Source organism: Elaeis guineensis, chromosome 1, assembly GCF_000442705.2.
Source record: "Elaeis guineensis isolate ETL-2024a chromosome 1, EG11, whole genome shotgun sequence".
Taxonomy (NCBI): domain Eukaryota; kingdom Viridiplantae; phylum Streptophyta; class Magnoliopsida; order Arecales; family Arecaceae; genus Elaeis; species Elaeis guineensis.
In genome coordinates this window covers 144937721-145009809 of record NC_025993.2, presented here as the reverse complement: position 1 = coordinate 145009809, position 72089 = coordinate 144937721, and the positions used below count along the sequence as shown (strand labels likewise).

Below are 72089 nucleotides of genomic sequence, written 5' to 3'. Positions count from 1 at the left end.
ATTTTTATCAATCTATCGATCACAATATGCGTACCAATGGAGCCGCCAGTGTGCTTGATCAAATACTACTGGATGGACCGATTCTACTGTACCCTCTATCGCTTACCAGAGTACTCCTTACTACTCCACTAGTCGTAAAGGGTCTCCTATATATCTACCCACATCCAATGATTTATGTAAGACTTCCAGTTTGATGTTGACTCAGAACTGGAGTGCTCTATGACAGATTATCGAAGGCTGTACAGCCCATCTCGAAACCTCCGCATAGCCATCTCTTCGAAGGTCCGACAGCCAGTCTTCTTATCCTAAAGAGTCTCAAATCGATAGTACCCCTACAAGTAGAAGCAACTATATATTAATAAATAGAATAAAAATCTATCGAGAATTTAAAAATTAAACATCTTTTACTAACCAGAAACATCTCATGGCTGTATCACGAGCCCCCAATGGCCAACTGAAGAACTCGTTCACCGACCCCAGCATCCATTGTCGGATGATCCCGGTAACCACATAAGACACCCCAGATTCTGTAAATATGCTACAAAATTGATTTTGAGCAATAAATATTAGTATCTAAAATGATTAAATTTTAAACATATTCAATGAAGATATAGTACTTACGAGCGGCTCTAAATATAGATGAGCTCTCTATCCTCCGATCAAGTCGAAGGTGCCATAAGCTAGATGGGTCCTCTACCATATTGCTGACTTTAAGAGTCGGACACCGCTTCATGTGTGTGGGGTCACTCGTGACCCCACATAGTCCAAATCTAAGAGTATCAAGACATCATAAAGAATGTTATATTAGATAATAAAAGATAAAATAATATAAAAAAATATCTAAAATATTAAAATTTATCATGTAGTATGTCTGGTGCAAAACCATGCGAGTTGGTTATATGAGAGCTCTCTCCTCAACTGTGACGGCTTTGATCTTTGAAAGATATGATCTATAATCTCTAAAAATAAAAATAAATAGATTCATAAATTAATTATACAATTATGAGTGTCAATAACTCAATAATCTGTAATTAAGTTAATTAAAATTGAAAAACTATTGTAATTGATATACCTCAAGCCTAAATCCATATGGAAGGATATATTTAATATACTACTCTGATTCTCGAATGAATTATTCCTACATATTTCACTTGATGATACAGAGCTATGATACCTTTGATCTATCCATCGAATGGTTAAATTAAATTTTAACCCCCTCGTACCCATCCCTTTTGTCTCAAGTTTAAACTTGCATGGAGGAGTATATTTCGATATACTCCTTCGATTCTCAAATGAATTGTTCCTACATGTCTTATTCGATGATACGAATGTATCTACACCTCTATCCCATCCATCAAATAGGAAGATTAACTTTTGACCCCTAGATCCCCTTCCTCCAACTCAAACCTAATTATGTAAAGCTTCTAAATATAAAAATTTAAAGCTGAATAAGCGACAACGAGCTCAGCTGTTTGAGTTACCTGCTGTGATGGCTGTGACAACGAGCTCAGCTGAATAAGTGACAAGTAACTGAAATGTTGATCTTTACATACGAACGCCCTTAAGATAGGGAGCACAATATCTTGAAGGTCTAAATATTTCTTGTTTCTTGACTTGATTTTGCCTTTCAAGTGTACATCTCGAGTCCAAATATTACAAGTTTCCTCGTGATAGGTAAACAAAAGAGTTTGGAATCATGGTTAGAAATTAGCTTGCTGCAGTTGATGCCCAGATCTTACCACCTCCAAAGATATGTTACACTTATATTCATCATATTTATCTGAAAGTAGCTTATCTGCAGTAATTTGAAATCACATCTTTCAAATGCTTTAGCTAAAGTATCATGATTCTGGGAGGCCTGCGCTTGGCCCGAACCCATTAAATTTTTTTTTTAAAAATAAAATAAAAATTTAAAAATAATACTTAAATCAAAGACCAACAAAGTAACAAGAGAAAGAAGAAAAGAAGAAGGCTTAGATCTGTCATTAGAAAATAAAGCATTGCAAGTTTCTCTACACCTTTAACCATGAGATGGCTGCAAGCGGTTGTCTGTGATATAACAGACTATCTAAGCTTGCCCTGCAACTATAATAATAAGAACATAAATGCATCACCTCCATCGATCTCTCTCTAGACTCTTAGGTGCATCTCGCACAAGCAGTTATCATAGCCTCTTCAAACCCTCGATCACCTCCTCGAGCCCCCCATCCCTACCCGAGCCTAGCCCAAAAATTTTTTTCAAGCTGTAGGGTGGGCAAATATTAAATTAAATTTAAATATTATTAATTTATGATAATTAGATAAATTTAATTTTAAATATTTAAAATTTAAAAAGATAGAAATGGGGTGTGGCGACGGCGACAGAGGGATCGCTGTCGCCATCGCTAATACTCACAATGTGATGGTGGTGCGGGTCTGACGGTGCGATGCTCTAATGGCTCGATGCTCTGAAAGAAGGAGGTGGGGCCACAAGTCCGATCCAATGAGGGGAGGGGTGGGGGAGAAGGGGGAGATGACGGGGGGTCTGATCCGTAAGGAGAGGGGCGGGGGGAGAAGGGGAGGCCATCGTGGGTCCAGTCTGACAAGGGGAGGGGTGAGGGGAGAAGGGGGAGGTGGTGGGGCGTCTGATCCGACAAGGAGAGGGGTGGGGGAGGAATGGGGAGATGGTGGGGGGTCTGATCCGACAAGGGGAGCGATGGGGGGAGAAAGGGGAGGCAATGGGGTGTCTGATCCGGTAAGGGGAGGGGGGAATGAAAAGGGAGGCCGAGTGATAGGACACCGGCTTTGGGAGGCGGACGGGAAGAAATAGGGAACTCGAGAAAGCGGGAAGATGCCGGATCCGAGGTGGCTCCGACGACATGGGAGCTGGGGGGAGGAGTTCGAGGGCTCTGACGGTGGGATAGGGTCGGGGGAGGCTGGCTGGGGGCTCAGGGAGGTGGTCGAAGCTCGAAGAGGTGGAAGGCGGTCGAGGGGCTCAGGATCCGATGGATGAGGGCTTGAAAGGATGGCTGGGGGTTCGGAGAAGTGGGATCCGACGGTCGGGCGCTCAGGGAGGCAGCTAGTAGCTCGAGGCAACAGGATCCAGTGGCAGGAGAAAGAAGGAGACTGGAGGTGGGGGAAAGAGGGGGCGGCGGTAGGATGAGCAAAAATGAAAAGTGGGGAACCGATGGAGTGTTTTTAAGATTAATATTAGCAACAGTAAAATACCGTCGCTAATAAAAATTTTACGTCGCTAATAATTCTACAACCAAATTAAAAAAAATTTAAGTTACTTTCTATTAGCAACACAACTTGCCATCGATAAAATTCAAAAATGCCATTGCTAATATTTTTTTTTTGCCATGACAAATATGTTGGTCGTCATTTTCTATCGGTAAAAAATATCATTAGCAACAGCAAATTTGCCATCGCTAATAGCTATCGATAAAAACTATTTTTCTTGTAGTGTGTGATTCTTTCTATTTATGAAGCAGAATATGTTGCGGTATCTTCATATATTTGCCATGCTATATAGCTTAGAAGATTGTTATAAGATATTCATTTCTCTCAAATTGATGCTATGAAGATATATATGGATAACAAGTTGGCAATGGCATTAGCAAAAAATTTGGTCTATCATGAAAAAGCAAGCATATCGCTGTCCATTTTCATTTTATAAGAAAACATGTAAAGGAGAAGAATGTAGAGTTAACTTATGTAAAGACTCATGATCAAGTTGTCGATATTTTCACTAAGCCACTTGCAGCAGATCCTTTCCACAAGTTCAAAATCTTCTTGGAATAAAGGATGGAAGACAACTAAGTTTAAAAAGGGGTGTTAGAATTAACGAAACTTAATTGTGCATGAGTCTTGGAGTCCAAGTATGATATTTTCTAGAATCAAAGGATGCTATTTCCTATTGTCAAAGGGTCAAGTTTGTATGTTTCTAAGAGTCCTTGTTTCAAAAGTCAAAGTATGATTTGAATGTGAGTCTTTCCAAGAGAATTGAGACTAAGAGAATTATAATATTCAGATTGGAAGTATCCACCCAAGTTTGAAGAGTCATATGTTCATATGTGGTGATATGTATGGCTTAGAAAGTCCTCCAAATCTATATATATGTATAAGAACTCATTTTGGAATGAGAATCAAGTGATATTTAAATCAATAAATTTTATTTTATGATCTTTTAATTTTTTTTGTCCAATATACCAATCCTATCATACTTCCGCTAACTCTATCAATTAGATATCCTGTCACCATATCTTATGACTGAAGATATGATGGTATCTGGGTCTCACCAAAGGAATATCGTTGAATGAATCATTGGTCATTGGCCAACTTTAACAAAAATGTCCTTATAATAAAATTTAGTTAAATATTTATTTCTAAAAAAATATTTACATATTAATTTCACACCATATCCAGCCAATGGTTGTAGTCCATGGATGGATTAACAAGCCTCGGAATGCCATTTAGTATAGACTCATAGCAATAAACTCCCGAAAAGAATATCTTATATACACGGACTAAATAAGAAGTTTCAAAAAGATGTCAACCTTTGATCAATTATTAAGATACAGATGAAGAAGTAGGTCAGCAAGCTAAGTACTCAGCCTCCAAGTCAAAGTTTTTACTCAATTAGCAAGTCAAGTTTTATTCAACCAATAGGCTGAAGCCCATGGAAATACATGACTAGAAGACCGAATTACATGGCTAGTAACCTGAGTAGTACTAAGAGAATACCAACATTAGATCGAGTGCCAAAGAAGTATACTGAAACACCAAGAATGCAGCCCGAACCACTAGAGATTAGGCCAAAACACCATGGTGCTGACCAAATACCCCGAATACCTAGGATGCAGACAAAGAGGCTGGGTGATACATATCTATCGGTCAAGGATAAGATCTTTAGTAAAGTGAAATCCAAAAGGAAAAACCAAACTATAATTACTACTACCCATAATGCGAAAGGAATGATAGCACCGTCCAAAATACAAAAATAGTAGAAGGAAAACAACTGCCAGGCATCATCATCATCATCATCATCATAATAATAATAATCATAATCATAATAATAATAATATTATTATTATTATTATTTCACACGAAGCAAACCGGCAAAGAAGTGTCAAAACTAAGTGGCAACATATATCTCACCACCATCCAGAACATGGGAGGAATATTGGTAACAATTAAAATAACAAGCATTCTTAAGCTAACAAATTTAATTTTAAAGAAAACATATTGAAACAAATAACAAATATTTGTATATAATTAATTAAGAGTAAATAAGAGGAGCTGGTATTGTTGGGATGAATAAATAGGAACTCATTTAGTAAGGGCTCATTCGACAAACTGAGAAAAAGATATAAGAAGGAGAAAGAGCATTATATAGTTTAGGCTTTCTGGTCTGCATATATTTTTTTAACCCAAAACTAGACCAAGATAATATATGGTCTAAGTTGGATTGAATTGGGTCAAAAATTGCACACTCAGAAGCCAAATTGGTTTTCAATTTAGATCTAATTTTTGATATTGAACCAAACCCATAGACTTTTAAAAATAGATTTTATTGAGTCAAGTCACCGGTCGACCAACTCATTTTCAATCTTAAACTGAGGCAATAATGCAGGATAGATCTTTTTCATTGAAAATTTTTATAAGCTCCATGATTTAAATTAAACTTACAAAATGATTCCTTTCAACAGGGACAACCCTGATAGATCAATTGTTGCATGTCTTTTTTTTTTTTTTTTTTCTATAAAAAATTTGGACCATATATCTAGGGCCGTGTTGATCTTCATTGTATCATTCCAATTTTGTTGAACGTCTTCTAAGAAAGAACATGTTTCTTTGCATTAATTTTTGCCGAGGACACCATAATGGTGAACAAAAAAATCCTTATAGATCTTTAAGATGGAACCTTATCAAAGAAAAATCTATTTATGCATCCTTTTGAATTTTTAGTTTAAATTAGTACTAAGTCATAATCTTTGAATTAAAATAAAATTTATTTTTCTCATATTCTATAAATGAAAAAAAATTGTATTGTAGTATACCAACCTACTATAAACAAATCCATTTACTGTACGTTTAAAAATCTGCATGCAATGGTTGTGATGATTAAGTGGATTATTGGTGTTGAAAAATGCATGTGGAACTCAAAAAGGTCACTCAAAAGTCACTCAGCTGGTGCGGTGTATGAGCAAAAATCATATGGGGCAGGGCAGGCTCTATAGGCCATCGTATGGGGCGGGTCTAATTCTATATCATTTTTTTTTTTTTCGCATCTTAAAAGAGTAAGCCTAAAAATCAAATGAAGACTAGATTTCTCCTACTATCGAAACCCATTAGTTTCATAATTAAAATAATAAAAAAATAAAATACATACCTAAGAGAGACCTTCATGACTGTCCATATCCTCTTTCTTGCTTATCAAATCTCTCTATCCATTATTTTTTTATGAAGTAATTTCTCCCATTTGTAAGATTTTACTCTCGAGTCTCTTTCTCCTCTTCGAAACCCCATGCACTATCTCTCCTATCCATGAGGTCTTTCTTGATTCCCTTTCTCTTCTTTCAATTTTTTTTTTTTTCTAAGATCTTTGTATCTAAAAGTTCATGAAAATCATATATCATTTTATTTAGAGATATGTATTGGAATATTTGATGAATATTTTACTAGATGTGTATTACTGATAATATATTGTATATTGATAAATACTAAGTTCGATAAACCATATCTCAATTTATCTATAGGTGTGTATTGGATCGTTGCTGGGTGTATTGAAAAAAGCTTATAGTATGTATTAGTCAGTTATCTAGCATGTATCATTTGGTCATATGCTGTGTACTGATGAGTACTATATTCTAAAAATTATGTATCACTTTATTAAGAGATAAATATTTTATTAGATGTATATATCAACTGATCATATATTGTATACTGATGAATATTAAGTTTGATAAACTATGTATCAATTTATCTATAGATATATATTGTATTGTTATTGAGTGTATATTAAAAAGCTTACAATATATATCATTTGGCTATATATTGTATATTAATGAACTCTATATTCTAAAAACTATGTATCGATTTATTTATAGGTATGTATTGACTCGTTTGATGATTGGCTATATATTGTATATTGATGAACTTCATATTCTAAAAACTGTGTATCGATTTATTTATAGGTATATATTGACTTGTTTGATGATTAATTTATTTAGTATGTATCATATTGTCATATAGTATGTATCATTAAAATATATTGAAAATGAAAAAAAAATAGAATGTTATTTTTTTAATCAGAGAACTAATAACTCCATCAATAAAAAAAATTATTGACTTTTAAATCTATTCTTTGATATTGATATTAAAAAAAATATGATAAATTATAAAGCCTGTCCTATATGATATTTTATAGTGCCCACCCCATATGATTTTTGTTCCTGGCTGTGAGTGCAAAGAGATGAAAAGATGGAGTTGATCATGATAGTGGGGTCCATTATAGAAAAAAATTTCAAATGAGCAAATAAGACTTATTTTTCTCGATGATGGGCTCCACTATCATGGTGGACTCCGGATTTAATTCAAAATATTGTGGACCTGCAAAAAAACTTCCAAATGAGTGGGAAAGATTTTCCTTATGATGGGCCTACTACAATGTTCGAACCAAGATTAATTCAAAATGTGGTGGGTGCCATCTTTTTTTTTTATTTAAAATATGATTCAATATACCTCACAGCTAATAAAAACTTTTAAATCATTAATGGTTCCTGCTAAATCATCATTAAGTATGATTAATAATTAATGAGAAATCAACTGGAGTTTTTATTGGTTTCGCTTATACTCTGTACGGTAGAACGAGTCTACCTAAAAATTTCTCCTAATTAAGAGGTGGGCTGTGCGAAGCTTCACTTTTTTATTTCAAAGTACATGCTTGTCGTCTGAACTCCTGTCACTGGCATGGATAAGGCTTTGTTACAGTAGTATATAAATATCCCTTGAAATAAGTTGCCGATGATGATGTAGCCATATATGCCAAGTAGTGCACAAGAATATAAAATAAAAGAGGGCAACAGCTTCTAGTAGAAGATATAACAGAGTTCTATTCCAAGACCAAGATACCCGGGAAATAGAAAATTAACAAAGATAACGAGAAAGCGGAGAAGAACCAATTAGATTATCTGTTCCATGATAGGAGTCTTAAATCTTTGACTAGATAAGATGAGATACGGCTCTTCCCGCCCCAACTCATCAAGACAAATCGTGCACTTGAAGAACGGCCATAATTGTATGAAATTGAGCCCCACAAGATATACAAAGTATGCTAAATAATTTCATAATTTCAAAAATAACATCCTCCAAGCCATGGGAAGTGGCATTTAGTGCATTTCTATATTCTATCATAAATTAAATAAGCAAATTTTGATAATTCAAATTTCATTTAAACAATATGCACAAGTTTCTATGATCACAATAATTTCAATATACTACATAAATTTGATTAAAAATTTATTTTAGCAATAAGACTAGACCCTAATCTCTCCACCACATTCCAAACCTTATCTGCTACTCCTCCATACATGGAGAAAGAATAGAAAAAGAAAGATGACATAATACTTTAATAAGTTACCACAACATCTTTAATAGATCAAATACACAATATTCAACAGTAAGTTTAAATATATATATATATATATATATATATATATATATATATATATATATATATATATATATATATATATATATATATATTATTATCTTTTATAAAGAAAGTACATCTTGCAATTTCAACATAAATATATGTAGGTATATATATATATATATATATATATATATATATATATATATATATATATATATATATATATATATATATATATATATATATAGACACACACATATACATATACATAACGATTTACTTTTCAAAATGCTTGTATGAAAATCAGGTTTGATATATCTTATTGAGAAAAATTATTTTGTTAATCTCATAAAAAATTTTAACTAAATTTCTTACTGTTTGTTAAACTTTACAATTGCGGTCACAATTAACCTTATAATAAAGCTTAAAAGAGATTAGTTCTTGAATACATAGTATACTACCAATATAGTATGAAATCGGCCCATTGATCGTGAATGAATATGTGGTAAGAAAATATTTGAATTAAAAATTTGAATTCTTAACAGAATCTCAACAAGAAAAGAGATCATAATAAATTTGAATCCAGATAAAGAAGGAGGTTACAGAAATCCCTTCATCTCTATCTTCAAATCATAATGGATCCGTACTTGATATTTCCTGGTCTATATAAATAAGGCCAAAGAGATCATAGGGGGACATGCTCTGAAAGGAAAAAACTATCATAGCTCAAGATCTCATGGTGAGAGGAAACCCTCATCCATTATTCTACTCTTTTTCATAGTTAGCAGGTCTGTGAGGTATTGAGACCGAGGTAATGTCGGAAGTCAAGCTACCAAGCCTAAGATCAAAATCGAGATGATGCCTGAAGCCAAGCCCAAAGTTGAGCAACTAAGCCTGAGATTGAGGTGAAGGCCAAGCTTCCAAAAGAAGCTCCCATAGGTTGAGATCCAAAAGCTGAGCTTCTTAAGGCCAAATCTAGATCCGATCATCTCCAAATTAATCAGACATTGAATAGATTTAGACCAACCATCTCCAGATTGGTCAGACGTCGATCAGATCCGATCATCTTCAGATTAGTCAGACTCTAATCAGATCTAACCATCTCTAGATCAGTCAGATATTGATCAGATCAACTATCTCTAGATCGACCAGATGCCAATCAGATTGGATCATCTATAGATCGGCTCGAATGCTAACTAGAATAGGATAATATTTTGCACTACTCTAACTCTCTATTATGTTCTCTATTTGCAGCTATTTTTTCAAGATCCTATCTGACTTAGGCATCAAAGTGCCTGGTCAAAGCCAATCCGATGAGCTTTCTCTTCTTTATTGTATGTGTAGATCGATCCACGGTCTTCTAAGAAAGATCAATGCTCTATCTTCCATCATTATGAGTCGACTAGATCGATCAACGTCCTCTAGGCTATCCTAGTTGGACTGAATTTTGGCAATAATAGATTGGCATCATCTATGGGAATATGAGAACGTATCCCACCTTTTTTCTTTGCTAAATCTGAGTATCTTCGGCAAGGATTTTATTATCAATGTATCCTCAAGCACATTAGTGGTTGACCCCTCTTCCATGGTCATCATCAAGGGTTGCAACAAGAAAAGCACGATGAATCTCTCCTCATCTGAGTACAAGGAGAACGGATGGATCTCTCCTCATCCAAGTATGTGGAAAGCATGATGAACCAAGCTCTCCTTGTTTAAGTGTGAGTCGAGTCGAAGATAGGTTGACATCATCCGAGCACGAGGTTAGCGAAGCTCTAACTGAGCCACTTGGGATACCCCTAAGAGGGATCCATAAGCTCCTTACCCGAGCACAAGTCGAGCCGAAGATGAGCTGAGCGTGGGGTTGATGATGCCCAACTTGATCCACTTGGGATACCCCTGAGAGGGATCTCTAAGCTCCTTGCTTGAGTGCAAGTCAAGTCAAAAATGGGTCGATGTCATTCGAGGGTGAGGTCATCCAAGGCCAAGCCACCAAGTCTGAGACTGAGGTGAAAGCTGAGCTCTCAAAGTCCAAGCTCCCATAGGCTAAGATATAAATTGTTGAGCTCCCAAAGGGCCAGTATCTAAAGATCAAATCCAAACCTGATCATCTCCAAATTAGCCAGATGCCGATCAGATCCAAACTGACCATCTTTAGATCGGCCTAGACGCTCACTAGATTCAAACTGACCATCTTCAAATCGACTAAATATCGACTAGATTAAAGCTGACTATCTCCAGATCCGTAAGACACCGATCAAATTCGACCATCTCTAGATCAGTTAGATGCCGATCAGATCCGATTATCTCTACATCGGCCCAGATGCCAACTAGAGTAGAATAATATTTTACGCTACTCTAACTCTCTATTATATTCTCTATTTAATGCTCTTTTTCTAAAACCTATTTTGACTAAAGCATCATGGGTCTGATCGGAGCCAATCCAACAAACTTTTCTCTTTTTTGTTATATGTTTAGATCACAGCCTTCTAAGAAAGATCAGTGCTCCATGTTCTACCACTGTATGTCAAATGAATCGATCAACGCCATCCAAACTACCTAGTTGCATCGGATTTTAACTGCAACACGACTGGCTCATTGCATTGTACTCGCTTCATTTGCTCCACCACATAAAAATGTTTCCTTTTAACTTTCTAGAGCTTATAAACTCAAGACATACCCAACTCTTGCATATCAACCTATTCTTGAATAGTTATTTGCAACCATATGCCATGCCTTTCTGCTATGGGTTTTCTTTGCCTCTATGCTTCAAGATTTTCAAGGCCAATGTTTCTTCTATTATCTTTCTTCATCTACATGAAATGCTTCAACCTACATTCTACGGTTTCTGTTATATCCAGCCGAGGTCTTCTCCTTATTCTACATATTATTCTATCAGAGTTCTAAGTTTCAGGCCTCAATATGAGCCAGTTGGCGTAATCAGCCTTATGTGATTTGGACTTCACCATTATGCCTGTTGGTATCTTTGTGCTGCTCTTTAGATGCTGGCTGTTATATCAATCGTGCATTCATTTCCTTTTATCAGCTGCGTTTGCAATCATGGTGTGGTGGAGTTCCCCATCTGGACGTGCCTACCTGTTCTGTTGATCTCTTCACTCCACTTCGGTTTTGCACCACTGTTCATATGCTGTACTCTATTTTGTGTGGTTCTCTATTTTGGACTGTGTGTTATGTTCTTTTGCACATGTTTTTCTATATTTGGGCCTTGTGCTCTTTTGTATATAGGTCTGCTGGTTTTGTTTTGGGTCCTTGTACACTACCTTGTAAACTTTCGCGATATCATTTTTATATGGCTTCTCGGTTCCTGTCTCTTACCAAAAAAAGTAAAAAATATGCCATGTCTGTTTGCATAAATCATATAACAATAAAAGTTTTGTTGACCAAGTACTGTTTGCTCCAAATTTGACACGGAAGTTTCTATGGGCTTTATCGGGTAAAAAGTTTCTCACAAGACGATGCCCGTTCTTTGACAACGATGTTGCACCCAACTTCGTTTACTCCGATAACCAAACACATAGAACACCCAAAATATCGAAACTCAGTTATTAGCACGACTATAATCATGTTATTTGTTTCTTGAATAGTTAAGTAGAGGGACTGGCTATTTCGTCGTACACTACGTTATCTTTTTTAAATTCCTTTTTCTTCTTTCATGGACTCTCTTTTTCTTCTCTCCTAATTGCATCACCAATCAGTTTATCCATCATGCTCCCAACCATTGTGTTCGATGAATTAACTACAATCATTGGCGCCAAATCCAATTCTACCATTTATAGGTTATAAACCATTTGCTGCACATTGCCGATGATGCCGACATCGCTTGCATTGTCATTGCCAGCAAAGCATGCCTACGACGCATTGGACTCATACTATATATCGGTGAAGTCGACGTTTAGGGTAGTCTCGCTGTCGAACACTAGCACCACCATTGGCATCGGCACAATACCAATACCATCTTGTACATGGCCATCCATCGCTGGAGCCCAACAGAAGGGTGGAATAGGCTGATTGTGGCAATCTGCTAATTACCATGCCTGAATCGAGCAAAGTTTCGACATTATAGAGAACACCGTCGGAGATATTGGAAACTGCTCATCGCCAACTTTGATTGCCAGACGTTGAAGTAGAATGATGGCATTCTAGAGACTATTAGCATCGGCGCGAACTAGACATTTGATGGTGCACCACCGACTAGTGTCAAGTAGCCCATCGAGCTCGATGTGGATGGAAAATAGTACGAGAAGACACTGCCATGCATTGGCGATGGCAGCGCGACACTAGTGCCATTGGTCCGTGGCCCAGACCAAGTAGACTGACGGCCTTAAACTGTCAGCATACTGTATCTTCTCATCAAAATGCCATGCAATAGCCCAAAAAAAAAAAAAAAAACCACTGAAATTAAAAGCAACATGATATTTACTATAATTTTCTCGCCTATTCTTAAATATTTCTTTCTAGATTTTGGTGAATTTACTGAGTAAATGTAAGGTATCCTTCTTGAGTAAAAAGATAATTTGCATAATATGTTTTATTTATTGCTTGCCTTTCTAGCACATGGCCTGCAAAAGCTTTCCATATCCTTACATCATGTATACCTACTGGTGACATGAAAATCTTTTATGTACATCTATATATACTACATGCGTTCTGACAAATGGGACAAGCGTCAGAGCAGCTTTGATTTGGTTGGTCAGTTACCACGCAATCTTTTTTCCCCGCCCACTCCCAAAACAAAATAGGCATTAAGACCAGAGAAAATTGCATGTCCCAGCCGTCTTCTTCTTTTCCTTTTTTTTTTTTTTTTTTTTTTTTTTGTAACTTCAGGAGCGGAAAGCTTATATTGTAAGATTAAGATTACAAAATGATCAGTTTAATAAGTAGATAGACCATGGGGGTTGCGACGGCAAGTTAATAAGCAGAAGACTTCAACCAGCCTTGATATAAGACATCAAAGAAGTGCCTGAACACTTTCTTTTTTTTGCCACCAAAAAAAAAAAAAAAGGAAGTGTCTGAACACAGCATAGACAACAGGCAGACAAAATATAGTAGCAGCAAAGAGATAAGCTGGTTGTCCAGCTGCTATGAGAGAATGCCACGAGGAGTGCTGTGCAACAAGGCACTAGTGGAACAAGCATTCCAACGCTCTTGTTCACAGAGATCTATAGCATCACCCTGCAAGATGAAATAAAGCTGTTCATGAATGGGATCACCTGGGTCCCAAATGAAAGGGCCTTGCAAAGCATGTTGGCAATAAAATCAGCAGCTTTATTTGCCATTCTTCGAGCATGCGTCAAGATGAATTTTTGGCAGTTAGATTTCCAGTAAAGAATGTCTTGTAGAGCAGGGATATTTGAGGGCGTATTTAAAAAAGAATTGGCCATGCATGAAATGACTGCCAATGCATCACCCTCCAGCCAAACTGAGGAAGCATTAAGCTCAGTACATGCAACCTATAAGCCCAACCAGGCTGCCAACAATTCAACAAAGGATGAAGCAAAGAGAGTCTTACACCCCAGCTTTAATGATTCTGCTCCCACAAAATCTGATTATATAACCAACAGCAGCACAATCTTTTGAGACAGTAGCATCAAAGTTCACTATCAAAACTCCTCTGGGAGGGGGCAACCAAGAGCAAGAGTGAATTGGAAAGCTGTCAACACTTGGCAGCATACAATTGCCCCAGTACCAGGATAGAGAGGTGAAAGATCTGTTTGTGCCAATTGTATCATGAGGGATGAGATAATGGGGCGCTTTCCTTACTAATTGAGTTGGGGAAGCAACAACAGATTGGAAAATTCTCTCATTCTGAGCAGTCCAGATCAAAGAAGTCACAATAGCAATGAGAGCCTAATGATCTTTATTAGACATGGTGGCAAACATATAGATTAGCAAATTGGACAGAGAGGAAGGAATGCAGGGAACAGTAGCAAGTTGAGTTAGTTGCTGCCAGCAACTAAAGGCAAAGGGACAATCAATCAGAACATGATTTAAACCCTCAACCATATCATGGCACGAATCACACATACTGGTGGACGGTTCAATAATGCCTCCTCTCAAAAGGAAAAGCTTACAAGGCAGTTTGTTCCTCTGAACTTTCCATAAGAAAAATTTAATTATGGATGGTACTCTCAGATTCCATATCCATTTGAAAGAGGTTGAGGTATAAGATGATTAGCAAAGCTAAAGAGAGGATAAAAATCTTTTCTAGAGACCTGCTTAGACATGTTGGGGCCCCAAGTAAACTGATCAGACCAGGACTGATGTGCAAGTGGCACATTATACAGCTGGTTCATCATTTCAGTGGTGAAAAGATTCTCAAAAATACTAAGGTTCCATCCCCGAGAAGAGTTCAGGAGATCACTAACCTGAAGGTTAGCCACCTATAAGTCCATGTTTATAAATGTAGGCCATGCTGATAGAGGGATAGTGGAGAGCCATGGATCGTTTAAAACATTGATTGAAGTGCCAGATTCAATGTGCCAAATAAAATGGTGCTGGAAGTGGGAACCATAGCGGCAGATTTTCCCCGAGATTTGGGAGCAATGCTGAGGTCTAGAGTAAGAAAACCAGGAGCCAGTGAAGGCATATTTAGAAGAAGATACTCTGGCCCAAAGAGAATTTGGATGTAAAACAATTTTAGTAACTAATTTGCATAAATAAGCGTTCCTTATGCTGTGAATAGACTTGATATCCAAACCACCTTGGCTCCAAGGCATACAAATATTTTCCCAGGATAAAGGTGTAGGCCTTGATGGTTGGCAGCATGTCCCCAAAGAAAAGCTCTGTACTCTTTATCAACCTTATTCAATGTGCCAACAGGAACATGAATACAAGACAGGCTGTAAAGAGGAATGAAGGACAAAACAGATTTAAGCAAGGTGGCTCTACTTTCCATCGACAATGCCTTCCATTGTCAGTTAGCAATTTTTCTTGACATCTTCTCATGAATGAAGGAGAGGTCACAAGCAGTAAGAATACCACTAGAAAGAGGGACTTCCAGATACTTCCACATACAATTGGATTTGAGGATGGAGATAATACTTTGGATTTGAGCCTTGATCGTAGTTGGGCTAACAGGGCTAATTTTAATTAGGGACTTAGAAAGATTAATTGCTTGACCTGATAGAGAGTAGTAGGCATATCAATAATGGCTTTAAGATAGCATACGTCATGCACCATGGCCTTTGCAACAAGCAAGCAATCATCTGCAAGGAGAACATGGGTCACATTGAGCCCCTCTTTTGGCACTTTATGAAGGAAATCTAGGTGATTCGCATGCAAAATTCATCTCATGAACATGGCACAGTGGAAAGCATATATGAAAACCCTTTTCATACAAAAGCATGCAGATCTAATCTATATCATCTAAAGATCGATTAACATGCATAAATAAATTTTGAACATAGATCTGAAATCAAAAATAAAGAGGGAGTGAAGATCGATTACCTTAATCGCTTTTCCATCTTCTTTTCGGATCGGATCATATGGATGCTCGGGGTTTTGTCAAAGCCTCACACATGTCCGATCTCTACTGGTATCCACACAGACGACCTGATCGGAGCACCGAAGCCGTCGGAGTGCTAGCATCTTGCAGGCTTCGCTTTCGCAACTTGAATCTGGATTCTCTTCTTCTAGATCTCGAAGAACAAGGCTGCAGCACGAATCCTCCATGCTGATCTGACGAAATATGAATCAGATGCCAAGAAGAGAAAGAAAAATCCTTCTTCTTCCCTTCTTCTCTCTCTAATCTCTCTCTAGATTTTAGATCAGATCTGAGGACATGATGGGATGTGGAGATGGAAAAAGGAAGGAGGAAAGGGGTGTTGACAAGCATGTGCAGCAAGGGACTTACCTCGAACTTATTTCACGCACGCCCTCACCCTCTTTTTATGTTTTGTCGCACAATACAAATTCCCAACCCATCTCGATGCCTTAATCAGATAAGGACACCCTATTCAAAATAGGGATAGAGTCCAAGATGTGAGAGAGTCCCATATAAGGTCGGGCGCTATTGGCGCCCCCTTTCCTTCACGCGCGCAAGGAGCAAGGGGCATGCATCTCCCCGTGCGCGCTCCCTCTTTTTTGCGTGAAACAAGAGAGACAAACCCTGAGAAAGGTTAGTTGGCTTCTTGGTTCAATCTGGTTTCAAATTGGATTCGATTCAAATCCAATTCGAGTCCGATTCGAATCAAATTCGAAAAGACTGTCAAACCTAATCCAATCAGATTGAAAATCCGAGTCCTACTTGGATTATTAAACCCAATTAGTCTTAAATTAATTCAAGCTCAATTAAATTAATTCTGATTTAAATTAATTAAAACTTGATCCATAATTTAATCAGACCCAATTATATTGCAATATTTGTAATAAAGTCCCTTTGCTAACAATCGACAGTTATCAAATTTGTAACTCTTACAAATTAGCAGTTTTTAAATTCAAACCATCAATCCAATTGATAATTTGATAATGATCCAAGCCGTTGATCAGGACGAGCTCCTTTTATATATGACCCCTCAAATTCTATTATGTCTGGTAATGAGACATACCGTAATCTCCATCACAGTATCATCAAAACTTCTTTCGATGGACTGGAATAATTCCAACTCACCCCAATAAGAATCGTTGATCCAAAAACGAACCTAATAAATTTTTACAATCCACCAGTGATGCCTAGCAGCATGTAGTGGCAATCTAGTAGAACAAAAAGATAAATCCCTATATGTAGTTACCATGTAATCAAGTTCTTTTATCGAGAGTTCCGACAAGATATAGATCATAGAACCTCATCAAACCCTAAGCATCTACATATGTTAGACTTAATTAACTCGAGTTCAATTGTGAGTCTCATGAAAATTTCTTTCCATAATCACGCTACTGTGGCCACAAATTTATGGACTCAACCTCTTAGGTCATATAGAATTATTCTTCAACTACTAAGGTCGATAGATCCTCTATAAGTGCACTCCTACTGCTACAGTGAATCTACTGCAGCCAATGTCCACTACAAGGACCCATATGGCTAGGAACCATGTTTATGTACAGTCAAACTACAGCAATCCCACTGTGAACAGTCGAAGTACCGTAGATCAAAGAACCACTCACACAACTACAGCATCGAAAAATCATTGATGAATGAGTAGGCATCCATGTGACTTCTCGTTCTTGATCATGCTTAGTATCATTGTTCTCTAACCACCTATACTCTCGCTCCAGTATTCTCACACTGTAAACTCAAGATCCGTCTATCCAAAGAGGCGATCCATGCACCAATCTAATCGGATCAATCATCATCCCCGTGATGATTATTGACTGAAAGCAATTTAAAAATTAATCTATAATAACACATTTTAAATTTTCAACTCTTGAGAATATGTGTCATTGATCATTAACTCCTTAGACGATTCTAGGACACATTACTCTAGAATAAAAATAATTATCATAATTTTTAATTTTAATAAATCAAATACAAACTTATGCCCTGAAAAATTACAATGCGTCAGCCAATAATTGGCTTTCCAGATCACACATCTAATACTTTATAATCTATAAGAAGGCTGTAACTCGTGACATAATTGAGAAATTTAGATAAAATCTCTGAGCATAAATAAGGTGATAAGAAACAGCCTTGACAGAGTCCTCCAGAAAGTTGAAACCAAGTGATATCCGAACCATTGATCAGGAGGGCAAACTCAAGATTCATGATGCAAGATTTTAGCCAACTAATAAAAATGAGATGGAGCTCAAGCAGGGCTAGAACATGAAAAAGGAAATGCAAGTGGATGTGATCAAGTTTCATGATGACCAATCCTTTAGAGGGTGGGGCCCTTTAAAGGGAATGCATTATTTCCTGGACCAGTAATGTTCTCAAAGATATTCTGGCCAGGGACAAAAACTCCTTGTTCCAAAGATATAATATGGAGAAGAAGGGCTTTAACTTGTTAGCCAGAATTTTTCGCCACAAGCTTGCAAACAGTATTGCACAAGCTTATTGAGCGATAGTCCGCGATGATAAAAGGATTAATTTTCTTAGGAAACGGAGCAATGAAAGTATGTTTCCATGCATCAGCTATCATGGAATGGGCAAAGAAATAATGAATAGCTTGTATAACATCATTTTTAATAAGACCTCAAGAATGTTTGAAGAAGAAAGGAGGGTAGCCGTCAGGACAAGGGGTTTTGTCATTTTGCATACTTTGCATGGCTTCCTCAATCTCCTTAGCGATGACCATAGCCACCAATTGAGAATTATGATCAGCAGATAAGGCAGAAGATATGGCCAGATTGCTCATGTCATCAACATCTTGTTGTGTTGCCCACCTTTGTTGAAAGTGGTGAAGGAGGGTAGCATTGATCTCAAGAGAGTCGACCACCAAATTACTATTTGGTGATTGAAGAACTAAGATTCTATTTTGTCTTCTACGAAGGATGGTGGAACAATGAAAGAAATTAGTATTAGCATCCCCTTCCTTTAACCATGTGATGCAGGATTTTTGCCACCACAGAACCTCTTGCAATTGAAGGTTGCTTGCAAAAGTTGTAACAGATGGAAGCGTTGCTGATCAAAGAGTCCTTGTTGGGATTCAATCATTTGAAGATGATGGATCTCTTCATATACTTGCTGCTCTTTGGAGAAAACATTTCCTACTTGGCATTTCCATTTTTGGATGGCCCTTCTAGCATTACGAAGGAGCATAGTTAATTTAATTTCAGAGGAATAGTGTTCATTGCACTTCCAAGCTTGCTGCATTACCTCCTAAAATCCTTCACAATGTACCATATTTTTTCTTAAAGTGAAAAGGAATTAAAGACCGAGCAATACATGAGGATAGTAACAAGAGAAGAGGGCAATGTTCCAATGCAAATCTAATAAGATGGGAAATTAATGAGTCTAGGGACAAATCTAATTAAGCAGCAGATGCAAAAGCTCGTTCGATTTGTTCCCAAACTCTAGCCATTCCCAGCTGATTGTTGCACCATGTAAAGTGTAGACCTCGAAACCCCAAATCAACGAGTCCAGATCACCTAAGGAAAGATCTAAATTCTCGAATGTCATAGTCAACTTGAAAGGGTTTCCCCCCATTTTATCCTCAGCATTAACTATGCAGTTAAAATCCCCGATTAGAACAAGAGGCAAACTAATGGACATCACTACTTCAATTTGCTCCTGTAAGCATCTGCGGTCATAACCACTAGTGCTAGTATAAATAGTCCCTAGAATCCAAGCATGCTTTTGGTTTTGAGAGATCACTTCAAAAGTCACTTGTTATCAACATTCATAAAGCTTAATTATGTGATCATTCCCTTTACGCTAGGATATAATGATGGCACCAGATAGATCGAGGGTAGCAATGAAGTGAAAATTCCAATGCAGCCCCATAAATCTCTGTATTATTGACATGGCATGCTCAGAGTGTCTCCAGAAAGCAACATATATCCAGATTGCATTGGTGGATTAGAGACCTACTATAATTTAAGGAAACTTTGCTGCCCCCCTATAATTCCAAACAAGAATCTTCATTGATTAGAGCTTGTTGATGCAACTGATCCCGCATCAGTCACATCATAGAGCAAACAAGGATGAACACTAGCTTCAACTCTATTACAGGCTGGTGGCTCCTCTCTTTGATCAACTAATTTTGTAATTATCTCAGACAGATGAGAGAAGCTTTCAAGCTTGTATGCTGAAAGATTACGATGGTCGGCTGAGGAAGTAGAAGATGTCAAATAAGATTGCTCAGCAGTAGCAGTAGTTTGGTCTAATGCTGCTGCCCCATGACCAGAGGCAGATCCTTGGACTGGCCTCCAAACTTTCTTGCGAGTAGATCGACTTATCGGAACAATAACCATAGAGGTCGTCTGCGTTTGATCCGCCTCTTTGTTTGATTCTTCCAGAATTAAGACTTTGGCTTGGGGAGGGGATTCAGAGGATCTTTTAGCATCTGAGTTCTTAGGCGGAGAGCATTTCTTCTTTTCCTCAGCATGTCCAGATCAGTATGAGGAGGTAGAGAAATTACAATATCCATAGATGTCGAAATTTATATCTCACCAGGGTCAGACATCAATGGGGAGAATCAAGAACCAGAAGCCTTTGGCTGCACCGGGGCTGGCTCAACATGCTCTGACTTAGGAGGTGATTTCTTAGAGGTTTTCCTCAGCTATATCCATATAGCTGCGGACTGTACACCAACAGGGGCCGGAGCGGGGGATTTGCATGCTTCCTATAAGGGGGCTTGTGAGACTGGTACCACGGTTTCATGAATCCAAGGACCATACACATGTGTTTCTTCTTGCGTGCATTTATAGGATTCTGAAGTCCTCTCAAGCCTGCTACAAGAGTAGCATATGTTTGACAATTCTTCATAACTGAATTGTTGCCAAATTAAGTTGCTTTGAACCCAGATCTGAGCGCCCGGGCAAACATGCTTTGCAACATCCATTAGGACATAGACACGAGCAAACCCTCTTCTGGATGATGATTCTGTCCATTCATCCAGAAAAAGGGGAGAGCCTGCCTCAGGACTATATTCAAAATTTTTTCCACAACTCCAGGGGAAGATCAAGGAGTCGAACACAAACTCAGACTTGGCGCATTGCATCCCTGCAGGGATTGAAATTTGGGTGCCAGCTCTCAAGAGTTAGACGTTGCCCTGCCAAGGACCAAAGGTCCTTATCAAGGATCCGGGATTAAGCCTCCACCAATGGCAAGTCGAAGAGCAGAAACCCATCTAAGAGAGATGAAACTTGGAAGTGCTTTCCATGTTCCATCTCACCTACATTTCTTTCTCAACAAAGTCAATAGGGAAGTCCTTACCTAAGAACTTTCCTACAAGCGTCGATCGCCATCGGGTGCAAGCTTTGTCAATGTCCTCATTGGAGAAGTACACCATGTTCGTGAACCTCACTTCTAAGGCTGCTACCTCATCAGCTGAAGCTCGCAAGCTCTCCCATTTGAACATCCGAAGGCCCTGGACCGTCTGAGACCAGGTTCCAGTGGTCTCCTGTGCCCTAGCCCCTTCTTTGCCTATTGTGCTCTGAGGGGATGAACCATCTGTCCCCTTTGGCAGAGGATCCACACTTGTTGGAGCAGCCTTCAAAGAAGCCCTCCCTAGATTGACCGGATTTACCCCCACAGAGCTCTCCTTTCCCCCGGAAGAGGGGTTGGGAGAAACCCTCACCGCTTCTTTTTCCTTATAGCTCATGTCAACAGCTTCAGGTTTGACATTTTTAGTTGCATTCTTTGTCCTAGCCGTCTTTTATCCAAGTATTTCAAAACATCAATTCTTTGCTCCAGAGCTCTTTTGAGAAGTTTTGAAATACAAAAATATGTTTTAGTACAAATGATGTGTATAGTACTTTGAGCCAAAAGAAATGATGTCTACAAAAATAATTAAATAAAAAAATAATTTAGCTCAAAGATTAAATAATTAAATATATTTTAAAAAAAAAATTATCATGCTCCGAGCCTACCACTTACTTGAGTCAACCACGTGATGACTGTATGATTCCTCAGACAAACTTTAGAGACCATATAAAGCCTATAAGATGACTATTTCTCGAACTCCATGATCAAATCCACGAATGTTATACATCTTGTGACTCTGAAAGGGAAGAGAAAATTGATGTTACGAGCTTTACAGTCCAATAAAAATTTTCACACACTCACATCAATAATAATATAATTCAAAAATAAGAACTAAGTAAAATCAAAGAGAAAATATAAACCATAAAATCTTGTATTAGATATTGAATATAATTCAACAATTATATAAGTATATATCATAAAATGTGTATTATTGCAAATCCATCATTAATTATCACCAATAAGTTCATATGACATATATATTATTCATGTTTCATTAATATGTTCTAACTCAGTAGTTATCTTTCAGTTTTGGACTAACCATGTTCACATTTTGGCTCATGATTGGTAAACCATAAACGATGCTTGGGCCCATGGTGGCAAGCCATAATATCCGTGTTTCAGCCTACAATGACAAATATGTCATGCCTCCGAATCCGGATTTAAATATCAAGAGCATAAGCAACCGCCGCATACTTACAAAGAACCATCCCTATAGATATGTAAGGCATCTATCCGTCAATAAATCAATATAATCTGTAGTTTATATCATTCACATACAAGAGACAGTAAATATCAGAGTACTCAAACTATTGATTAACTACACCAAACATACTGACTTGAAATTCTTCTTTTTAAACTTTTACAATTCACAGCTTTTAGTTTATGGATTAGTTACACAACTCAGAAAATCATCATAATATATATATAGTTAAATAAACCAGTTTTACTAACTACAAAAGCGGCCTCGCATCTTACTCATCCAAAACACCGATCGAACTAACCTTTGAACCCTGGATCTAAAACAACAAAAGAAGATTATGAATTTTCTGGCTCAGTAAGTAACAAATACATATATCAAATTCATTTAACTTATGTTAACATGCAACGTAAATGCATCATACAATATATGATCTCATTCTAATCATGTATCAAAGTTATGCAATTAATGATATTAAAAATATACTTTATGCCCACTTTTCTAGAATATGAAAGTCAGTTAGTATAAAAGTCTATCATATATATATATATTTCAATTTCGTAATACTATACTAAAGCATGAGTATCTACTCTTTTTGCTCTCAGCCTTTACTGTGGTGCCATGATACCCCCCATAGCAAATGATCTCAAAAAGATCCACGCTTACACCCTGTGGTGGGCATCTCAAGTCCACTCTTATGTCTCTTGGTGGGTATCTCAAATTCACGTTTATGCCCCATGGCGGATATCTTAAATCCACACTTACGTCCCGTGATGGATTTTTCAAATCCGGACATCATACACAATAGACTGAGAGTCGAATGATACATATATATATATATATATATATCAATAATTATATATACTTCATATGTTCCTTTTTCTTTTCGATGTGTCTTTTATACGGCTTGATGCAATTTGATACAATATTATTTAGTTGTGATATGTTATATTCCAACATGCAATAATCCTCATTTATCAAGCCTAATCCGATTATAGCATATAACTTTATTTATTTCAATTTACAAGTCATTTGTTTGTGATTAAAGAAATTTTGCGCAACATGCTATATATGATGAAAGTAAATGTAATTATGATCTTTGTGTTATTTCAAATAGATGAGATATATTTTCATTTAATTCTGATTAAATATTATAAATATAAATATTACTTACCTCGCAGGTTCTAACAACCAGCAATCTAAGTGCACCTTTGGAGTTTCTTAGGACCTAAAAATTTAACATCACATATATGTATCAAATTAATGACATAATAATATTTTTAAATTTAATTTCTAAAAATCTTCAAAAATCCTATCATTCTTTCTCAAATTTTTAAATTTTTAAAATTTATTTTATATATTAGCTATTATCATAGTAGAGAAACTACTAATCTTGTCCAACTTCCTAACACCATCGGACTAAAGGTATGGCTCAAAAAATTTAAGAGAAATGATAAGAATATTAGAGAGGAAGAGAGAAAGAAAAAGAGAATGAATGAGTAAGGGAGATTTCCCTCCCTTTTTTTTTTTCTTTCTTTCTTTCTTTTTTGTATTTTTTTTTTCTTTCTTATCTTTTTCTTTCCCAACCCCCACACGCAGAGAGAGGGAGGAAGAGACAGAGAGTCTCTCCTCTTTGTCTCTCGTTCTTTCTTTTTTTTTCTTCCTTTGACCCACTGACACACCCATGCGCACACAAGGCGCACAGGAAGGAGGAGAAGAGATGGGGTCTCTCCTCTCATCTTCTTCTCCTTTCTTTCTTATTCTTCTTCTTCTTTCTTTTTTTCTTTTTTTTCTTGCTGACAAGAGAGGAGAACCTGGCACAAGAAAGGGAAAGAAGGAGAAAAGAAGAAGAAGAAGAAGAAGAGGAGAAGAAGAGGAAGAATAGGAGGAGGGGAGCGTGGGAGAAAGAGAGGTGTTGGGGAATACCGACCGACCCCACTTATGCCGACTCATCATCGGGCCTATATGTCCGACATCCGACTGACCGACCGATCGATGGGTACCGTTACCGACCGATCGACGGCTATAGACTGACTGAGGATACGTCGGTCGGGCAGACCTTTTCCGCTCTCCCAACCGACTGCACCATGGAGTCCGATGTCCGACTCCTGCAACGTGCCCGACTGACTGTCGGAGGGGGCCAAATTTTCACTCGACGCCCCTCAGCTGGCCGCCGACCTATGGTCGGTCGGCTCCTCCAATCGTCGTACTACCACCAGAGACTGTCAGTCCTGACAACTGCATGCGGCACTCCCGTCTAGGAGCATTATCCCACCTAAGGCATGGTCAACCCTAGCGATTTGACAGTCCCACGGTGATTTGACAGCCCCACGATGATTTGACACCTTTACGGCGACTCTGACAGTCTCCAGTGAGTTGACAATTCTTCAAATATCCGCGCCATTAATGACGGCGCCATACCATGCTCCACTATATATATCGGAGAAGGCAACAGTGCTAGAGGTCTTTTTTCGAAACTCTTGGGCTTGCTTCCTCTCTCTCTCTCTCACCCTCTCCCGTTGAGCTCCTTGTTTTCTTTTCACTGTTGCCTAGTCTCCTCTCTGACTTGACCGTCGGAGGGTCTCCGCCGGAGCCACCTCCGATCAGTGTGGACTTTCTTTTGCAGGCGCTCGTTCCCGGCGACCAGGCGACGAGGAGATTGGCCGCAACAGATTGGCGCGCCAGGTAGGGGGGCACAAGCAACGCTCACAGTAACAAGTTAGTGCTTCATCGACAGCACCAGGGATTGTAACCCCCACGAAATTCAAGATGACAAAGACAAGAGCTCAGCGATCGAGGGTCATCGGATCGGCGAGGCGCTCTTCCCGTCGGGAAGAGGCCTCTCCTCCACCCTCCGCGGCGGAACCCAGCTCTCCACATCCCGCGGTAACCATGGAGGCGCAAATCACAGCGATCGTACGGCAGATGACCGTGCTGACGGACGCGGTCAAGAGCCTTCAGCAACAGCCGATCCGACTGCCGCCTTCATCAGCCGGGCAACCAACAGCGCGTCCGATGCCCTCCAGGAGCAGCCGTCGACGCCCGCATCGATCTTCGTCGCCTCCGCAGGAGCACCTACCATAGTGCTCCTACCGACAGGAGGAGGGGCGGCCGCGGTGCGACACCCATCGGTCCCGACGGCATTCTTCCTCCCAGCTAGAACGAGCAAGGAAGGAGAAGCGCCCGCGAACACCGTCCGTCTCTCTCTCGGACTCTTCTGGAGACTCCACTCCTGGAGTCTCCCAGCATCGACGGGCCGACGACTACGAACGCAGGTTCGAGGAAATCGACCGTCGGCTCGCACAGCTACAAGTGGACGGGCAGAAGTCCTCAAATGATGTCGACTTCCAGACCGCCCAACCTCTCTCCCGACTCATCCTCGATGAATCGATCCCCACTCGGTTCAAGATGCCGCACGTGGAGCCCTACGATGGCTCCACCAACCCAATCGACCACCTGGAGAGCTACAAAGATCTCATGACGATTCAAGGGACAACCGATGCTCTCCTTTGCATCGGCTTCCCCGCTACGCTCCGTAAGGCTGCCAGAGCCTGGTACTCCGGTCTTCGATTGGGAAGTATCCATTCCTTCGGACAGCTTGAGCACTCTTTCGTGGCCCACTTCAGCACCAGTCGGAAGCCGTCGCGAATGTCAGACAGCCTTTTCTCCCTCAAACAAGGAGAAAACGAGACGCTCTGACACTTCATGATGCAGTTCAACGTGGCCACGCTTGAGGTTCGGGACCTCAATGGAGACATGGCCGTCTCGACCATGAAACGGGGGCTAAGGGCATCCCGGTTCACTTACTCTCTGGATAAGACCCTCCCTCGGACGTATGCTGAACTGTTGGAGCGCGCGTACAAGTACATGCGCGCGGACGAAGGAGCCTCCGACCGACGCTTGACCGAGTTCAAGGGTCCGAAGGAAAAGCGAAGAAAGGGTCGGGACCCCGCCGAACCTGGCAGGCCCCCGACCGACAGTCGGGTCTCACCCCCACGACGGAACGAGAGGTCACCCCGACGGTAGACTCCAAGGCCGACACGCCCCAGATATGACTCCTACACTCCTCTCTCCGCTCCCCGTGTGCAGATTTTGATGGAGATCGAGGGGGAAGAGTACCTGCGACGGCCTCCACCTCTGAAGGCAAAGGGCCTCGATCGGTGAAAGTACTGCCGATTCCATCGGGGCCACGGCCACAATACTGAGCAATGCATCCAACTTAAGGATGAGATCGAAGCTCTCATCCGCTAGGGGTATCTCGGTAAATTTTGGAGGAACCCGCCGACTCAACCAGTCGCCGACCGACGATCCCAGCCGACTGAAGAAGCGACGATCAATCAGCCGACGGTCGGGGTCATCAATATGATTTTCAAGCGATTGGGCCCGGGGACGTCTGCTGGAGGGGAGCCGACGAAGAAGCTGCGCCCGGACGACGTAATTACCTTTACGAAAGAAGATGTTCGGGGCATCCAAACTCCCCACGATGATGCTGTTGTTGTCTCGGCAACAATAGTGAACTATGATGTAAAAAGAATTTTTGTAGATAATGAAAGTTCAACGAACGTTTTGTTTTACTCGACCTTCTCCCGGATGCGACTATCAACCGACCGACTCAAGAGGGTCTCTACGCCCTTGATAGGCTTCGCCGGGGATGCTGTCGCGATGGAAGGAGAAGTCACTCTGTCCGTGACGGTCGGCACCGAACCACGATAAAGCACGGTCCATTTGACTTTTGCGGTTGCCCAAGTGTCTTCGGCCTACAACGCCATACTTGGAAGATCCGGACTAAACATCCTTAAAGCGATCGTCTCAACGTACCATCTCTTGGTTCGGTTCCCGACCAAAAATGGAGTCGGAGAGATGCGCGGAGACCAACAGCTCGCTCGTCGATGCTTCCGGATCTCCACCCAAAGCGATGAGCTGAAGGGCTCCCTGACAATCGACAAACTAAACCAACGGGAGGAGGAAGAACGGGGTTCACCGGCCGAATAGCTCATTCCCATCTCGATAGCGGAGAATCCCGACCGACAGGTATGGGTCGGGTCTCAGCTACCCAACCCAGAACGACAACAGTTGGTGGAGCTGCTGAAGGCCAATGCCGACATGTTTGCTTGGTCGGCAGCAGATATGTCGGGCATCCCCCCAGAGACGATAACCCACCGGCTCAACATCGACCCAACGATGAGGTCGATGAGGCAGAAAAAAAGATCATTTGCTCCTGAAAGACAAAAGGCCATCGACGAAGAGGTGGACAAGCTACTCGAGGCGGGCTTCATCAGAGAAACTACATATCCCGATTGGCTCGCCAACGTTGTCATGGTGAAGAAAGCCAACAAAAAATGGAGGATTTGCATCGACAACACCGACTTGAATCGAGATTGTCCAAAGGACAGCTTTCCACTTCCGAAGATCGACCAGCTGGTGGATGCGACGTCCGGTTATCGACTGCTCAACTTCATGGACGCCTTCATCGGGTACAATCAGATCCGAATGGTGCCCGAAGACGAGGAGCACACTGCTTTCGTGACCCCCAAGGGCCTCTACTGCTATCGAGTAATACCCTTCGGGCTGAAGAATGCCGGCGCCACCTAGCAACGACTTGTCAACAAGGTCTTTAAAGACCAGATCGGACGCAACATAGAAGTATATGTCGACGACATGCTGGTGAAGAGTGCGCAGATTTTGGATCATGTCCGGGATCTCGAAGAAACCTTCCACACTCTACGACGACACCGGATGAAGCTGAACCCGACTAAGTGCGCCTTCGGAGTGACCTAGAAGAAGTTCCTCAAATTCCTCATCTCGCAACGGGAAATCGAGGCCAACCCCGAGAAGATCAAGGCCATCATCGACATGCGCCACCCGAACACCAAGAAAGAAGTCCAGCAGTTGAATGGAAAAATCATCGCCCTCAGCCGGTTCATCTCTCGATTGGCCGAAAGATGCCTTCCATTCTTCAAAACCCTGAGGCAGACGAAGGGCTTCTCTTGGTCGGATGAGTGCCGACGGGCCTTCGAGGATCTGAAAATGTACCTGGCTTCTCCACCGTTGCTTGTGAAGCCAGAGGTCGGGGAGACACTGTATCTCTATTTGGCCACTTCCCCCGAGGTGGTCAGTTTGGTGCTCGTCTGAGAAAACGAGAGCCGAACCCATCAACCTATCTACTATGTCAGCAAAGTGCTCCGCGATGCTGAAGCTCGATATTCGAAGACAGAAAAGATGATTTTCGCTCTGACCATCTCCGCACAACGACTCCACCCATACTTCCAGGCGCACGCCATTGTGGTTCTCACCAACCAGCCCCTGAGGGCGATATTGCGCCGACCCGACACATCGGGATGACTGGCGAAGTGGGCGATGAAGCTCAGCGAGTTCGACATACAGTACCGACCGCGACCTGCCTTAAAGGCCCAGGTCCTGGCCGACTTCATCGCAGAATGCCCGACGGCCGACCAAGGGTCGGAAGGCGCGGACCCCGGATGAGCTGCGGTCTCCGAGCCTGACCCGGTCTCTACCTGGGTACTGCACATCGATGGAGCTTCAAACGCTCAGGGAAGCGAGGCTGGGTTCCTGCTCACCAACTCGGATGGGGTAGTCACTGAGTACGCCCTTCGATTCGACTTCAAAGCCTCCAATAACCAAGTCGAGTATGAAGCGCTCCTCGCCGGCTTGAGGATGGCAAGGGAACTTGGGATCGACAGCCTCCGGGTATTCTTCGATTCTCAGCTAATCGTGGGGCAGGTCAAAGGCGAATTCGAGGCACGAGACCCAGCTATGGCAAAGTATCTCCAGAAAGTGAAGGATCTCGTGGTGTGCCTCGGATATTTCGAAATCTCCCATATCCCCAGGTCGGAGAATGCCCGGGCCGACGCACTCTCCAGGCTGGCGACTTCAGCTTTCGACTCTTTGGGCCGGACGTTCGTGGAGAATCTCGAGCAGTCGAGCATCGACAAGGTCGAGGAGGTGCTACAACTGACGGCCGAACCAAGCTGGATGGATCCGATTGTTTGGTACCTGACCGACGGGATCAGCCCTGAAGATCCCGTGGAGGCCAGGCGGCTCCGATGGTCGGCCTCCCAATATATGATCATGGATGGCCGACTCTACAAAAGGTCATTCTCTCTTTCCTTGCTCAAGTGCTTGGGACCGACCAACGCAGATTACGCACTAAGAGAAGTGCACGAAAGAATCTGTGGGAGTCACTTGGGAGGCAAATCTTTGGCCTACAAGGTCCTGCGGCAGGGTTACTACTGGCCCACCATGAGGAAGGATGCGGCTGAGTTGGTCCGAAAGTACGAACCATGCCAGAAGTATGCCAACGTACAACACCGACCAGCCAGCCAAATCACTCCTATTGTCGCCCCATGGCCCTTCGCTCATTGGGGGGTCGACATTCTCGGTCCTTTCCCTCCGACATCGGACCAAAGGAAGTTTATAGTTGTTGCCATCGACTACTTCATCAAGTGGGTGGAGGCCGAGCCCCTGGCCAGATTACCGAGCGAAAGATGGAGGACTTCATTCAGAAGTCCATCATCTTCAGGTTCGGATTGCCGCACACCATTATCACCGACAACGGACGGCAGTTCGACAACCAGGACTTCAGAGACTTCTGCGCGAGGTTTCACATCACGCACCGACTGACTTCAGTCGGGCACCCACAGTCTAATGGCGAAGTCGAGGTGACCAACCGGACTATACTACACGGGCTCAAAACCCGACTGAATGAGGCCAAAGGCCTCTGGGTCGAGGAGTTGAACTCCATCATGTGGGCTTACCGAACGACCCCCCGCATTCTGACTGGGGAGTCGCCTTTCAGTTTGGCCTATGGGACGGAGGCAATGATACCGCTTGAGGTCGGGCTGCCATCAACCAAGGTCGAGCAGTATCAAGAGCCGAACAACTTTGAGTGCCGGAGGGCCGACCTAGACCTCCTCCCCGAACTTCGGGATGAGGCTCAACTTCGCGTGGCCTCATACCGACAGAAAGTAGCCCGATATTACAACGCCAAGGTCAGACCAAAGCTCTTCAGGCCTGAGGACCTAGTCCTAAGAAAGGCAGAAGTCTCGAAGCCTCTAGACCAAGGGAAGCTAGCTCCGAATTGGGAAGGGCCCTACATGGTAGCGGACACCTATGGGCCGAAGGCTTACCGACTGAAAACTCTGGAAGAAAAACCCATTCTCCGGACCTAGAATGCTGACAATCTGAAGTTGTATCACCAATGAACTTTGTACTTGTTCATTCAGAATACAAATTTAGTTTCAAATTTCGGAGTCTTAACTCTTCGACTGACGATCGGCGCTCGCCAAGAAGGGCGAATCCCGGTGTCCCGACTCAGACTTAATGTCCACATGGAACCGACGGCCCGATCGCCGACGATGTATCGGACACCCACAAGGGCCGGACCGTCCATGACAACGGAAGTTAACACTCCTTCTACGGTCAAACTTTTGGGCCAAACGATTGGCTAACTTGCCGACTAAGCCCCGACCAAAGAAAGGCACAATGCCTGCGTGACCGTCGTCGCGACTTACCGATCGAGCTACGATCGATCGAAGGATATTCGGCTTACCACTGTCTATCGTACGATGCGACCACTGTCGCATTCATGACTCACCGACTGAGCTACGGCCGGTCGGAAGATATTCGGCTTACCACCGTCTATCATGCGACGCAGCGTAAGTACCCGACGTAAGGGTATCGGGATCTGACTTATCATCGCTTCCCCGACTAAATGCGCCAGACGATATTCGACTGAATGCGTCGAAAGATACCCGACTGTCAAGCCTTATCCGATGGTCGGTCGGCTTTCGACTCAACGAATATGCCCGACTCACAACCGGGCGAAGGATGCCTGACTTAAGCCCTCGACCGTCAGAAGACCGATCCAAAGTCGGAACTTACTTTGCCTTCATGGCAGCACACATTACCGAACGTCCTAACTGATCTATCGGACTGGCGACTTATGTGTTCAAATACATTCCACAACACAGGAAAAAAGAAAGACATGCAGAAAGAAAAGGTTCAGGTCCAAAAACTTTGACTTTGATTTCATTAAAGATCAAGACAAGTTTACAAACTGGGCTAGAGCCCGACTACAAGTATTATAAGCCGAAGCAAAAAGAAAAAGAAAAAATCGACTAGTCCTCAGAGTCGGCCTCCTCCACTGGATGACGGTCGGGGATGGTCGGCGAACCCACTCTGGCTTCGGTAGTCGGGGCCGCTTGATCTTCGGGGGCTTGCTCTGCGTCTTCTTCGGCTTCCGCCCTGGTGGTGAGGCCTTCCGATGCTGGGTCGGCCGTCTCCTCCGCAGCTGGGGCCTCCGACTCCGGTAGAACAATGCTGCTGAGATCAAGCTCTGAGTACAGGTGTTGAATGGCTTTTCGAGCATCCTCGTACCCCACCCAGTACGAAAGGAAGCCGCTCTCCAGAAGCTCTTCCCGGTACTCTTCCGAGTCATGGAAGTCTTCAACAGCCCGACCCATGGCCTCCTTCGCCGACTCCGCTTCTGCCTTCGCGATGTCTGCATCGGCCTGGGCGATGGATAGACCTTCTTCGACCTTAGTGAGGTTCCCGAGGCTTACTCGGAGCTGCTCGCGTTCGTCCTTTAGCTCTTTGATGAAGCTGTCCCGCTCGTGCCGAAGCCAGCGGACGGTCCGGGACTTCTTTTTCGCGTCGTCCCGGGCCGACTGCAGCTCTGACTCCGATGTCGCCAAGGCTCCCATGAGTCGGGAGACCTCCTCCATGAGTCGGGTGACCTCCCTCTCAAGTCGGCCCTCTCGGTCGATCGACTGTTGCAGCTGGTCGACCAGAATGACTCGGTCGGCTTCGGCGACCGCGACTTTATCTCTTCAAGCCGCGCGCATATCACCGAACTTTCGATATCCGGCCTCTAGCTCGGATATGTTGTAAACCAGCTGCACAAAACAAGACTGACCGTCAGGAGATCGAACTCACAGAAGCTATATTGAAAATGAAGAAGAGAGAAACTCACCCAGATCATCATCGGGTAGAATGAAGACAGCATGTCGGAGACACGCTGATTCTTCATCGCCTCGATGTCGGCTGGAAGAAGGAGCGCTTGGCACAGCCTCCTGGCCAAGTCGTGGTTGGCCAGGCCCGACGAACCTTCGGGGAATGGGGAGTCGGTCGACCACCCACCACCGACCGACCTTCCTTCGTCGCCCGACGCCATAGGGGCCTTCCCTCGGCCGGACATCCAGGCCCTGATGTCGGAGAAGGACGGCAAGCTCGAGCCCGATCGAGTATCGACTGAGGGTGCGGCAGCAGCGGGTGCGGGTTGCTCGAGCTCGTGTGCCTCCTCCCGATCCTCCTCTGCCGGCTGAGCAGCCGGCGCACCGTCGATCGATTCATCGGCCGCCCTTCTCTCAGGCGAGGCTGCGCCCTCGCCCGACGGTCCCTCGGACGGGACTTCGACGAGCACTGTCGGTGCCAACAGCGCAATTACGAGCTCCGCCCCTGACCCGGTCGGCTCACTCGGCGGAGCTACTTGGGGCCTCTTGGGAGGCCGCGACGGCCCGGTCCCTTGCGTCAGCCTCTTTCGAACGGTGTACTGGCGTACGTCGGCTGCCGTCAGTTGTGATCTCGACGGCATATCTGTGAATGACGATAAATGGTTAGCACCATAAAGGAAAAATAAAAAGAAAAGGGGAAGAAAAATGAAAAACCGACCTAAGCGAGGGATCAGGCTGAGGCCGACGTCGTACAGTGCCTGCTCAGTGACGAGCTCCCTCTGCTTCGGCACTGAGATGTCTTTCAGCCGGTGGAAGTCTTCCCGGTCTTCGGCTTCCACCTGACTGTTCTCGTTTGGTTCGGTTCGGTTTGGGGATTCCCCCAACGAGCAAGGAACCCCCATGGAGTAGAAGAAGATGCGAACAAGAACTGGTTCTTTCATCCGTGAATGGATGATGGAAGACCAGTGATGAAAGAAAGCCCCTTCCGAGGATTGAAGTACCACCACCCTCGGGCTTTAGGGTGGGGTCGGAGAACAAAGAAGGCTTGGAAGAGGAAAATCTGAGGTTCAGTCGGCAAAAGCCGACACAACAAAGCAAAACTGACTATTAGCCGAACCGAGTTCGGTGCGAGTTGCACCGGGCATAGCCCATAATAGTCGAGTACGTTTCGAACGAACTACGAAACCGAAAAGCGAAGGTCGGCCCGGAGGTCCTCAACGTAGAAGGTCACCTGGCCCTCGGGCGGGCTATTGACCCGACCATTGGCACCAGGGGCGGACAGCCGAAATTGCTCCGGGATGCAATATTGCTCCCGGAGCCGATCGACGTTCGGCCCCGAAAGTGAAGAGACCTCCACCTCCGGGGTCGATCGAGGATCGTCAGTCGGCTCTCCCGACCGACCTCCTCGTGGGGATGTCCTAGCCATGGACTAAAACAAAAGATAGGAAATGAAGAAGAAAGAGCAGACTGCGAGAAGGCAAGGAAGAAGACCGCGAAGACGGTGATGGCCCTCAGAAGAAGAAGAGAGAACTCCTAAGAAGAAGGAAAGCGGAGTACCTGGAACAGGGGACTACGCGGGTAGAGTCTCGACAGCAGAGTGAGGGGGGTAAACAGCTGGATATGGGCGACCCTGTATATATAGTACCCCCCGACGGTCGAGATGAAGGCACGATCGATGAGGGATTCCCAGATCATGCCACGTGGCATCATCCGGGCCGTCCGTCGGCCCAACGGTTCGACGCACCCCTCCTCAGATCGAGCCACGTCACCTCCATCCGCTCCAACGGACCCGTCCCAATGGCCGCCTGCCACGTGGCACAGAGGCCGTGACGTTTCGTATCCCCGAAGGGGCGGTGGGAACGACGGTTTTCCTTCCCGATGGGACGAGATGTCCAGCGCTGACGTCGACGGGATATCTGACACCAACAGGATGCCTGACATCGACGGGATGTCTGACACCAACAGGACGTCCGACACCGACAGGACATCCGATACCGACAGTACACCTGACACCGACAGGATGTCTGACACCAACGAATCGCCCGACATTCATGAGGCACCTGTCATCATGTCAACCCACTGTACGGTCGTCATATCAGCCCACGGGATGGTCGGAACTTGCCACGCTGGTAATCCACTCCTTTCGCCCGACGCTGCTGCCCAAACAAGGACATTGGCCAATGCGCCATCCGACTCAGGACTGGAGGGGGGCAACTGTTGGGGAATACCGACCGACCCCACTCATGCTGACTCATCATCGGGCCTATATGTCCGACGCCCGCCCGACCGATTGACCGACCGATGGGTGCCGTTACCGACCGATTGACGGCTACCGACTGATCGAGGATACGTCGGTCGGGCAGATCTTTTTCGCTCTCCCAACCGACTGCACCATGGAGTCCGATGTCCGACTCCTGCAACGTGCCTGACTGACTGTCGAAGGGGCCCAAATTTTCACCCGACGCCCCTCAGCTGGCCGCCGACCTATGATCGGTCGGCTCCTCCAATCACCGTACTATCGCCAGAGACTGTCAGTCCTGACAACTACATGCGGCACTCCCGCCTAGGGGCATTATCCCACCTAAGGCATGGTCAACCCTAGCGATTTGACAGCCCCACGGTGATTTGACAGCCCCACGATGATTTGACACCTTTACGGTGACTCTAACAGTCTCCAGTCAGTTGACAATTCTTCAATTGTCTGCGTCATTAATGATGGCGCCATACCATGCTCCACTATATATATCGGGGAAGGCAACAGTGCTAGAGGTCTTTTTTCGAAACTCTTGGGCTTGCTCCCTCTCTCTCTCTCCCTCTCCCATTGAGCTCGTTGTTTTTTTTTCACTGTTGCCTAGTCTCCTCTCTGACTTGACCATCGGAGGGTCCCTGCCGGAGCCACCTCCGGTCAGTGTGGACTTTCTTTTGCAGGCGCTCGTTCCCGGCGACTAGGCGACGAGGGGATTGGCCGCAACAAGAGGTTATGAGAAAGAGAAGACCCAAGGGAGAAGAGTGAGCCAACGGTGATAGACCGAGGTGTCCGAGAGGTTGAGATGCCGGCACAGGAAGTGGGAGAGGAGAGAGAGAGAGAGGTGGTGGGGGATGGCTCGGGAAAGCTCGGGAGAATAGGGGTTTAAACCCCCCCTGCTAACTGTTTTAGAAAAAATCAATAGGGCACCACCAAGGTGTGGGTCCCGTTCGGGCCTAGGTTTAGGCTTAAACTGATCCAGATTATTACATTCTCTTTTCTTAATTAAATTTTATCCAGCAATTAATATATCTGGGCTCTTGAATAGATATGGATACTTTTGCTTTACTTCTTTTTTTAATTCACAAGTGGCCTCTAGCACTAAATGATTGCTCCACTGCACTTATGGAATAACATGTCTTCGCAATACTTGATCCTTTCGATCCAATATTTGCATAAGATACTCTTCATAGCTTATATCCTCTCTGAGCTGTAAGGATTCATACTCTATAATATAACTTGAATCTGCGATATATTTTCTCAACATAGAAACATGAAAGACATCGTGTACTCCAGTCAGTGTCGGGGGTAAAGCAAATCTGTAAGCAACTGCACCAACTTTCTCCAATACTTCAAATGGACCAACATATCTAAGGCTCAACTCTCTTCGAATTTCAAATCTTACAATTTCTTTGGTGGGTGATACCTTCAAAAATACATGATCACCAATCTGAAATTTCAATACTCATCTCTTGATATCTGTATAACTCTTCTGTCTATTTTGAGCTGTACGAAGATGCTCTATGATTAAACGAATCTTTTCTACTATTTACTGTATCAATTCAGATCCTAATAATCTCTTCTCATTTACATCATCCCAACATATTGGAGATCTATATTTTCTTCTATATAATACCTCATAAGGTGCCATTTGTACATTGGACTGATAACTGTTATTATTGGCAAATTCTACTAAGAGTAGATGTTCTTCTCAAAAAGCCTTTAAGATCAATAACACAAACTCTTAACATGTCCTCCAATATTTGAATAATTCTTTCTAACTGCTCATTTGTCTGGGGGTGGCAAGCAGTACTAAAATTAAATTTAGTTCCTGGGACTTTATACAATTTTTTTCAAAATTGAGATACAAATCTAGTGTCCCTATCTATCTGATACAATAGTCACAGGAATACCATGCAGCCTCAAAATTTTCTTAATATAGAGCTTAGCTAGTCTTTCAAGAGTATGACCAACTCTATATGCCAAGAAATGAGCTGATTAGTTAATCTATTCATAATTATCTAAATTGCATTATTACTATGAGGAGTTCTTGATAAACTAGTCACAAAATCTATAGTGATATGCTCCCATTTTCACTTAGAAATCAGTAATAACTGCAGTAATCCTCCTGATCTTTAATGCTCAGTTTTCACTAACTGACATGTTAGACATTGAAAAATAAATTGTGCAACTTCTCTTTTCATATTATTCCATCAGAAACTTTGTTTCAAATCTCTGTACATTTTAGTGATATCTGAATGTACGGTGTAGCTAGTGTTATGAGCCTCTTCTAAGATTTTTCTTTTCAACTCTAGAACATTAGGTACACATATTCTATTTCGAAATCTCAAAGGCCCATTCTTATGAACTTGAAATTTTGGTTGTATCCCAGTCACTTGTTCTCTAATTTTCTGCTACTTTGAATCACTATCTTGAGAAGCTTTCATTCTTTCAATTAGATTAGGTTGTACTCTGAAATGCACTATCTGTGCCCCATGCTCATGCCTCCGTATTTCAATATCAAATTTCATCAGATGCGCCAAAATATGCTTCTGAGTAGTAAGCAATATTATAAAATTACCATCGGATTTTCTACTCAATGCATCGCCACTACATTGGCTTTTCTTGGATGATAATTAATAGATAAATCATAATCCTTCATCAATTCTAACCATCTCAACTGCCTCATGTTCAATTTCTTCTAAGTAAAGATATACTTCAGATTTTTATGATTCATGAATATTTCACAATATTCATTATATAAATAGTATCTCCAAATTTTAAGTGTAAAAATTACTGTTGCTAACTACAAGTCATGTGTAGGATAATTTTGTTCATAAGGTTTCAGTTATCTAGAAGCATATACTATAACCTTCCCATGCTGCATTAAAACACATCCCAAACCCTTCTTAGAAGCATCGCTATATATTGTGAAACCTCCACTCCCAGAAGGTATAGTGAGGATAGGGGCTAATATCAATCTTTCTTTCAATTCTTCAAAACTTCTCTCACATGCTTCTGACCATTCAAACTTGACTTTTTTTTGAGTCAAACGGGTTAGAGGTGCAGCAATTTTAAAAAATTTCTCTATAAATCTTTGATAATATCCAGCCAAATCCAAAAAATTATGGATTTCAAACACACTGATCAGCCTATCCCAGCTCACAATAGCTTCCATCTTTTTAGAATCTATAGAAATACCTTACTTAAATATTACATGCCTGCGGAATGCCACTTTGTCCGGCCAAAATTCACATTTGCTGAATCTGGCAAATAATTTTTATTCTCTTAAGATTTGGAGGATACATCTTAAATGCTCTTCATGTTCTACTTTATTCTTGGAATAGATCAGAATGTCATCAATGAATACTACTACAAACTGATCCAAGAAAGGCTTAAATATTCTATTCATCAAGTCCATGAATGCAGCTTGGGCATTTGTTAATCCAAATGGCATCACCAAAAATTCATAATGCTCATATCAGGTTCGAAAGGTGGTTTTTGGCACATCTTCTGCTTTGATCTTTAATTGATGATACCTGGATCTGAGGCCAATTTTAGAAAATACTTGAGCTCCTTGCAGCTGATCAAACAAATTATCAATCCTTGGTAAGGGATACTTATTTTTAACAGTCACCTTATTCAATTCCCTGTGATCAATACAAAGTCGAAGACTCCCATCCTTCTTTTTCACAAATACAATTGGAGCTCCACAAAGTGATACACTAGGTCTAATAAAACTTTTATCTAATAATTCTTGAAGCTATTCCTTTAACTTCTTTAATTCTGCTGGAGCCATATGATATGGAGCATTAGAAATTAATCCTGTATCAGGAACTAGGTCAATGGAGAATTCAATCTCTCTATCTAGTGGTAATCCTGATAAATCATCTGTAAATACATCAGAAAACTCATGCATAATGAGAATATCTTTCAATTTTTACTCATCCATTTGTATATCCTTCACATTAGCCAAATATCTTATACAACCCTTCTTTAACATTCAACTAGCTTGCAAGGCTGATATTATCTGTAGAGGGATGGTTACTGTACTTTCCACAAAACTAAACTTCGACTGATCAAGAATATGAAAATTTATGATCTTTTTATGACAATTTACTGAGGCATAATAGGAAGCTAATCAATCCATTCCTTATATCACATCAAAGTCCCTCATATCTAGTATTATCAAATTTGCCACCAACTCCTTCCTATTTTAACAACACAAGACTTGCAGACATAACTAGTGGCTAACACATCTCCCATTGGGGTTTCAACATATATGACTATCTCTAAAAGTTCAAACGGTATATTATACTTTATAACAATTGTAGCAGTTATGAAGGAATGAGTAGCACCAGGATCAAACAAAGTAGATACATAGATGTTGAGTACTGAAATAGTACCTGCCACTACTGAATTAGAAGCTTGGACATCTTGCTGAGTAATGGCATATACTCGCCCTTGAGTCTGAGGTCTTTGACTTTCCACTCTACTCTGCCTAGTAGAAGGAATACTGCTTGCTGGTAGTTGAGCTGATCGAAAAACTGCAGGTATCGAAGCAATCTGACTCTCAGCTGGCACTAGATAAGTTGCTATCCTGTGACCCTTTTGACTACATCTAAAATAAGTACCAATATTTAAAGGACAGTCCCTACTAATATGATTCCCTCCACATAAAAAACAATGAATCGAACTTGTTTGTGACTGTCTAATCACTTTTTGTCAAATTGGTCTCTTGAACTGCTAGGTTGAACTTTGTCCACCTTGTCTCATGACCGGCCTAAACCTCTTTCTCTGACCATCTCTTTCCTTCTATTCTTGCTAAATTTCTCTTTCTACTATTAATGCAGTATTCACCACATTTGCATAGGTCATCAACTGTAAGGGTGCTACTCCTTTTCTAATTTCTGCTCTTAAATCCATTTAAAATTTATGGACTCGAATCCTCTCATCTTCTACAAGTTTGGATGCAAACTTAGCAAGCTCATTAAATTTTGCTTTATACTATGCTACAGTCATATCTTTCTATCTCAAAGAGAAATTCTTGCTCTTTTTGGGCTCTAATACTAGGAGGAAAATATTTTTCATAAAAAGCATTACAGAATTTATCTCAGGTGAAGAGCTCTACCTTAGAAGCATGCTTAGTCTGTACCATTCTCCACCAATCAGAGGTCTCACCTTGGAGCATATAAGAGGCATATGTTATTTTATCCTCCTCTGAACATTTCATAATAGCAAAAGCTTTCTTCATTTTCTCCAACCAATTTTCAGTATCTTGTGGTTCAGTAGTTCCACGAAAAATTGGAGGGGCCATCTTTCTAAATTCGGCTATATCGCCATGCTGCACTATCTGAGGTCCAACACTGAAAGACTATGATTCACTTTTGCTGCAATATCTACTATTGTTGTTGCAAAAACTATTCTTGCATTTATTTTTGAAACCACTTATGCTGTTTCAATTGTTGATCCCTAAATTGCTGCTGCTGTTTCTGTATCATTTCTATCATGATCTCCACAATCTGAAGTATAGTAGTCTGTTGTGATTGTTCAGTCTAAATATTTTCAGTAGTCACCCCGGTACCTATTTGTTGATCATTATTATCAATCTGCTAGTTTGAAAATTCAGTAGTTTGGGAGTGGTCTACAATGTTGGCAATTTTCTTAACATGGCAAGGTACCATTCCAATTATCTTAAGACAATAACAAATTCAATTATAAAAATATAAATGATCGTAATTTAGAGCAAGCATCTACAATAAAATAAAAATTTATTTATAGGTATCAGATAACTACCCCCACCTACACTCAACGTGTATCAAATCGTAGGACTAAAATTTTTTATAACCTAAACCTACGCTCTGATACTACTTTAACTGTCACGCCCTTGAATCTGGATTTAAATATCAAAAGCATGAGCAACCATCGCATACTTACAAAGAACCATCCTTATAGGCATGTAAAGCATCCACCTATCAATGAATCAATATAACCTGTAATTTATATCATTCATATACAGGAGATAGTAAATATCAGAGTACTCAAACTATTGATTAACTATACCACCAAACACACTGGCCTAAAATTCTTCTTTTTAAACTTTTACAATTCATAGCTTTTAGTAGATGGATTAGTTGCACAACTCAAAAAGTCACCGTAATATACATATAGTCAAATAAATCAGTTTTCTTAACTACAAAAGTGGCCTTGCATCTTACTAATCCAAAATGTCGATCGAACTAACCTTTAAACCCTGGATCTGAAACAATAAAGGAAGATTATGAGCTTTCTGACCCAGTAAGTAATAAATATATATATCAAACTTATTTAACTTATGTTAACATGTAATGTAAATGCATCATACAATATATGATCTCAATCTGATCATGTATCAAAGTTATGTAATAAATGATATTAAAAATATACTTTATGCCCACTTTTCTAGAACATAAAAATTAGTAAATAGTATAAAAATCCATCATATATATATTTCAATTTCATAATACTATACTTAAGTATGGGTACCTATTCCTTTTGTTTTCAGTCTTTACTATGGTACAATGATATCCCTCGTAGCAAGGGATCTCAGAAAGGTCCACGCTTACACACCATGATGGGCATCTCAAGTCCATACTTACGTCCCGTAGTGGGCATCTCAAGTCCACAGTTATATCTCATGACGGGTATCTCAAATCCACGTTTACGCCTCATGGTGGGCTTCTCAGATTCGGACATCATACAAAATAAGCTGAGAGTCAGATGATACATATATCAATAATCATATATACTTGTTCTTTTTTCTTTTCGATACGTCTTTTATATGGCTTGATGTAATTTGATACAACATAATTCAACTATGATACGTTATATTCCAATAGGCAATAATCCTCATTCATCAAGCCTGATCCGATCATAGCATATAACTTTAGTTATTTTAACTTATAACATTCAATTTACAAGTCATTTATGATTAAAGAAATTCTGCGTAATATGCTGTATATGATGAAAATAAATGCAATTATGATCTTTGTGTTATTTCAAAAATATGAGATATATTTTTATTTAATTCTAATTAAATATTATAAATATGAATGTTACTTACCTCGCAGGTTTCAACAACTGGCAATCTAAGTGCACCCTTAGGATTCTTCGGGATCTAAAAATTTAACATCACATATATGTATCAAATTAATGGCACAACAATATTTTTAAATTTAATTTCTAAAAATCCTCAAAAATTTTAACATTCTTCTTCAAATTCTTAAAATTCTAAACTCTATTTTATATATCAACTATTATTATAGTAGAGAAATTATTAATCCTGTCCAACTTTCTAACACCATCGGAATAAGGGCACCGCTCAAAAAATTTAAAAAAAATCATAAAGATATTGAAGAAGAAGAGAGAGAGAGAAAAAGAGAGTGAATGAGTGAGAGATTTTCTTCTCTTTCTTTTTTTTTTTTTTTTCTTTCTTTATTTTTTTATCTATTTCTTTTTTCTCTCTTATCTTTTCCTTTTCCAACCCAAGCACACACCCCCACGCGGAGAGAGGAAGAGACAGAGAGTCTCTCCTCTATGCCTCTCGTTCTTTCTTTTTTTTTTTTTTTTTCTTTGACCCACTCACACGCCCACGCGCACACAACGCGCACAGGAAGGAGGAGAAGAGGCGGGGTCTCTCCTCTCGTCTTCTTCTCCTTCTTTCTTTCTTATTCTTCTTCTTTTCTTTCTTTTTTTTTTTTTTCTTTGCTGACAAGAGAGGAGAACCTGGCACAAGAGAGGGGGAGAAGGAGAAAAGAAGAAGAAGAAGAAGAGGAGAAGAAGAAGAAGAATAGGAGGAGGGGAGCGTGGGAGAGAGAGAGGTTGTGAGAAAGAGAAGACCCAAGGGAGAAAAGTAAGCCGACAGTGATAGATCGGGGTGTCCGGGAGGTTGAGATGCCGGCACAGGAGTTGGAGAAGAGAGAGACAGAGGTGGTGGGGAATGGTTCGGGATAGCTGGGGAGAAAAGGGTTTAAATCTCCCTGCTGACTATTTTAGAAAAAATCGACAGGCACCGCCTAAGGGGCGAGTCCTGTTGGGGCCTGGGTTTGGGCCTAAACTGGCCTCGACGTATGATTGGATATTCGAGATATCGTGATCCAATCGATGATCGATAATCTACATCATATCTAGCCTAAATTTTTTTATCTAATCAATAAATCATTCAATAATTTTATATTATATTTTTTGATCTACTTTAAAATATCTAATATCTCGTTACCAACAATCAAAATATTAAACATATGGTACATTTATATAAAAAATTATATATTCAATATAAAATTAAAAATCATCGTACATAGCATAAAAACATACTTGTGATCATATAAAGAAATTCTTATCTCTATCAATTTTTGACTCAAATATAGTGACCGATCAACTCTTCAATACCTTCTTGTGCGGACAGTTACATCTCGGTATAATCATAATCAAATATAAAAACTGTTGATGGTTATGGATAGTATAAAATAACCACAACATTATAAGTGTAGGACTTCTTCCACAGTCAATTGGCTAATATGAGTTTACTTAGCCATCTGAATTCTCTATTGGTCCATAGGATCTCAAAAGAGAAATCTATGAAGAGAAAAAAAAATAATATAAAAAAAGAGTTATAGAGATTAAAAAAAAATTATAAAAAAGAGAAAGTAAAGAGAAAAACTAAGAAAAACAAATAAAGGGAGGAAAGAGAGAAATTTCCTCTCTTTTTCTTTATCTTATTTTTTTTTTTCTTTTTTTTTTTCTTTCTTTACTTCCTCTCTTGGTGAAACAAGGGACTTCTCTTTCCCTCCTTCCCAAAATAGTCTCCCACCAGTAGTGGCTGGGGCTATGGTGCAACTGACCGGTACCAGAAAACTCAAAAATAATTTTTGTTACTATTTTTCTATTTTGAGCTTGAATTTGGACTTTGGACCAGTCAATGGATCAGGCCCAAACCAGGGAGATTAGGCATGGGCCATGTCTAAAGATGATGATTTCATGCATGCAAGAGCAAAAAGAAAACTTTTTATGCATTGAAAGTATGACCAAGTCATACAGTACAGGGCCTTGACGTATGTCTTTGACTCTTAAGTTCTCGGGCAAAGATATACTGGACTGTTTGCTAAGTCTTTTGGCAAGGATGTGGAATTCGCAGTGTTGAGCGGAAATTTGTCCCAATTTTATCCTTGAACAGTGAGAAACTTATTAAGAGCATAGATAGAATAAGATAATCTGAAGAAGAGCACAACAAAGGCCGGAATTGCTGATCAAAGTTTTGTTGTCAACCACTTAAGAATTCTCCTGCCAATTAAGAAGAATTGCAAAGATTTATTCAAAAAAAAGAGAATTGCATAGCCTTATTATAAATGGCAATCACAATCAAATATATACCACTTGTGTCATTGATTGTACGACATAACATGTACAATCCATATTGGCCCTCAAAAACATACTGTGGTGTTACCCTTTTTTTCCAATGAGGAAAACAATTGGGCCGAAAGCCAACACAGATACACTATAACGGTGCTCATGATTAATAGTGATTTTTACTAGTTCCCTATAAAACCAAAAGAATATATATATATATATATATATATATATATATATATATATAGAGAGAGAGAGAGAGAGAGAGAGAGAGAGAGAGAGAGAGAGAGAGAGAAGAATGACTTTTATTGGTTTCTAACAAAAAGTGGTAGACCGTGTATAAGTTTGAGAAAATATATGAAAGCCCTCACCCTTACACATGTTATTGTAGTTGTCACAAATTCACTTCCTATAGGTTGTGTTACACCTAGATAGGAGCCTACTAATAAAAGGCCATTGTGTGTCTAATGTACATGAGCTCCAACCAAAACTAGTCATTTGAAGTTCGCCGTGTGGTCCACCTCTTTGGATATGCTTAATACACGACAATCTTAAGATTCTTCACTGATCTAATAAAAAGTTGTTACATGCCAATTGATTTATGCAAAAGGTCATTACTCCCTAAATGACCCAACGAGAGGTCAGTACATCCTAACCAGCTCAATAGAAGATTTCTTTTTTTTTTTTTGAGGGAAGTGGAGACTAATGGAATAGCCATTAGTCACCAAAATTTTATTGAAAGAGGTAATAATTACAGATAGTAGCGAAGGGAAGAATGTACGTTGAGAAAGTGACAAGAAGGGCCACTACAAAAGTACTGGAGGGATCTGCAGGAAGTGAATACAAAAAGGATTCAGAAGAAAGCCAAGAGACAGTGCAGCAAGGAGATCATAGAAGCTCACAAACTGCAATATTTCTTCATCACAGTTCATTATTCGGTAGAGGCAACTAATGAACAGAAGTAAGGCAATATCCGATCGGTATCCGAAGGAAAATCAGATATTGACAGGGTCACCGAAGGCAACATAGATCACCCATTACGCAGGAAGGGTCCCACGACTAGCGCAACCAAATTTGCAAGAGTCTAGGCATCTATTTTCCCCACACGTCAGCGACCAGTCATTTAGAAGATTGACAATTTTTGAAGCTATGAGATCAATACCTAAATTGTTGTTTAAGAAGATACAAACATTTCTTTCCTGCCAACAACTCCAAACTATAGCAGCAACAAGCATAAGAAAGGCAGGATATAGATTTTTGGTGCAATGACATTGCAGGCAACTTGAACATAGATGCTTCAGCCCACCAGCAGGGATAGGCACAAAAGGAAGCGAGCAAAAGAGCTTCCAAAGACTGCCATCAAAAGAATAGTATAGGAAAAGATGGTTAATAATGTTGGAGCAGTCTCCACATAGGATGCATCCACAAGGTATTTACCAGTTTTCCAAAACAAGTTATCTCTAATGTTGATTTTGTTGAGCCGGCAAAGCCACAGGCAATATTTTACTTTCCATGGAGCCTTGATCATCCAAAGTTTGGAAGCAAGTTCCCATTTCAATCCCTTTGAGTTTAGAAAATTTAGAGTTAGTTGCCAAAAAATAGAGTCATGACCCGTGCTAAGCTGACAACCAGCAAAGATTGCTCGAGGATGATTTAACTTAGCATGGGCAGCATGGGAGAGGATAGAGCTGACTTTAGGGTTCCAAGTTTTGTTCCTGTCATAGTAGAATTTGGAGATGGTACCTAACTTCCGTCAACAAGCTTAATAAATGTGAGGAAAAGATTGGCATAAAGGAAGATTCAGGATCTATTTATCCTTATAAACTAACACTTCCAAACCATTTTTCATTAGGAAATTCAGTATGTTCCAAAAAGGTGGAAGTGAAGTAACAATATCTCTCCATAATCTAGAGCAATCCCTCTTTGATTTCCATCAGACCGAGAGCTCGACTGTCCTACAGTATAAACCAAAAATCAAACTCTTCCAAATGCCGCAATAGGTTTTTAAGAGCCGCCAGCCCTATTTGGCAAGAGGAGCCAAGTTGTGGTCTTTAATGCAGCCAAGTCCACCTTTTGCTTTAAGTATAGTCAAATTTTCTACAAATTAACCTTGCAAGCTAACCCATTACAATAATCAGATCCACAACAAAAGAAGGCTCTCCTGATTCTATTAATTTTGGATGTAAGCCAAGAGGGAAGTTTGAATAGAGATATGTAGTAGATAGGAAGAGCCGAGAAGACAGCATTAGTAAGCACAAGTCTACCACCAAGCGAAAGGAACTTTCCTTTCTACACAGAAAATCTAGATTCAAATTTCTGCACAGGAGGCATCCAATCAAATTTTGATAGCTTTCCAACTCAATACAAGATCACTTTGCAACTGACCTAATGGAAAGCTGGTACACTCATAACAAAATCTATCGAGCTCCCTCTATAAATATGATCACCCTGAGAGACTCAGAGGGTAATTTGGAAGAAGAGGAGACGCCTTAATCGTAGGATTGATTTCCTCTCTCTCTCTCTCTTCCCCCAATCCCCCCCCTCCCCCCCCCCCCCCTCTTTTTCTTTCTTTTTTCATCTCTCTCAAATTTCTCCTATTTTTTTGAGATCTTAGCTTGACTTGACCATCGAAGGTCCCTCTCTGGATGATTTCAGATAAGTTTGAGTGGGAGCTTGACATTTAAAGGAGTGTTGAAAAGCTGGACTATGTATTGCAATATTGGGATGTATCCCCAGCGGTTGACATGGGCAATTCTTCTATCAATTTTATGAATAATCCCACTTTTGTTCCAAAGAAAAAGAGAGAGAAAACAGACTTAGCTAGCATTATTTATTACATCCTCACACCACTGCTGCCTTCTATATATTCTCCCACTTCATCATCCATGCTTTCCACCCTGCTCATAATTGCATAAACCACGTCGAACGTCCTCTGCTGCATGTTCCCAACAATAGAAAACTCATCCTTATCATTGCTGGCGAATGCGAGGCATCCCTGCAAGGGGCTCGCAAAAAGGAGTATCCCAGAGGCATCGACGTTAAGCATAACACCACCGCTGAATTGCAGAGCTATTGCAGGTACTCTAATTCTATTATACCCAGTGAAGTTGTAGCAGGTGTCTAGTTTCCCAAGCGGAGTTACTAACGAATGCTTCGACATGTGTTGCCGGAATTCTGAGCTTAGTGCAGAGTAAGCCGCTGGTGGAAGCCATGTGATAGTTGTGCCAGAATCGAAGATAGTCCCGACATCAGTGAACGCCGTCGATGGAATCGCTAGATCTTTCCCTCCTACACTCATTCCAATTAATTCCAGGGAATAGAATGATGGCAAATACGATTCAGTTATCATCCGAGTGAATTTGACGTCAAGGGAGTTCTGCACGCCGGCCGCTATAGTCAAATACCCATTTGAACTGGTGTCGAGGAAAATGGCTCGAGATTCGGTCTATAATAAGCTCAGAATGAGGTTTAGGATGATGAACGGAGTCCAACGAGCCTAAGAACAGTCCAAATAAAATTCAGACGAAAAAACTGCATATAAAAAAAGATCAGTAGGTGGTTTGGTATGGCCCACGGGCCACCAAGGGGGCCCACGGGCGGCGCAGGTTGGCGACGGAGTGGGCCAATCCCAGTAGTGGAGTAGATGTGCTGGTGTGTGCGGCCGGTCCAGCGGATGTGCAAGCGCGGCCCAGACCGCACAGCGTATCACGGTCCACGGGCTGGGTGGCCCATGCTGGAGTGCATGGACTAGTAGGGCATTTTCTGCCCAGTTTCGTATAGTCTACCATAGATCGGTGCTGATTTTTTACTAGTTTCTCACGATTTATGGGTGTTCTCATGGACCGATGCGCGATTGGATGAGCTGTAGGGGTTTATGGTCAAGATCCAATAGTCCAAGTGCTGTTTGGGTGCTATCCAGAGTCTAGAGATGGGTTGGACATGCTTTGTACTTGATTTGAAGCCTTTAAGAAGGCCTGTTGGCAATCGAGGTCGGGGGCAGTGGTGTGGTGTGTTCGATAGAACCCTGAGATGCAGTAGAGGGAGTTCGACTGTGGTAGCTGGCAGCAGACCTTGGAGAGGCGCCTATAGAGAGCAAAGCAGAGGTTTCGGGCATATTGTTAAGCAGCAGATAGCAGTCATTTTAGGGGTTTAGAAAATCTCCTAAAGAGAGAAAGCTTTTGTGAGGGAGAGCTTCTTATTGACAGAGAAGGATTGGTGTACAAGGGTTGAGGGTATGATCTCCTCTTGTAAATTTTTTCTTTTTCATAGTGAAGCTGCATACCTCTGGAGACGAGCTTTTTGGTTGATCCACGTATTTGATTATATTTTTTATTTTATTTCTTCTTTCTTCTTGTTACAATATATGGTACTGGATCCTGCACAACAAATGATATTAGAGCAAGTGATATCGCAACAATTGGTATCAGAACTAGGTGGTACCAGGACACAGGTTGCGACGATGGTGATCAAAATTGAAAATAGAGAAGACGGGCTCAATCAAGATGGAGATCAACAGGTTTGATGGAAAGAGCAATTTCTTCTTATGGCAAGCGAGAGTGAAGGATGTGTTCATCCAGCAAAGGTGGATCGATGCTCTCTTAATGCAAGGAGAAGCCGACTACCATGGAGGTGCAAGATTGAAGACGGCTCTAGATGCAGACGGTGAATACGATCCGCTTGTACCTAGCGAATGAGGTGGTGATTTATGTACTTGATGAAATTTTTCGATGGTGCTGTGGTCGAAGCTCGAGGAGTTGTACATGATGAAGTCCCTCGCTAACACTCTCTTCCTCTGGAGGCAGTTCTATCAACTGTGGATGACTGAGGGACAGAGCGTGCAGGAGCATCTCTGCTACTTCTAGAAGATCCTCACCGACCTCCTCAGTGTTGGTAAAAAAGTTGAGAAAAAAATCGGGGTGTTAGTCTTGTTAGCATCACTTCCTCCTTCGTATGAGTTCTTAGTAACTGCTCTTTTAATGGAGAAGAGCACCATAAAGATGGCTGAGGCAGCATGGCGATTCTCCAGAATGAGCTCCTCAGAAGGGAGAATCCAGCTTCGAGCACAGGCAGCGGCAGCTTAGCTTTGGTAGTTTTTAGATGAGAAGATGACGACAGACAGAGCGGCAGAAGATCGCGAGGTGGGTGGTCTAAGTCCAGGATAAGGGACTTGAGCAAGATCAAATACTACCAGTGCGACGAGTTGGGACATCTAGCCAGAGATTGCCCATAATGAAGAGATCGGATGAGGGCTACTGTAGCGACGGCCAGTATTAAGTCAGAGGATGATGTCTTGATGATATCTGATGAGATATCTACTTCTTTCTAGTAGTGAATTTTAGATTCTGCATGCACCTATTATGTATGTTGCAGAAAGGAGCTATCTGACTCCCTAGAGAGCAGTAAGGGCATTGTTCATCTATCAGATGGATTGAGCTATGCGATCAGAGATATCGGGATGGTCAGTTGGAGGACACATGATGATGTAATGAGGAGATTGAGGAAGGTCGGATACATATCTAATTTCAGACGGAATCTTATCTCACCGAGTAGATTGGATTCGACTGGCTACAAATGGAGAGCTGATGGAGGAATCCTGAAGGTTTTGCATTGTGATAGGATGATATTTGAAGGAAAGAAGAGAACGAGAGGACATTGCTACATAACGGGAAGTCCAGTGCGAAGTAGAGCTTCAAGAGTCAAAGGGAGCCCAAAGCGAGGTGGAGCTCCAGGTAGAGGTGGATCAGACACGAGATGCGAGACTCAAGAGGATGAGAGGTGATATTGCAAGGTGAGATTCCTATTGCCGTAGGAGACTACTCTAAGCAAATCTCAGATCAGGAGAAGCACAGCATATGATGAAGATAGAATAGAGTAGCCTGGCTCGACTTTCATGTTTGTCCATCCATGATTAGCAAGCATTTGCTCCAGGGTATGGGGGCGAGAAGATTCAAAAGCTCTCAAAATTAGGATAAGACAGAATATCGAGTCGAGATGAAAATTACTGAGAAAAATATCTCGAGACTAGATCCACAATAAACTCAAAATGAGGTCCAAGACGACGAATGGGATCCAATGAGCCCAAGAACATCCTAAATGAATTCCAGATGGAGAAACTGCATGCGAAAGAAGGTTCGAAGATAGGCTAGTATAGCCCATGGGCCGTCGGAAGAGGCCCATAGGTGATGTAGGCCAATGGTGGAGCAGGCCAGGCTCGACAGCGGAGCCGACGCACGGCCTAGCGCACGAGCATGTGTGGGCCAACCCAACGGATGTGCGAGTGCAGGCGTGCAGCCCATGCGCGAGCGCGGCCTAGATCACACCGCGTACTGCGATCCATGGGCTGGGTGGTCCATGTAGGAGCGTATGGACCAGTAGGGCATTTCCCGCCCAGTTTCGTGCGGTCCACCATGGACCAGCACTGGTTTCCCACTGGTTTCTTAAGGTTTATAGGTGTTCTCGTGGATCAATGCATGATCGGACAAGCTGTAGGGGTTTGCGGTCAAGATCCAATAGTCCAGGTGCTATTTGGGTGCTATCTGGAGTCCAAAGATGGGTAGGACATGCTTTGTACTCGATTTGAAGCCTTTAAGAAGGCTTATGAGCAATCAAGGCCAGGGGTAGTGGTGTGACGTATTCGGCAGAACCCTGAGATGCAGCAGAGGGAGTTCGACAGCGGTAGCAAGCAGCAGACCTTGGAGAGGCGCCTATAGAGAGTAGAAGCAAGGACTTCTTGCAGATTGTCAGGTGGTAGACAGCAGTCATTTCAAGGGTTCAGAGAATCTCCTAGAGTGAGAGAGAGTTTTTGTGAGGGAGAGCTTCTTATTGAGAGAGAGGGATTGGTGTATGAGAGTTGGGGGTGTGATCTCCTCTTGTAAATTTTTTCTTTTTTATAGTGAAGCTTGCATGCCCCGAGGAGATGAGCCTTTTTGTTGTAGAAATCAAATCGGACATATAGAAGATTGAAACAAAACTAAACCAACATGATTTAAACGATCTGATTTAGTTTGGTTTACCACTTTATATTATTATTATTTTTTTGTGATTTATGAAGGTTTGTTTTCTTTACACATAAGAGTACCACCAAAAAAATTTATTAAGTAAAATAATTTAAATTGATAAAAAATATTATCATTCAACAAAATGAAATTCTTATACAAACACTATCATTAAGGATTAAGATAAAGATCTCCAACACATTACAAAAAAAAATAAATAATTCAATAAGTAAGTCACTTAGGATTCAAGGTAAATCAGCACAAAACTAAATTGATAAACAACACCATAAATTTAAAATTATTTTTTAATATATTAATATTTCAATATAAACAACACCCTAATCAAAATGATATTGTTTTATTAAAGTCGGTTCGGTTCGATTTGAAAACGATTTTATTTACTGATAAATTTGAATAAATTTAAATTTATTTTTATATATCAAAAAATAATCAAATTAAATTAAATAAAATTTTAAATCTAATCAAATCTGCAGTATGGTTCGATTTCACTGATTTGCTTGGTTTAGATTTATTTTTTGCTCACCCCCGGTTGGAAGGTGTCAACATTACGGTCTCTCGAGCGAAAAATCCTACGGAGAATGAGCCGTCACCGTACTGGACTTCGTACACACAATTGGATGGGTCACAGCCATAGTCATCACTGGTTGACGAGCGGTCATCCGAGTTGCATGAAATGTTGGAGTATGTCGAGGAATGAGACGGGTCGAAGAGTGGCTCTTTTTGAGGGTAGCACTCATCCACGCATGGCTTGCATTGGATCCAGGTGAGGTCGCTTCCGGTATCAAAGATCACGGTGAAGTTTAGGTTGGGAGTACCAAAGCCTACAGTAGTAATGTATTCACCGTCGCCGGCATGGGCAGGGATGGTTGTACTCGCAAGTAAGGTGCCTGGCCTGGTTGGTTTGGATGCAGCACTGTTGATCTGTTGATGGAGAGCATGCACTCAGGATCGGTCTTGGTGGAGAATTTGGCCGGGTTTAGATCTATCGTTGGCGGACGGGTGAACATGGGCCATGGCGGTGAACGACCTTCAGCCGTGTGTTGTTGTATTCTGCAAAATAGTCAACTGGTTAATTGGAAGGAACAGCCGGTTGCTTCTGCCCTGATATCATTACCAGCTGCTCTTTATTGCAACTTAATTTAGCTAACTCATCTTAAAGTGAAACAATTTAATGAGTCATGTCTATTTTTCGGATCTTCTTTTAGGCCCTCTTTTAACCTTTTTCATTAAAAATCAAACAAGAAAAGAGTTGTTTTTATTTCATTCAGGACGGACTTAAAAGTAAGACCACCAAAGCCCTTGCTTTAGGCCTTCACTTGTTTTAGGCCCCCAAGCCCCCCAGCCATCTGTCTCTACCGCATCCAGCCATCCACCAGTGAAAAGATGAATGGCACCGGAGAGAGAGACGGAGACGGCAAGACGGCGAGACGGGAGATGGCTACCCCTAACATCTATCAGGCTGTCTTCTCACCAAAGACGGTGAGATGGGAGTCACGGCCTCAAAAACTTGAGAGTGGTTTTTGGTGAGGCAGAGGGCATCATCAGCGGAGAAGAGTGGGTGCTCGTTGGGGCCGCGGGCAAAGAAGTCGACAATCCGGACGGTGGGGTTACCAAAGAGCTTGCAGAGGGAGGCCTCGAGGCAGGCAAGGATGACACCGGTAAGGAGGCCATCGAAGGCACCAACGGTACCGTCATTGATGGAGAGGATGCGGACCCATCCGACGGCAGCGGTCTGGCTTGAGAGGCATCTCCCGATCTTCGACGATGGATATTCCAGGCTTGAGCGGCATCTCCAGCAGCGGCAGATTTTCAGGCTTCCGACAATGGGGGGGTTTCGGACTTCCAGCAGTTGAGCAGTGGCAAGGAAGGAGGAAGGGTGAGATGGTATTTTTTTTTTCCTCTCTCGAGGCACGACACATGTGGGAGATAGTGCGGTAGAAGAAATAAAGATGTCTCTCTTCGCTTATCTGTCTCTCTTCTTTCATGATTAGAAAAAAAAATCATGGCATTCCCACCTCTCCCTCGCTCTCCTCGAGAGCTTTTCTACGGTTTGGTCTGATCGTCTCTCAGGCTTCGTCTTCATCTGTCTCCATGGCTTCATCTTCATCGGCGGCGGCCGTGCCAGTGCTTAAGATCTGCTTCAACTCCCACTACAAGGAGCTGAAATTAGATGGTCCTCGAAGGAAGGGGTGGCGACTCCGCTCCAACGAGTTTGCCTTTGCGACTGCTGCTCGTATGCTCTCTTTTTCTCTTTCTCATGCTTTTGTCCATTTTACATATTTGGTTTTTCCCACATGCGAATCGTTCTATGAGTTGATTTCTGTGTTCGATTTTGTTGAGGTTTCTTGATTTGTTGTTTGTTGCTTTTCCTCATGATGGTCCAATGGAAGCACCATGTGGTTTGTAAAATTTCATTTTTTGATTCATTTTTTAGTCGGTTTTGAGGTTTATCAAGGGTTTGCAGATTGTTTTATAACATGCTCAAGTTGGAGTTCTGTTGTTACGAAGAGGCTTTGATTTTTTATCGATTTAACTTTCGATTGAAATCATGTTCTTTTTTGTTTGCTACTGTATGTTTTTGAATTTGATAGGCTTTGAAGTGAGTCAGAAGATGTAGTATGATGCAAAAAGTAAAATTTTTATAAAATATTTATATAAATTTTAATAAAAAAATTATATTTTAATATTTAGCTTTAGGTCTTTCTATGCGTTGAGCCGTCCTTGATTTCATCTGATTCAGCGAACGGGAAGATGACCCATATCTTCTTTGTGCTGCATCCAATATTAAAGACCTGGACATGCACAAATAGGTTCATGGTGCGGCGTATTTGGTGAACACGGTTTTTGGAAGTAAGTAAGAAATCACTAGTAAAGTCAAACCAAGTCAAGCAGACCTGCTTGTGCGGTTGATGTTGGGGAGCAACGGTCACTTGGTAGCAAAGAGGTGATGCTGATTACGTGAAAGCTTTGTGATTCGTACCCATTAACGTTGGAAGCAATATACTGAAGAGGAAGAGATAGGAGAAGCCAGAAGAAGCGAGAGTAAAGGGAACCCATTGGATATCGATTCTTCTAACATTGGACAAGCCAAGGGGAAGGTGCTGTTAAATGGGAGATGAAGTTTGTTGATGGAAAAGATATTGGGATTGAATGCCACCCGTCTTTGTTTCTGTTATTGCCATGTGCCTCGGATGGTACGTTCAGGCGCAAAGAACAAAAGGGCGGCTGAGGAGCTGAGAACAAGGTTGGAAGGATTATTTTGGTTAACTTGTTAAGGGGAGGGCCGTGCAAGGCTCCACTTTTTCATTTCGGAGTACATGCTTGTCGTCTGAACTCCTATCACTGGCGTGGATAAGGCTTTGCTACGGTAGTAAGTATTCCTTTTTTTTTTTTTCCCCCTTTTTTTTTGGGTAGAGGTAGCAAGTATTCCTTGAAATAAGTTGTCGATGATGATATATCCATATATGCCAAGTAGTGCACAAAATTATAAAACAAAAGAGGACAGGAATTTCGGATGAAAGATGGAAGATGGAAGATGGAAGAGAAAGTTCTACTCAAAAACCAAGATAACAGGGAAAGAGAAAATGAAGACAACAGGAAGGCAGCGAAGAACCAATCAGATTATCTGCTCCATGATAGGATTCTAGGTTTTTTGACTAGATAAGATGAGATACAGCTTGTCACACCCCAACCCATCAACACAAATTGGGCGATTGAAGAACGGCCGTAAGTCGTGTGGAATTGGGCCCCACAAGACATACAAAGCATGTCAAATAATTTCATAATCCAAAAAAAACATTTCCCAAGCCGCCATTTAGCGCATTTCTACATTCTATCATCAAAAATTAAGCAAGCAAATTTTGTTAATTCAAAATTCATTTAAACAATACGCACAAGTTTCCATTATCATAGTTTCAACATACTACATAAATTTGATTAAAAATTTATTTTAGCAAAGAGACTAGATCCTAATCTTTGTAGCACATTTCAAACCTCGCCTGCTACTCCTCCGTATGTAGAGAAATGATACCCGAAGAAAGATGAGCTAACATTTCAATAAGTTACCTTGACATCTTTAGTAGGTCAAGCATATAATATTCAAAAGCAAGTTCAAATAAATACATATATATTATTATCATTTGCAAAGAAAGTAAATTTTGCAATTTCAACTTAGAAAACATGCAAGGGTGTGTGTGTGTGTGTATAAACATAATAATTTATTTTTCAAAATGTGAGTTTGAGAACCAGTTTGATATATCTCATTGAGAAAAATAATTTTGTTAATCTCACAAAAAATTTTAACTAAATTTCTTGCTCTCTCTTAGCCTCTACAACGATGGCTATATATAATTAGTCCTAGAACAAGGCTTACAAAAGACTAGCTCCTGAACATATAGTATACTACCGGTCAGTCTGGACTGGTTCATTGCACTACATTTTACTTACTTCACTCACTCCACCACATAAAAAGGCTTCATCTTAGCTTTCTGAAGCTTATATACTTAAGACATAACGCTTGCATATCAACCAGTTCTTGAATAGTTCTTTGCAACCATAGGCCATGTCTTTCTACTGGGTTTTCTTTGCCCCTTTGCTTCGAGATTTTCAAGGCCAATGTATTTCTTCTATTGTCTTTCTTCATCTACATGAAATGCTTCAACCTACATTCTGCAGTTTCTGTTTTACCCAGGTTTGGTCTTCTCCTTGTTCTACACACTACTCTATCAGAGTCTGAAGCTTCAAGCCTCCATATGCGTTGGTGTTATCATCAGCCTTACGTGATTTGGACCTCACTATTGTGTCCATTGGTATCTATGAGCTGCTTTTTAGATGCTGGCTATTATATCAATCATGTATTCATTTCTCTTATCAGTTGTATTTGCAATCATGGTGTGGTGGAGTTCCCCATCTGGATGTGCCTACCTGCTCTATTGATCTCCTCACTTCACTTCGGTTTTGTGCCATTGTTCATTTGTTGCACTCTATTTTGGGTGGTTCTCTGTTTTGGTGAGTGTGTTATGTTCTTTTAGACATACTTTTCTATATATGGGCGTTGTGTTCTTTTGTATATGAAACTGCTGGTTTTGTTTTGGGGTCCTTGTACGCTACCTTGTAAACTTTTGCTATATCTTTTTTATATAGCTTCGGTTCTTGCCTGTTACCAAAAAAGGTAAAAAGTATGCCATGCCTTTCTACATCAGTCATGATATAGATGAAAAATTTTTCTTTGATTTTGATCGGCCTTCATCTCAATGGACCTTCATCTCAATTGATCTTTATACTGACCGATCCTGTTGCTCCAAAAATTGATTTTGATGATTACAAACTATTTGAGAGGACTACTAATGAGTTTTCTATATTTGGAGACTATTTTTATGATATTTCAAATAGTCCAAGAGATTGGGTTTGAAAAGTTTCATCAAATATGCCAAAAGTTGAAGTTTCAGCAAGTTGGTGAAGTTTTGAAAATTTTTGAGAGTGTCCAAACTGATTTGAATTCATTTGAGAGTGTTTGGATGAGTTCTGATAAGTTTCAAACCTTAAATGCATGAAAAACTAGGTTAGAACATGATGGGATGACCCACCTGGGTCATCCCCTTCTGTTAGACAGCCGGCATGCAACGTTTTGGATCATGGTACGCTGTGGGACGATCCATCTGGGATGCCCCATATAATTGGGATGCCCCATGGGACGCCTCTTGAGACCAAAACAGAAAGCAGGACTTTCTGTCTGGCCAATTGGGATGCCCCAATGCCAGTGGGACGCCCATTTCTGCGAACACGTGTAACGGCCAGTTTTTAGCCTATTTTTAATGTATTTAATATGCATTAAATGCACTCCAACGGCTCAAAACCAACTCTAAGACATTCTCAAGGGTGAATGGCAACTATAAATGCTCTATTCAAGTGGGACATCATAAGGTTTTTGCAAGCTTAAAGATTAAATTCGAGAAAAACTATTTTCAGCCCTAAGAAAGAGATTGAAGTATTTAAGTACTTCACCAACTACTCTCCAGCAGCAATTAAGTATGGAACTCATTGAGAGTGTACAGCAAAGGCTTTCACCCCTTAAGTATTGTATTTTTATTACTTTTATTATGTGTATTTAAGGAGTTTGTGTTTTGAAATTTGTATACTCTGTTTTTCTCAAATAAATTTTCGGTGTTTGAGTTTTGGGGGGTTTCAAAACTCGTTTGGATTAATTCGAACCCTGAATCGAATTATTAAGGATTGGCTTCTATCCAAAAAATAAGTGTTCTTGCTTGAAAAGCAAGGGTTAGAGGTGTCCAACGTGGTGTAATCCATTGTTATCCATTTAGTGGATTGAATTCTCAAGTAGAAAATTGGGGAGTAGATGTAGGTGCAAGATTGGCACCGAACCACTATAAATTTTTTGTATTTATTGTGCTTGCCTCTTTTTTCTTGTTCTTTGTGCTCATTACTTGCTTACTTCTTATTTATATTTGATTTTGTTTCTATTGTTAGTTGATATACTTCACTCTTCACTTTGGCACATTGCTTAAGTTGTTCAATCTTTGAAATTTCAAAAAGGCCCAATTCACCCTCCCTTTTGGGCTCCATATTTGGGCAACAAGTGGTATCAGAGCCTGGTGTTCTAGTTCTTGCTTGATTTAACCATCAAGAGCTAAAGATCCATGGCAAGATCAATTTGGCTCATTCTTATCCGAGGGGCAATCCACAAACCGACCTCCACTTTTCAATGGGTCAAACCACACCTATTGGAAAGCTCGGATGAGAATTTTTATTCAAGTACTTGACTATGACATGTGAAGTATCATAGTAAATAGACCACACATACCCACCAAATTGATTGATGGCATGTCTATCCCTAAGCTGGAAGGTGAATGGGATGATTTTGATAAGAAAATGGCTTAGCTCAATGCTAAAGTCATGAATATTTTATATTGTACTTTGGATGCTAATGAATTTAATCGTATTTTCACATGTATGTCTGCTAAAAAAATTTGGAATAGATTAGAAGTCACACACGAAGGCACAAACCAAGTAAAGAATCTAAAATCAATATGTTTGTACACAACTATGAACTGTTTAAAATGAAACCTGAAGAATTAATAACTCAAATGTTTATTCGGTTCACTGACATCATAAATGGCTTAAAAAGTCTTGGCAAATGTTACTTTTACCGTGATCTTGTGAGAAAAGTACTCAGGTCATTACCACGATCATGAGAAGCGAAAGTCACTGCAATCCAAGAGGCCAAGGACTTGAATGTTCTACCATTGAAAAAACTGCTTGGATCCCTCATGATCCATGAATTGACCATGAAGTAGCACACTGAGGAGGAAACCAGAAGAAAGAGGACCATAGCCCTCAAGTCAACAGCTTAAGAAGAAGATGACTCTAAAAAATTAGACAACAGTGAAGAAGATAAGGACTTGACCCTGATCACTAAAAAATTCAGACGGTTCATGAGAAAGAAAAGACAAGGGACCAAGAGAAGGCCACCAGCTAATGGGGAGCAAAGTAAAGAAAAAGAAAAGGAGCGGCCCATAATTTGCTATGAGTGTAAGAAGCTTGGCTACTTCAGATCAGAATGCCCTTAGCTCAAGGAAGGCCAAAAGAAGTTTAAGAAGAAGAAGGCCATAATGGCTACATGGAGTGACAGTGACGACTCCACTACTGATGAAGAAACCTAAGAAGAAGCCAACATGTGCTTTATGACACACGAAAATGAGGTATCATCTAAAACTCAACCTGAATTTACTTATGATGAATTATTAGCAGCTTTTCATAAACTCTTAAATGACCTAAAAAAATTAAAAATTAAAAATAAAAATCTAAAATCAAGACACAATGAATTAAGTAAAAAAAAAATTGATAAAAAAAATAAAAAATTAGATCTAAAGAATCAATTACTAATAAAAGAAAAAGATGAACTCTCTAGTCAAAATAAAACTCTTAGAAAAGAAAATCAAAAACTAAAAGAAAAGATATCAAAGTTAAAACCTATAGTTGATAAATTTACTTTAAGTTCAAATAATTTTTTGATGATTATTGATAGTCAAAAGGCTGTATATGATAAAGCAGGACTTGGCTACAACACTCTAAGAAAATAAAAGTCCTTCAAAAATATTTTTGTCAATGAATCCACAAAAAAATTACCAAATGTCACTTGTTTTAGATGTGGTATGGTAGGATATAAAACATATACATGTTCATCAAACAAATTTGATAGTAAAAAAATTAAGAAAATATGGATTTCAAAAGGAACTATTGTGACTAACCCCAAAGGATCCAAGTTAGCTTGGATACTTATGGTTAAAATTTGATCTCATGTGTGCAGGTGTGTCTTGCATCCCAAGCAATAAAAAGAAAATGGTATCTTGATAGTGGATGCTCAAGACACATGACAGGTGATGAATCATAATTCATCACATTGAAAGTCAAGAATGGAGGGATGGTTACCTTTGGAGATAATGGCAAAGAAAAAATCATCGATATTGATAACATTGGGTATCACTCCCTCCACTTGCATTGAAAATATTTTACTTATAGATGGTTTTAAACATAACCTATTAAATATTAATCAATTATATGATAAAAGTTATAAAGTAATTTTTGAATCATCTATATGCATTGTAACTAGTCCCACTGATACTAGCACTAGAGTCATTGGATATAGACATGGCAATGTTTACATGATTGATTTGGATAATCTCTCTTTACAAAGCATGCAATGTCTTATAGCCATGAATTCTAAAATTAATGAGGCTAGTTGGCTTTGGTACTATAGGCTTGCACATATTAGTATGCACACACTTTCTAAAATTATTAAAAAAGATTTGATTTTTGATTTGTCAAAAATTAGTTTTGATAAAGATAAAATATGTGATGCATGTCAATTAGGTAAACAAACAAGAATTTTCTTTAAATTTAAAAATATTGTTTCAACTTCTAAACCTCTAAAATTTTTGCATATAGATTTATTTGGTCCTACAAGGATAACTAGTCTAGAAAAAAAAAGATATGATTTTGTAATCATTGATGATTTTTTATGTTTTACTTGAATTTTATTTTTAGCTTTTAAGGATGAAGCATTTTCTATATTCTCTAAGTTTTGTTAAAAAATTTCAAATGAAAAAGATTTATCAATTATTTCTATTCGAAGTGATCATGAAACTGAATTTGAAAATAAAGACTTTGAAAAATTTTATGATGAAAAAAGTATAGATCATAATTTTTCAGCATCTAGAACACCACAACAAAATGGAGTAGTTAAAAGAAAAAATAGAACATTAAAAAAAATGATATATACCATGCTATGTGAAAGCAAGCTCCCAAAGTACTTTTGGGCCAAAATAATTAACACAGCATGTTACATTCTAAACCGTGCCTTAATGAGATCAATTTTAAAGAAAATACCTTATGAATTATGGAAGGGTAGAAAGCCTAATATAGGTTATTTTCATATTTTTGGTTGCCGGTGTTTTATTTTAAATAATGGCAAAGATAGCTTAGGTAAATTTGATGCTAAATCTGATGAAGCTATCTTTCTTGGCTACTCTACTTCTAGTAAAGCTTTTAGAGTATTTAATAAAAGATCACTAGTAGTGGAAGAGTCAATTCATGTTATTTTTGATGAAACTAATGACATTCCATCAAGAAAGAGAGAGGATGCTGATGATACAAGTATCATAGAAGATGGAATGAAGAAGTTCATCCTAAATGACTCAGATCAACAAAATAAGGTTCAGATGGATGAAAAATATGAGGATGAAGACATCAATGATCAGAACATTCAAGAGCAACCTCAAGACACAAGTAATCTTTCAAGAAAATAGAGGTATGTTTACAATCATCCTAAAGAATTAATAATTGATGATCCGACACAAGGTATAAGAACTAGATCTTTACTTAGAGATGTTTGTAATTATGTAGCTTTTATTTCTCACTTAGAATCTAAAATAATAGATGAAGCTAAAAAAAATAATAACTGGATAATTGTCATGCAAGAAGAATTAAATCAATTTGAAAGAAATAATATATAGACACTAGTTGCAAGACCTAATAATTACCCAATAATAGGAACCAAATGGGTATATAGAAACAACTTAGATAAAGATGGAAATGTTATAAGAAATAAAATAAGATTAGTTGCTAAAGGATATAATCAACAAGAAGGAATTGATTTTGATGAAATATTTGCTCCGTTGCTAGACTAGAAGCTATAAGAATGCTACTTGCTTTTGCTTGCTTTATAAATTTTAATTTATTTCAAATGGATGTTAAGAGTGCTTTTCTAAATGGTTATATTGCTGAAGAAGTTTATGTTGAACAACCTTCTGATTTTGAAAATCATAAATTTTCAGATCATATATTTAAATTAAATAAAATATTATATGGATTAAAATAAGCTCCTAGAGCTTAGTATAAAAGATTAAGTAAGTTTTTATTAGAAAATAATTTTTTAAGAGAAAAATTGACACTACTCTTTTTATAAAAAGAAAAGATAAAGAAATTCTAGTCATATAAATATATGTTGATGACATTATATTTGGGTCTACTAATGAAAATTTGTGTCAAAAATTTACTAAGCTTATGTAGGGAGAGTTTGAAATGAGCATGATAGGAGAACTCACATTCTTCCTCGGACTCCAGATCAAACAAATAAAGAAAGAGATATCCATCACCCAAAGTAAGTACACAAGAGAGCTATTAAAAAAAATTTAGAATGGAGAGCTCAAAAGTTGTAAGTACCCCTATGACCTCTTCTTGTAAATTAGAAAAGGATGAGAATTATAAAAGTGTTGATACAAAACTTTATAGAGGCATGATAAGATTTTTGTTATATCTGACTACAAGTAAATCTGATATAATATTTAGTGTATGTATGTATGCTAGATATCAATCAAATCCTAAAGAATTACACTTAAATGCTGTTAAAAAAATTTTTAGATACTTAAAAGGAACACAAAACCTAGGTATTTGGTTTTCAAAACAATCATATGTGGACTTAATAGATTTTTCAAATGCTGACTTTGTTGGATGTAAATTTGATAGAAAAAGTACTAGTGGAACTTACCAATTTTTAAGAGTAAACTTAATCTTTTAGTTTAGCAAGAAGCAAAATTCAGTGGCTTTGTCTATGATCGAGGCTGAATAAATTACAGCTGGAAGTTGCTATGCTTAAATCTTATGAATTAAGCAACAGCTCATAGATTTTGGCATTGAACTTAAAAATATTTTCATAAAATGTGATAACACTAATGCCATCAATTTAACCAAAAATTTAATTCAACACTCTAGGTCAAAATATATTAAAATTAGATATTATTTTATAAAAGAATATATTCAAAATAATAATATAATGCTTGAATACATAAAGTCCTTAATGAAAATAAATTTTGTAAAATTAGGAAAGAATTGGGCATCTTAGATCCTTCTATTTGAATTTCTATCATAATTTCACTTCCAAAATTTTTTTAAAAATTTTTAATTTCATTATCCTAATTTTGGGAGCCATCTATTATTTTTTGAGAATCTTTTAAGTCATCTAAAAATTCTTCAATACTATTATACCTTCTTGGATTTTTATCCATTGAAATTTTCTGTCAAAAATCACATCAAAATTTACATAGACTCTCTATGACCTTCTTAACTCGATGTGATCATTTTTTAATTTTTTTTCTTGATTTTCCTCTCTATTTAAATTATTTTTTCTATCGCCTGAAAGAGTCCTGAATGGGGCATCCCATGGGACATCCCATTCATGCAGGTAGATCACTTATAAGTGAGCCCACCCGATCATTTTCTAATAGAATAGGGAGTTGGGATGCCTCAAATCCTAAGCCTTCTCCTCTCCCTCTCGTCCTAATCAAGAATCCACATCTTTGCTCTCCTAAAAACCTCAAAATCCCTCCTAACCAAAACTCATTCTTCCCAAATCCATCTTTCTCACGGGTCATTCTCAAATTTTCCCAAATCGTCAAGCCTTAGCCATCAAATCCATGAGAAATCACTCAAAAACCCTCTTCTCCTCTTTGATTTTGGTTCAATCCAACCCTTCTCCACTCTCTAGACTACTTTTCATCATCTTTTTGCATCATGGCTCTCAAGATGAGGATGCCACAAAGGAGAAAGTCTGTGAGATCTTTAGAGGCTAGAAGAAAGAAGATTGTTTAAGAGCCGCCCCTTACTTTACCTCCTGTGACACCAAGTAAGATCTCCTTGTCTGCTAGAAAAGTTGCATTGGGTAGGAATGTAGATTTCAAATTTTTAAGGCAAGATAAATTTTCTATTGGGAAGAAGATGATTAGGCAAGTTTGGAAATTCTTTTTGAGCTTGTCCAAACCAGTTTACATAGATTTGGTGAAAAAATTTTATTTCAATCTATTTTTCTCTGAGAGAGTCTTAAAATCTACTGTTAAGAGCATTCAAATCATTTTAAATGCTTCAAGACTAGATAGATTACTTCAAATGCCCTGTGAAGGTAGTTATTTGGATGAACTACCTAAGAAAGAAGTTTGACTTAGGACCATACTTGGGAAGGATGATGTGAAAGATTTTTTAAAAATTGAAGCTAAGGATCTGAGTGTGGAGATGAGAATGCTCCACCATATGGTTTTCAGAATTTTCTTCCCTAGAGAAGGAAGATATGATCTGATGACGGGGAGAGACATATGTCTCATGCACTATGTTGTTTTAGAGTCTCTCCTGAACCTTTTATTTTTAATGATTGATGCTATGAGAGAAGCCTTGAATAGGTTCAAGGCTCCCTTACCCTATGGTATGGCTCTCACAGTTATCTTTAGAGAGGATGGAGTCAGTTTTGATGGAGAGGCTATTTGTAGGCTGTCATACACTGACACCTAGAAAACCACTCTCTTAGGAGGATGGGATTTGTGAGAGTGGATGGCTGGTGGGCCAAGAGTCGTGCTGCAGAGAAGGATAGTGATGAGGATGAGGAGCATGCTGAGGGGGAGGGTCCTTCTTCTCCTGTGCCTAGGTCGAGCCCAGCAGATCATCATGTTTCAAAGCCTGAGGCAGGACCCTCAGTTTGAGTACCCCCATTAAGCCGTACCGTATCTACTTTTAGCTTGGGGGATGTTGATATGGGACAGCTGGCTGAGAGTGGCAGAAATTTTATCTATTCAGCTGTAGTAGTTTCAGGATCAGCTTCTTCAGCAGTCTCATCAATTCCAGCAGTGGATTTTACAGCAGGTTCTCCAGCAGCAGGCACAGCAGCAGCCACAGCAGTTTCACCCAGCTCCATCGAGTGCCTTCTTTGATCCTTCTTTGGACTCTTCTATTGTGCCACACATTTTCTCTTTGATGGAGCTCTTGTTTGACTTGAGTACTAGACTGGAGGGTGTGAAGAGCTTCCTTCTCAGATTCAGTGGCAGAATGTTTGATATAGAGAGGGAGGTCAGATGGATTGTAATCTCTCTCTACTGGAGTAAGCACATCGACTTCTTCTTCACCGCAAATGGATGACCTGGCTTGAGAGATAGAGAGACTCCACAGTCAGTTTTGTTCCTCTCTTGAGCTGCTTCAGACAGACATCAGAGACTTCAGAGATTTCATATCTGCTGACTAGATGGACTCTGACTTACTGTGAGGGAGATCTTATCCCAGCTTGATGCCATCAGGACTCAGCTTCAGTCTGGCTCTCTGCATTTAGTGAGCCAGCCTTTATTCAGCCTATTACTTTCCGTCCTCCGATATTTTTCTCTCGGTCCAGACCCTTCGATCGAGAATGAGGCTGATCATGTCTCACCTTTCTTGATCTTGTGCTCGATGCCCAGTCTCATCAATTTCATCATTTTGTATTAGATTACTTAGTTATTTTTATAGATTGGATGTATGAGAGCTTTATGCTTATTATGACTCTTGTATCCTCTCTTTTGGTATAAATGAATGAGGTTGTTTCCATTTGACTCATGTCTCTTTGGATGAATGTTTATTATCATATCCCTTTGATTGTATGAATGTTTATTATTATGTCTCTTAGGATGAATGAATGCTTAGTATCATTTCTTGTTGGATGGATGAATATGGTATCATGTTTTATTTTCTTGATACTTGACTTAATACCATGAACATCCTACTCTTCTAGTTTATTCTTTTTGATGATGTCAAAAAGGAAGAGAAATAATGGAGCATAAAAAAAATATATATATATATAATAATGATAAAGGGGGAGAAATAAAGATAAATGAAGAAAATAATATATTTAAGGGAGAAATAATGGTAAAGTATGAAAATTGTATAGTTCTTAAAATCTTTTGAAAATCTTTTGCTCTTTTTAAGCTTTTTAATAATTTTTACTCTGATACAGTATTCTGCACTAAAAGATAAAAGCTCTAATACTGTTTCACCCATTTTTTTAAAAATAGCTCTGATATTGATTCATAATTTTTTTTAAAAAATCTCTGATACATCCATTTTTACATTCATTTTGATACTATTTGAAAAATTACTCTGATCGACCTATTTATCTTAAATACTCTACTAATCTTATTTTTGCACTGATACCAAATTGACTCGATACATTCATTTTTAATTCTTGCTCTAATTGTCTCACTCTTACCTTAACATCAAGACAAGAAAAAGAAAAGAGATATACCTTCTCATATCTATTGCTCTGATACTAGAATCAAAGAATTTTTTTTTAATATACTTTTTTTATATAAGAAAAAGAGAGATTTATTTTTAAATAATCAAAATAATCTAATTCATACAAGAAAGAAGAATATTTTGATTGAATAAGGATAATCTTTAGAAATTCTCTAATTCATTCATAAATTATTTGAGCTAAATAAATTAATTCATTAAAGTTTATATATTATGACCCTCTATGATTGAACTCTTGGCATAGTTCTTCTAGTGCTTCACAAACCCAAATTACTTAAGCTTTAAAGATATTTTTTATGAATACTCAAATATTTTGTCATCATAAAAAAGGGAGAGATTATTGTTCCAAAAATTGATTTTGATAATCATAAATTATTTGAGGAGACTACTAATGAGTTTTCTATGTTTAGAGATTATTTTTATGATATTTCAGATAGTCCAAGAGATTGGATTTGAAAAACTTCGTCAAATATGTCAAAAGTTGCTGTTTCAGTAAGTTGGTGAAGTTTTAAAGACTTTTGAGAGTGTCCAAACTGATTTAAATTTATTTGAGAGCGTATGGATTAGTTTTGATAAGTTTTAAATTTTAAATACATAAAAAATTAGGTTAGAACATGATGGGACGACCCACCTGGGTCATCTCTTTCTGTTAGATAGCCGGCACGCAATATTTTGGATCGTGGCACGCTGTGGGACGACCCACCTAGGATGCCCCATATAATTGGGATACCTCATGGGACACTCTCCTGAGACCCTGACACCAAAATAGAAAGCAGAACTTTCTGTCTGGCTAATTGGGATGCCCCATGAGATGCCTCAATGCCAGTGGGACGTCCCATTTCTGCAAGCATGCATAACGGCTAGTTTTCAGTCCATTTTTGATGTATTTAATGTGCATTAAACGTACTCCAACGGCTCAAAACCAACTCTAAGATATTCTCAAGGGTGAATGGCAACTATAAATGCTCTATTCAAGTGAAAAATCATAAGATTTTTGTAAGTTCAAAGATTAAATCTGAGAAAAGCTTTTTTCAGTCCTAAGAAAGAGATTGAAGTATTTAAGCACTTCACCAACCACTTTCTAGCAGCCATCAAGTGTGAAACTCATTGAGTGTGTACAGCAAAGGCTTCCACCCCTTAAGTATTATATTTCTATTGCTTTTATTTATGTATTTAAGGGGTTTGTATGCTAAAATTTGTATACTCTATTTTTCTCAAATAGTTTTTAGGTGTTTGAGTTTTGGGGGGTTTCAAAACTCATTTGGGTTGATCCGAACCCTGAATCGGATTGTTGAAGGTTGGCTTGCATCCGAAAAATAAGTATTTTTGCTTGAAAGGCAAGGATCGGAGGTGTCCAACGTGGTGTAATCCATTGTTATCCATTTAGTAGATTGAATTCTCAAGTAAAGACTTAGGGAGTGGATGTTGGTGCAAGATTGGCACCGAACCACTATAAATTCTTTGTATTTATTGTGCTTGCCTTTTTTTTCTTATTCTTTGTGCTCATTACTTGCTTACTTCTTATTTGTGTTTGATTTTATTTCTATTGTAAGTTAATATACTTCACTCTTTACCTTGACACATTACTTAAGTAGTTCAATCTTTAAAATTTTAAAAAGACCCAATTCACCCCTCCTCTTGGGCTCCATATCTGGGCAACAGACCCTAATACTGGTCAGTCATAGCTTTAACCCATCCAGTGTATCTTCAAAACCATGTCAGGCCAGTGTCTCAAGAAGCTTCTATGCCTAATATAGTTGCCTAATTTACATCAAGTCAAAGAAGCTCTAATATTTATGGGACAGCTTGTTTTGAGTAGATAAGGAAAAAAAGATAATGATGTATCCTTCCATATAAGGCATGATATAGTAAATGTATCTCACTCAATAAGGTAAGGCTAAAAACCCACTTCTGCCCTAGTTTATAAATAAAAGGGTCAAGAGAGACCCCTGAGGTATGCAGTCTCTTCTCTCCTAATATATGCTCCTTCCCTCTATTCCCTAGTTTTCTAACTTGAATGTCAGAGAGTCTTTGCCAAAGCCAACTTTAATCAAGAACTTTTTTGCAAGTCGAGTCACTACCGTCGAATACCTACCCTCATCCCTTCTCCAGCCGATTTGGCATCAGTCATAAGACTAGCAGCAATATATTGGTGCTAGAGAAAGGACCCAGGCCTTATAGGAGAATGAGCGGACACCCTATTACCATGGTACTATGCAAGGGGACTTCGTCGTGCCTCACCAAAGCCACCATCTCAAGGGTGGCCGCAGCCCCTACGAACTCACAGGCACCCCTGTAACAGATGGAGGTGCCACCTCCATGCTCCTAACTGGCTGTAGGGGTAGATCCAGATCAATTCAACTCATTTGTACACCAAATGCAAGCCCTTGTGACTGCTGTGCAATGAATATAGTGTGCTAACGAGGCCCCTACCGAAGGACCTCGATCGGTGCTGCCTCAGCCTTCCTTATACAATCTAATGTGGGAGAGGCAGAGTCAGCATAGCTGACCTAAAAGCCCTCTATAGGAAAGGAGACGATCCCCAACCCCACAATCTATGGCTGATCTTCACTTTGGCATTTGAAGGTCTACACACCTCGGGATGTTGATGTGGACTGCAAACTGCAGGAGATAAATCAGAGGATCGAAGCATTATGCAATCAAGCCCCGATGCAAGATGGTGAACTTGGTTTCAATGCCAACCTACCCTTTAGTGAAAAGATTATGTAGGAGCCATTTAACCCCCACATCAAAATGCCGCAGTTGAAGATCTTTGATGGGTCAACCAACCCTATAGATCATCTGAGAGCTTTGAAGCTCTAATGCTCCTGCAAGGTGCCAAAAATGGGATCTTAGGCCGAGCTTTCCCTTTAACCTTGTGAAAAGCAGTACGGTACTAGTATTCTAGTTTAAAGCCAAATTCCATCCACTTTTTTTAGCAGCTTAGCTGGTCATTCATGGTGCATTTTGTTAGCATTAGGAGGCAGTGCTGCGGATCCAATACACTAGTCAACGTCAAGTAGAGGGAAGAAGAGCCTCTCTGAGCTTTTATGAGCTATTTCAATGTGGCCACACTTGAAGTGCATGACTTCGATTAATCGATCGTGATGTCTATCTCGAAGTGTGGGCTTAAAAAATATAGCTTTCTTGTTTTCTTGAGAAAAAGTACCCAAAGAACTTTATCGAGATACTAGCTCGGACTGAGAAGTATACCAATACTGAAGAAGATTTCGAGCTGCACGGCACTCCGACTGAGATGAAGGTTGAAGAAAGAAGGGAGGGGTGCAAAGACAGAAGCCCATCAAGGCAAGGAGATCATCTAACTTCGATAATCAAGAACTCCACCTCAATGCCAGTGATCGTGAACACCATCTTGTCACCAATGATCCAGTACTCCACCCTCCAGACTGACATAGTGGACTCCTTCTAGGGGATGATGAAATACATCACCACCAAGGAGATTCAACAATTATGCTCCTTTGAACATTCCTAGGATACAAATATTGATGGAAATAAAGGAAGAACTACTAAGGGTGGGGAAGATGTGGACTAAGCCATATCGGCATGATCTCAACAAATATTGCCTATACCATCAGGATCATAATCATGATATCGAGGAATGCATCTAACTGCAAGATGAGATTGAGAAATTCATTGGGCATGAGCGACTAAATAAGTTTCTGAAGTACCGAACAGAATGATGTGAAGCTCCATCAAATCCACCTCATCTCCTTAAACCACCTGGCAAGAAGAGCCTGTGGAGAACCGACCTATCGGCATAATAAAACTATTACCCAGGAAGATCGATAGCATGACATAAAGATCAATAGCTCCAACTAAGAAGTAGAGGACAAAGGAAGCAATAACCTTTTCTAAGGAAGACGCTTAAGAGGTCCAGTTCTTGTATAATGATGTGATCGTTGTATCTCTTGATATTGTAAATATTGATGTGCATTGTATTTTAGTCGATAATGGAAGCACAGCTAACATATTATTTTATAATGCATTCCTCAAAGTGGGATTTACTTTAGACCAATTAAGGAGGCTTGACTCTCCATTGATCGATTTTTCTAGGAATGTTGTACCCATAGAAGGGGTAATCACACCACCAGTAACCACAGGTCGAGTGCCTCGACGAACCACAGTGCTCCTTAACTTTCTAGTGGTTAGGATCCTCTCACCCTACAATGCCATCCTCTAACGATCTAGACAAAATACACTCTAGGTCATTGTCTCTATGTACCATTTAATGATGAAGTATTCGATGGAATACAGGATCAGCTAGCTCCAAGGTGATCAATCTCTAGCTTAACAATGCTATATGATGACCCTTCAAGGAATCACCCCACTTGAAGATCTCCCCATCGAAGGATTAGACATCTGAGAAAAGGCAACCGACCAGCATAGGGAGCCAATGGAAGATCTTGTCACAGTTCTCCTTGAGAGTGGGAACAAGGAGCGAACGGTTCGCATAGGGTTGAGTCTGGATGAGGTAACCAAAATCACATTATTACTTTTTTACAAGAAAATGTAGATGTCTTCATCTGGTCAGTTGCGAATATGTCAGGCATAGATCATGATGTGATGGTGCATCGACTAAACGTAGATCCTATATTCCAATCCATTAAGCGGAAGAACTTACTATAAGAAAATGGTGTATTAGCAACGACAAAAAAGCCATCGCTAATAGCACCATTTACCGATGACATATTACGATGAAAATCTTTCCTGTTGCTAAAAGGCTGACCACTTATTAGCAATGGCTTATTTGCTTATTAGCGATGCTAAAGCCATCGCTATAAATTTAATTTTAAATAATTACTATTAGCGATGGCTTTAGAGATGAAAACTAGCTGTCGCTAATAGTCTGCCCTAAAATAACCCCTTTGATCCCTGATCGTCCTATTCTTCATCCGCCGCCACCCCTTAAACTGCCGCCTCCATCCCCAATTTTTGCCCTCTGCACCGTCAAAGGCCACATCACCATGCCTGAGACCCCATGCTGCCATCCCCTCCTCAGATCTGGCATCCCAAAGTGCTGAATTGGTCATCACCAAACCCATGCTGGCGCTCCTCATTCTTCCCCTTCTCTCACCTCTTCCTCGATGCAATTGGATGCTTGTCGATGTCCCATCCCGATGCATCGACCTCCCCCCTTCATTTCGACCTCCCATATTCTTCCCCTGCCGCCTTCCCTATGTTAGATTAGGCATCCCCATGCCAGATCGAGTTTCTCCTCACCAGATCTGCCATCCCAAGACTCTCCCTTCTTCGCCCATCGTGCCATCAGAACACCATCGTCGAAAGCTATCATCTGCAGTCACCTGCACCTCCTCTTCTTTCTTGCACTATCAGGTGACTTTTAGCGATGACGACGATGATGGCTCCATCACTATCACCACAATCTGTTTTCATCTTTTTAAATTTTTAATATTTAAAATTAGATTTATCTAATTAATTTAAATTAATAATATTTAAATTTAAATATTATTAATTTAAATATTAATAATATTTAAATTAATAATATTATTAATTTAAATATTAATAATATTTAAATTAATAATATTATTAATTTAAATATTAATATTATTAAAATTAATAATATTATTAATTTAAATAATATTATTAAAATTAATAATATTATTTAAATTAATATTACTCTCAGAAAGTGGAATCACTCCGGAAAGCTCTCCGATAAGAGTAGCCCTACTACCTTTAACAATAGGAGTTCGAGATCGGACAACCATCAAACTGGCTTTGACCCGCTTATCTACTCTAGTGGTGATCAAAAAAGCTTGGTGATTGGATTTCAGGCCCTAAATCCGACCTAAAGTTCAAAAAATTTTCAGGTTAGACTCAAGAAGGGGTGTGGCCTAGCACAGCTCGATCCATTTTTAGCACTATTTGCAATGCTGCTCGATACTTTGGAATCTCCAGAATGGGATTTGTCTGGATATCATGTTGGTATGCTCACATGGTCTAGTTATCTGACATGCCCCAATTTTGCATGCACGGTCTAGACGTGCATCCCGACCGTCTCCATTTGCAATGATGCTATATACTTTGGAATCCACTAATTTAAAAATTTTAAAAATATTGTATTACATATAATCATAGACCCATCTTTTGATTAATGTATAT

At 40.2% G+C, this 72089-nt stretch overlaps 2 protein-coding genes across 5 annotated transcripts; both read right to left on the bottom strand.

Annotated features, from left to right (window-relative positions):
- Positions 1-13153: 13153 nt before the first annotated feature.
- Positions 13154-21864, bottom strand: LOC105039034 (uncharacterized). 4 transcript variants are annotated; one of them, XR_012133999.1, is made up of 3 exons: positions 16103-21864; positions 15776-15861; positions 13175-13828 (listed from the first exon to the last, which is right to left on the bottom strand). XR_012133999.1 is itself a non-coding variant. In XM_010915006.4 (2 exons), the coding sequence occupies exons 1-2, from the start codon at positions 21853-21855 to the stop codon at positions 13824-13826; spliced, it is 393 nt and encodes a 130-aa protein (XP_010913308.1). In that variant the 5' UTR covers positions 21856-21864; the 3' UTR covers positions 13181-13823. The 4 variants fall into 4 exon arrangements, 1 of the variants encoding a protein (XP_010913308.1); XR_012134001.1 differs by lacking the exon at positions 15776-15861 and having other exon boundaries at positions 13182-13828; positions 16103-16333; positions 21468-21864; XR_012133998.1 differs by lacking the exon at positions 15776-15861 and having other exon boundaries at positions 13154-13828.
- Positions 21865-47149: 25285 nt separating this feature from the next.
- LOC109505469 (aspartyl protease family protein At5g10770-like) lies at positions 47150-48104 on the bottom strand. Its single transcript, XM_073254532.1, has 2 exons — positions 47898-48104; positions 47150-47761 (listed from the first exon to the last, which is right to left on the bottom strand). Exons 1-2 carry the CDS (start codon positions 48102-48104, stop codon positions 47150-47152), a joined length of 819 nt encoding a protein of 272 aa, XP_073110633.1.
- Between the last annotated feature and the right edge of the window lie 23985 nt (positions 48105-72089).

What these genes read in the sequence shown, in the direction of transcription:
- LOC109505469 (XM_073254532.1), bottom strand. Translation starts at nt 48,104, where the DNA reads ATGGTAGACTATACGAAACTGGGCAGAAAATGCCCTACTAGTCCATGC. An exon ending in GCCGCCCGTGGGCCCCCTTG is followed by an intron (nt 47,762 to 47,897) that starts GTGGCCCGTGGG and finishes AGCTTATTATAG; the next exon opens with ACCGAATCTCGAGCCATTTT.
- LOC105039034 (XM_010915006.4), bottom strand. Translation starts at nt 21,855, where the DNA reads ATGAGCTATAAGGAAAAAGAAGCGGTGAGGGTTTCTCCCAACCCCTCT.